Consider the following 72,089-nt stretch of genomic DNA (forward strand, 5'->3'; position numbering starts at 1 on the left):
TTTTCCTTCTGTTTTTCTTCTCCCCTTTCTGACTGAATTGTTGGTGTTTATAATGGTTTATTGTGACCTAATGGGCTCAGAATGAAGCCCGGAATTTTCTGGTATTCGCAAGCTTCGCTAGGCGAGTATTGTAGCGAAGGGTTCGCTAGGCGAAGGATTTGCTCACCTAGCGAGCATGCCAGTTTGGGCCATTTTCTGGATTTGGCCATCTGTGAGCTGGGTCCTGGTTCCTTCAAGGTCAATGCCTTGGAAAATAAGTTGGGGTGCCTCAAAAAAGGTCTTGCAAAATTAACGGGCGAATTTTGGGGTATGACAGATTCTATCATCAAAGATTCTCTCACTTCTGACAACCGATTAGAAAATAACTTGTCATACAAAGTTGACCTATCCTTGTCTATTATTTCCAACCCCAACTCTCTGCGAACCATTGGCCAACCATCCTCACCATATCCATGCAATGATGCAATGACTCTAAATCTACAATTACCATCTGATTCAACATTAACTACATCTTCAATGTATGACCTAATATGATTAGGAAATTGAAGAATGAAGTGTGGTTGCTTCTTTGATAATTTGATCTTCTTCGAAGTCTGTGATGTTCTAAGAGTACAACCACAAGCACAAGGTAACCCATAAGATGTTCTAAGAGTACAACCACATATTTGCCTGTTAGTTCCAACATAATCAACTCTCAATAACTCTTCAGCAATACGTCTCAAAGCAGCTCGAGATACGGAACCACGCAAATAACCATAAAAGGGACTTGTGTGCGCGTGCTCAACTTCGTAAAAACTCTTTTGAAATGAAGCTCTAATGTTTCCCAGTTGTAACCTCAAGTTGTTATTCATGGCTTCCCAATATTTGACCATGTCACCTATACTGTTTCCTAACATCTGCTTTAACTTCCAATGAGCAGATTCAACCCTAAAAATATTGAAAATAACACATAAAAAATACATAAAAATAATATCAGATATAAAAATAACACATACAAAATTATAAGACGTACCGATTAGTCGTTGTGTTACCCAAATGTAGCACTCGATTAATCCATGCTCCAACAAATCTATGCCTATGTGGAGTCAACCGTGTGTCTTTCACATAATTAATAAATCCACTATACTCAACACATGCTTGCTCAAGTTGATGCAACCGCTGACCATACTCAACCTCATCACTAGCCCAGACAACTTCCATCCATAATGTGTCTATCGTCTTTTGTAGGTCATTCACCACATGTTGTTTGCATTTGGCACCAACGTTTTTGTTAATGTGAAATCTACATAGCAAATTAATCGAGCTGGGAAACACAACTTCAATTGCTTTCATCTAAGCAAGATCTCTATCTGTCAAAATCACTTGTGGACACATGTCTTTCTTCACAAACAACTCTTTTAATTTCTCCAATACCCAGCAAAAATTCTCTGTTTGCTCAGACTCCATATACGCAAATCCAACAGCAAAAGTCAACTCAGTCGATGTCATGCCAACAATTTCAAACAAAAGTTGTCTATATTTGTCTGTCTTGTAGGTGTTATCCATAACTAACACAATCAGAAATATATTCAACAACTTAACTGAATCAGGATGTGTCCAAAATATCTCTCTCACCACTTCCGAGTCATCCTTTTTTCTACTCCAATATACATATCCTGCATCCTCAATAAGCTTAAACAGATGTTGTATCTCACTCCTTGGACCTCTTATCTTTTTTTGTATCACACTCTTATGCTTGTATACTTGCATAATCTGAGTGACATTCTCAGGATAATTGTCTTGCAAGGAAAGCAATATGTGTCTAGGTGCTACATGTCTCTTTGCCAAATCAGCGACATGTTGCTTCTCATCTGTGGTCAACCTACCAATAAATGAATGACCTTCTAATCTATCAGGTAAACCATGATTATGTAACCCACATTTTACATCAATCTTCCAACCAGATCCATCTTTCGTCGGAGTCGACTTGATTTTAAATGGACATCCACATTTCTTGGACGCACTTTGGGTACCACTATCACTAATCTTGTGTTTCCCACCTTTATCACAACCAAATATTATTTTGTTACTTCTCCCTCTCTTCCCCGTTTCAGTATCTGAACGACGGATAATAACAGTTACTTTATTGTCGATTCCAACCTCTTTAATCCATCTGATAACCTCTTCTCGTGTACCAAATCTTTCCGTCGTCATAAACGCATCAGTAGTATCTACACATATTTTGGGAAGATTTTCCATTCCTGCAAAATAAAAATTAAAAAAAAAAAAAAAAAAAAAAGCGAACCGGAAGACTTCTTGAAAGACTTCCGGAACACATCTAAAACAAACCGGAACACTTCTCCAAAGAGTTCCGGTATGTATAAATTTGTTCACCGGAATTCTTTCAAAAAGTGTTCCGGTTTGGGATTTTTTTTTAATTGAACCGAAACTCTTTTATGAAGTGTCCTGGTTCATTGATTTATGTGTTCCAGAACTCTTTCTTTAAGTCTTCCGATTTGGGAAAAATACATATCGAAAGTCTTTTTGCAGGTGTTCCGGTGCGAGGGGTGTGAAAGTGTAATTTCTGAAATTTTCAACTGAGTGGTAAAAATGAAATGTTAAATTGGTTAAAACCAATTAAGGGTAGAATGAGAATTTTTAAAATTTTGTAGGGGTATGGGACTAATGGTAGGGGTACAAGGTAAAATTTTCCTGTTGACTTGTCAAGTCAACAGAGTTTGAAACTCCATTCATCGTACGCTTTCACACTATCCACCTCACTATGCTTCCGCCGTGAAACACCGCGCCGGCTTCCGTCGCCGGCGCCAGTAGTGGCCTAACACTAAGATATTACCACCACTCGATGCACCATGATAAGCTAAAAACGAATATGGGACTGGATTTGGGAGATGGTTCTCGGATTTATTGAATCGAGCCTAAACAATGGAAGAACCCTAGATCTCTAATCTTAAATTAAATGGAGTGCATCACGAATTAATCTCTAATACCAAAGGACTTTCACTCCCTAGCCTCAAAGCTACACTCCAGTATGCTTAATGTAAGAGAACGTTACAGAAGGTAGATGGACTTACCGGAGAAGATGATCAGAAACTTCAAAAGGTGAGTTCTTGATCTTGTATGCACGTTCCTTCTTCCTCTTTCTCCTTCTTCCTCTTCTTCTGGATTGATAATGGTAAACAATGTAGTGGTTAAGCTCAAGCTGAATTGAAGCTTAGAGATGAAGCTTCAATGGCTTTTCCGTGAGAGAGTGAGAGAGCTTTGGTGATGGTGAGGAAAAAAGTTGCAGAGAGAGTGTGCACAAATTCACAGGGTTCCCAGGATTCTCAAATTGCGAATGATGGATTTCTTAAATAGAGCTCAGGTTTGGAAAGTGTTAGCTTTGGATTCAGGTTTGGAGTTAGTTAGAGAAGGCATGGAATTAGTTAGCATTGGCTCACTGAGTCAACTGAAAACTCAGTTAGTTAATATTGACTCAGTTAGTTATGTTAGGTTAGTTTGATTCAGTTAAAAAAAATGGTTAGGCAGTTGGATTGTGAAAAAGTGCTCTCTGTTACAATCAAGTTTGTTATATAGTGACCTGTTATTAGAAGTTAATGTTAACCTATTAACAAGAGAATTACTTAGGCTGCAATCTCTATTGGATTGTTATTTATTTAAGTGGATTGGAACTTATGTAACATAGCAGTTATGTGAATTTAGTGAAAGACCCGCACATGATATTCTGAACAGAACCCTGAATTGCATGTAGAATGGCTTTGAAATCTCTGTTGTGATTGGTATCCATGCCGACTGCTAACTGTTTGGAATGAACCATGTCATGCATGTATGTGATGAATTATACCGTTCTTTATTTTTCCATGGATTTGTATTGCAGGTTAAATTAAGTGAATTTGTTAGCAAGTATTAGTCTAGCTTATGTGCTGGTGACGACTTAGCAGAACGTGTCGACGGAGTGTTATGCCATTCAAAACTATTTCTCATAAATTCTGGTTAGTAACAGGGGAGTGTCTAACTTTTATAAGTTTTTTGCAGGGTCTATGTCGTGGAGCGTCGGTACCTGGAACTGCCTGATTATTGACATGATTTTCATCTGTTCGTAGGTTGTGTTCCTGGTACGCACATGAGCAACACGGTGTTTGTATCCTAGAAACATTGGTTAGGAAGTTGGCATCCGCCGTAATCCTGGCAGCATCACATACTTCACACTTGTTATTCACATACGTTTTCTTGGTAAGAGTTCAGATCTGAAGCAGCTCAGGTGTATACTCTCTTCTTACCAACCAGAACAACTCCATACTTGGAACAACTTCATGTTGCAATGCCGGGTGTGTTACTTGAGAGTTTGACGAGCTGATTGGGTTTCTGCCGGATGTCGAATTGTCGCTGAGTAGTAGCTAGCAGCTGGTTTGATGCCGAACTGCAGTAAATTGGATAGAAGCTGGACTGGCCAAACTGGAGTAAGCTTTGATGTATGTGATTTTTTGGAAAATTAGTTGTTAGAAAAAATTCTAAACTTAGTCATCAAAATGAAGTGCTAGAACTGTTATCACACTATGTTAGCTAGTAGAGAACAAATGGAAACTATGAACATACTTTGTAGTTAATTTGAAGGTTAACTATGGTTCAATTGAAATAGCTAAATGAGAACTGAATTGGTTGCTGCAGGTTATTGTGTTTTTGTTGGCTGTTTGCTATGAGTTTTCACTTATTCTGTTACGGACTGTTAGGTAATGTCTGTTAGGGATTTTGATTATCGATGAAGTTAACTAATCCTCCGCTTGAAACTGGCAAGACTTTCGTGTGTTTGAATGTTCTGACTGTTGATGCATCACTACATTGAAGAATTGTTATGACCAGCTAGCAGGATTGATGGCTGTTGGTCATGTTGCCTTTTGAATTGCATACGGGAGCGTCACTATGCTTTGAAGCTCAAGCACGTTGGAATTTACTCCATCAGTGGCATGCTTGAATTTTAAAACCTAAGATGATGCGTAGTTGGTTTGATGATGCAGGATGCAAGCTATTGAATATGAGGACACATTAGTAATATATGTTAGTTGTTTTTTGAAATCCTGTTAGAAGGAGGTTGTTAGCAGAAAAATCAAAATATTTAGAATGTGGAGTTTAATTATGCAGTTTATGGTGGATTTCACTTGAATAACTATGTCATAATTATCCGTGTTACATGATAATCAATGGATTGTTTCATCCATGGTTCTTTGTGCTGTCAAGCTGTCAGTTAGCTATATGGTGAAATGGATGTGTCGCGAGTGTCGGAATTTGGCCAGTATGCTAAGAAAATCTGCACATGTAGCTTGCACACTTATGCTAAGACACAGTTGGACTGACTAACTGTTAATTGGCCAATTATGCTTGTTGCCAAAATTTATGCTGCTAGTTGAGGTTGAGATAACTTTGAATGTGCCTGTGTGCGTTTCGAATGAGGTGTACTAGGCTCCTTGTTTGGTTGAATGTGACCGTATGGATTTGGTTTGTAGATTATGATGTGGAATGAATGGGTTTAAATATTTGAACCTGATTTGGTATGCTATTGGACTTCTGTAGGTTGAATTCTTGGTGTTGGCGCTGCGACCGATGTCGGGAATTGCCCAAAATCGGCTGGCACATGAACCAAGTTATGGTTGCAGAAGCAAATCTCTGCAATACCAATCTGACTTCCGTAATAAGATGTCCTCACCTATCCATCGTTGTCCTGAACTACCGTGGCATCGAGAAATTAAGTCCAGGAGATGGTTCACAGGGAAGTTGACATACCGTGGTAATGGTCATGACATTAAGCGACTCTCAACGTTGAAGTAATATGTCGGGGTTCACAGTTTAGCCTATTCTACAGTATTGCTTCTCCATCATCAAAAGAGAATGCCGTTTTTCATTATATGCTCCAAATACATGGCTTAAACTCCATCATTCCAAATGTAATATTCCATTATTTTAGAATATACTACATGAGTCCCAGCGGTCAAAACTTAGGATTAATAGTACCTTTTGGTTGGTGCTTTGTTCTCTTTCTATTGCAACTTTGGAACATGGTATCTTGGCTCGCAGCTCGGCTTAGTTTTGATGTCGGCATTTTCAGCTTGCGTTCAGTTTAGGATGTCCATAACACGCACAACTGCTCTTCCTTTCTTTTCTTTGTTTTCTTTTGAGAATCCGTTTTAGTGGAAGGTAATGCAACAATGTCTGAAATCTTAACATCCCCATTAAACGTGTCATGACCATTGTGTTCATTTCCTTGAGGTGGGTTAATAACATTGCTAATAAAAGCGCCGCCAACATCCTTGGACCGTTGCTTCCTTTTTTTCTTTGGTTTTGGCTGATGGAACTCTATAAGAAGACCACTGTTGACGAGATATCTCTCAACAGATAAAGCTGTAATGCATCCAGATCCAGCAGCAGTTACGGCTTGCCTCCATTCGTGGTCCTGCACATCTCTAGCAGCAAATAAACCTTCAACTGAAGTTTTTGCAGTGCCCTCCTTAACAAGCAAGTAGCCAGACTGATCAAGTTCAACTTGGCCTTTCAATAGTTAGGTATTTGGTGAATGGCCTATGCCTTAGAATATCCCTTTGGCCTCAAGCACAGACTCCTCCCTGATATCCAGCTTTCTTACTAAAATGCCAAACATTTATCCTTTTGTATTGCTTACAATATCCACAGCCTCTGTATAGAAGTGCACGGTGACATTTGGATTGTCATACACTCTATCTTGCATGGATTTAGAATCCCTTAGTTGGTCCCGGCGTACAAGTAAGTGAACATGACGAGCATATTTTGTCAAGTATAACGCTTCCTCTGTAGCTGTATCCCCCCTCCAACGACATCAAGAATTTGACCCTTAAAGAGAGGTGATGCTCCATCGCAAATTGCGCAAACACTAATTCCTCGACTCCAAAATTTATACTCTCTGGGTAACCTAGGTCATTTTGCAGTTACTCCAGTAGAAAATATTACAGCATGGCTCTTTACCTTACGTTCACTGCTTTGGATATTAAAAGGACTACTATTCACATCAATAGCTTCAATGTCTTCATGATGCAACTCTGCTCCCCAACGTTCAGCCTGTCGTCGCATCCTGTCCTGTAATCCAATCTGGAAATCCTGGAAAGTTCTCTGCTACAGTTGTAGTCATCAATTGACCCCTAGGAACACCACCCATTTGGTAACCCTCAAACACTACAGGTTTCAAATCGGCTCGTGCAACATATATTGCTGTGGTGTATCCTGTAGGGCTTGAACCTATAATGACCACATTCTCAACTACTTTTCCTGGTGAGGCCACAGAGGAGGAGGAGGAGGTAGAAGAAGTCTCGAAAGAGGCTCGGAGTGTGAGAGAAGAAAGATGAGTTCGGAGGGAGCGGCGTAAGTTGATGAAGATGAAACGGTGAGGCGGAGGACTTGTTTCATTGTTTGTCATGCTTTTGGTAAAGCATATTTCTTCTTGAGCATTAGGTAAGCAAGGACCAATGTAACACTTCAACTTTCTCCTAATGTTTTCTGACCTTTTCACACACTTTATAAAATGCGGTGGTGGTGTTAAAATCTCCACTGTATAACTCCCCAGTATTGTAGAGTGTATGCAGATATTGCAGCCAGTGCCCCACCGACGAACAAGACAACTTGTGACAGCAGACGGTCTTTCGGTACTTGCAGCATCGGATATTAATGCAATTCTGCTCAATGTTGGGCCTTCGGTTCATATGCATCAACAACACTGTTGTTATCACTACCCTCAAAAAACCTGTATTGAAATCGTTCTCCTGGCATGGCTTGACGACAACATTTTATCACACTGCTCCAACTCTATACTAGCTTCAGCATCAACCTTGGAAAATCAATGGGCAATGGCGATTTTGCTGCTTCTGAAAGGTCAGGTGATTGTGATTATGTGGATAGCTACAAGCATCATGTTGATTTAAAATTACGTTGTTGTTCCAACCTTTTTGTGGGATAATCTGGTTATATTTCTACTGCAAGTTTATGACAAGGCCCATGTATGCTCTCCATTATAGCTTTCCCTGTTGCCCTTGAGTTAAGATATTAAGGATGGATCACACTGTGTTAGGTTGTGCTGTGTTAGAGCCACTAGGATTTGGTTTGGGGCAAACCAAAACCAAGATTTGACAAGCTAAAATATAAGGTTGAATCATGAAAACACTTACTTGGAAATGAAGCAAACAAGGGAGCACACAAGCAAACATGGAAATTGGATAAAGAATCAATGCCAAAGGCTAGATTAAGTTTTGGATGACAAAAAAAAATGGGGAAGTTGACTTTGGTCAAGGTTGACCAAAAAGTCAATTGTTGACCAAAGTCAATAAAAGGTAAAAAAAATCAATTTCTTTGTATTTTCTTTGTAAACGGACAATGTATTGATGATCATGATGGAATTTAGGGTTTATGGATTTTGGGTTGACTTTGGTCAAAGTTAACCAAAAAGTCAACTGTTGACCAAAGTTAACAATTGGTTAAAAATGTCACTTCTTGTATTTTCTTATATTGTGAAATTCTGGTATCAGATATAAGATGTCGAAGGTAATGTCACGACACTAATATCTGGTAATACACAATGGATAAACAAAAACAGAATGGTAAAGCGAATAACACAAGCAATTGTTAACCCAGTTCGGTGCAACTCACCTACGTCTGGGGGCTACCAAGCCAGGAAGGAAATTCACTAAAATAGAATTAGTTCAAAGATTCTCCGTACACTTCAACAAGTTACAGTCTTTCTCACCTAATCTCTACCCGTGCAATTTCTACCTAAGCACTCTTAGATATGAGAACCCACTCACTTCCCTTACAATCACACACCAGTGATTTTAAACAACAATCCCTTGAGAAAAGAAAATACTTTTCAATTACACACTCTTGATTTTACTTCACATTTTCAATCAAGAAGACACACTCTTGATCTTGCTTCACAACTTTGATCAAGAAGACACACACTCTTGCTTAACAGCTTTAGAGTGACAAATTACAACCACAAATCAGTCCAATTCAATCATCAATGGATGACTTGAATGACCTACAAGTCTTACGACTAAACAAACACAAACCCTAGCTCTCACTATGTATTTCGCTCAGTCTTGGTTGTGTGTACAAACAGGTTTTCCAAGTCCCTTTTTATAGAAGCTCTCAGTTGAGCTTGGAGATCTTGAAAACCCTAAATCTATTTTCCAATCAAATCTTTTTATAACAGTTGTATAGATCTCATTGGAAAATAAGTAAATCTGGTTGTAATCCATGATTGAATGCACTAGCTAATCATATCTTCAATCATCCAAAGATTGCCATTAATTGTGCAATCACAAAACACCAGACATTCATACTGAATGTTCTGTGTACAGGATGTCATGACATCGGGTCTGACATCCTGGAAAAATCCTGCATAATGCAATGATTCCTTTTATAACTTCCAGCAGGTACAACCATATCAGATGTCATGATCTTGTGCATGTCATCTGAAATAATCCTGCATGAACATGTCTTTCATTTAAGCTCCAGCAGGTACATCCAATATCAGAAGCCATGGCATTGTATGTGGCATTATGAAACAATCCTGCATGCACATGTTCTTGAACTCCAGCAGGTACATAATATATCTTATGTTAAGACATCACACATAACATCTTGTGAACACTCTTTGTTTTACCAAAATTGCTGCCAACTCTTAGAATCAACATATTGAATCACATGTAATGGTTTAAAATGACGTGGAATAGATTGAAATGGATCAACAAATGGGTTGAAATTGGTTTCCAAATTGTTTTATTTTATGACTTGGACTTTTGAAAAATAACTTGATTGATAATGTACATGAACAAAGCCATCAAATGAGACCATAAGATTAGGGTTTTGACATAGTGTCCATGTACCAATGGCATGACCACAAATGGCTTGAAGCACAAGGAATTTGGATATTTAGATGATCAGGACCAGAGGCATATCCACAACCATATGGGTAGAATCGAGGACTTGGGACCAAAACAAATGCCCCAAGAAGGGTTAGGCCAAGCAAAACTGACAAAGGGTAAAGATTGAAGGGTCATAAATGTACCATGAAACCACCAAGTTCATCTGATTCCCATCTTCTGATTAGGGTTTTGGAGACCCAGATAAGGCATAGGTGAAGCCCCATGAAGTCATGCCTTGAAGAATTAGGGCTTTGAAGGCCCTAGACTGTCTGGCCACACCTTTGTTGAAGTAAACCTTCACCACCTTCATTAAGGTTTCACATCCCCTATGCTGATGATGTGATTAGGCCATGCCTTTGGACTTTGATGTCTATGTAAACCCTAGATTTATGGGCCCAAGTTTCTTCTGAATCCATGAGGAATGATGCATGTGGATGAGTTATGAATGTATGAAGTCATCTCCTGATCAAGTGGTTGGATGCATAGGTGAGAAAAGGGAGGGAAAATTTAGGGGTACAACAACCGCCCCTATTTAATCTTCTTGGACCTGAATACAGGAATTGCGGAAGCTTTTCAGGTATTCAAGGTAGAAGAGGATTAAATACCTACGTGCCCGAAATTTACCGGACCAGGTGATTGGCTTTATTACTAGTATGGAGAAGATATTTTATGCATTGCATGATGTATGCATATTTTTTATGATGCATGTCTTTTCCTTGTTTGTCATATGTAGGGATGAGTCTTTATTGTGGTGTGAACTCCGACTCGTCATCGAGGATTAGAACATGATTGCCGAGAAGTTTTAATTGGTGCCAATGCTTCCATCACGGAATCCCCTGTCTGTTAAGGAATACTGAAAGGCTGGAATCCCCCACGGTGTCCCAGCTATTCAAGTAGCACCACTTTTGAGTCACCGATCACCTATCAGGTTTATCGAGTTTCAACGGTAATGCAAAGTGTTTCTCTTTAATGTAGCTTTTTATTGTTCCCCGAAATTTTAAAGCATTATGTGAGTAAGACAAGCCAGTTATTTTGCCTACAAAACATAGAACAAACATGTTTGATGGAATAAACTGAATTTTATTGATATAGAATCTGTACATATGTTGAGTACAAGGATGCAGACGTCCTTAATGAGGACATTGCAAAAATTGAAAAAAATAATTGAAATGGCAATGGGAAATATTTTGTATGATTTTCTCCATTGATTACAACATTGGCTTTAGTCTACCATATAATCTGAATCCCAATACCTTGCTTCGGCTGACGGTGATTGGATCGGTCCTTGACCCTCTGATATCTAGCTTGTAGCGTGTAGACTCAAGGATCATAGTCAATCCCTTTATCCCTAACTTTTGCCTAGATCTTTCAATTCTTTTTGTCCACCGGGATGCTCCTTTTTGCCTATGTCGCCCTTTCGGGTTTTCGGCTTAGCGAGCTTCATATATATTCCCTAACTTTTGCATGGACGAATCATTTTTTCGTCCACCGGGATAGCCATTTTTGCCTAGATTCACCTTGCGGAGGTTAATCTAGCGGGCTTTCATCATTTCTTTTTAGGCATAATATTTTTTGACTATGTCTGCATTCACTGGCGAAGGCAAATCTTCCCCATCCATTGTTGTGAGGATTAGAGACTCACCTGAGAAGGCCTTTTTGACTATGAAAGGTCCCTCATAGTTGTATGTCCATTTGCCTCGCGGGTCTGAGTGAATAGCAGAATACCTCTTGAGCACGAGGTCTCCAACGTGGTATGCACGAGGAAGAACCTTCTTATCAAAAGCTTACTTGAAACGTCTTTGGTATAACTGACCATGACAAACGGCCGTCAAACGCTTCTCTTCAATTAGATTCAGTTGGTCATACCGAGATTGAACCCATTCAGCTTCATCAAGATCTGCTTCCATGATGACCCTGAGTGAAGGAATCTCGACTTCGATCGGTAGGACGACCTCCATTCCATAAACTAGAGAGTACAGAGTTGCCCTAGTGGATGTGCGGACTGAGGTTCTGTAACTATGTAAAGCAAAAGGTAACATCTCATGCCAGTCTTTGCACGTCTTGACCATCTTCTGGACGATTCTCTTGATATTCTTGTTAGCTGCTTCTATGGCGCCATTCATCTTGGGCCGATATGGTGAAGAGTTGTGGTGCTCGATCTTAAATTTTTCGCACAACTCCCTCATCATAGTGTTGTTGAGGTTACTGGCATTGTTAGTGATGATCTTGCTAGGTATTCCATAGCGGCAGATTATCTCTTTCTTAATAAACCGGGAAACCACTTGTCGAGTGACATTAGCATATGAAGCAGCCTCGACCCATTTCGTGAAGTAATCAATAGCGACTAGGATGAACCGATGTCCATTGGAAGCTTTGGGCTTTATCATCCCGATCATATCGATGCCCCACATAGAAAAGGGCCATGGAGAATTTAGAACATTCAATGGAGTTGGTGGCACAAAGATCTTATCACCATATATCTGGCACTTATGGCATCTTTTCATAAAGTTGTAGCAATCAACCTCCATTGTCGTCCAATAATAACCAGCTCGGAGAATCTTCTTGGCCATAGCAGGACCCTTCGCATGTACACCCTCGCATCCCTCGTGTAAGGACCTTATGATTGTACTAACTTCGTGTCTATCCACGCATCTAAGCAGTACGGAATCATAATTCCTCTTGTATAGTACATCACCGTTTAGGAAGAACTTGGAAGAGAGTCTTCTCAGAGCTTTCTTATCGGTAATGGATATACCCTCGGGATATTGCTGTTTCTCCAGAAATGTCTTTATGTCGTAGGACCAAGGCTTATCGTCAGGATCGGCCTCAATTGCTAGACAATGTGCTGGTTCATCTAAGTGGTCAATTTGGATGGATGGTGCTTCATTCTTCCATTTGACTCTGAACATAGATGCTAGCGTGGCTAGAGCGTCTGCTAACTGATTTTCTTCCCTAGAAATATGATGAAAGGAGATTTCGTCAAAATATGATATCACTTTTCTGATGTGCTCTTTGTAGGGTATCAACTTGCTATCCCGAGTCTCCGAATCCACTTTCACCTGACTGATTACCAGAGCTGAATCACCGAATACCTTAAGGATTTTAATTCTCAAGTCGATTGTCGCCTCTAAACCGTAGATACATGCTTCATATTCTACCATGTTGTTGGTGCATTCAAAACATAATCTAGCGGTAAATGGAATGTGGGAATCGGTTGGAGAAGTGATAACAACACCTATACTATTGGTTCTATGTGTTGGCAGCAATTTTGGTAAAACAAAGAGTGTTCACAAGATGTTATGTGTGATGTCTTAACATAAGATATCCTATGTACCTGCTGGAGTTCAAGAACATAATCATGCAGGATTGTTTCAGAATGTCATATACAATGCTATGGCTTTTGATAATGTGTTCCTGCTGAAGTTAAAATGGAAAAACATAATTATGCAGGATTGTATCTGGATTTCATACACAATGTCATGGCATCTAATGTTTGTGTACCTGCTGGAAGTTATAAAAGGAATGGAATTATGCAGGATTTTTCCAGGATGTCAGACCCGATGTCATGACATCCTGTACATAGAGCATTCAGTGTGAATGTCTGGTGTTTTGTGATTGGACAATTAATGGAAATCTATGTATGATTGAAGATCTAATTTGCAGGAGCATTCAATCATGGATTACAACCTGATTTACTTATTTTCCAAGGAGATCTAACTAGCTGTTATGAAAAGATTTAATTGGAAAATAGATTTAGGGTTTTCAAGATGTCCAAGCCCAGCTGAAAGCTTCTATAAAAAGGGACTTAGAAAACCTGTTTTACAACACAACCAATACTGAGCAAAATATAGAGAGAGAGCTAGGGTTTGTGTCTGTTTAGTCATGAGACTTGTAAGCCATTCAAGTCATCTTTTGATGGTTGAATTGGACTGATTTGTGGTTGTAATTTGTCACTCTAAAGCTGTTAAACAAGAGTGTGTGTCTACTTGATCAAAGTTGTGAAGCAAGATTAAGTGTGTGTCTACTTGATCAAAGCTGTGAAGCAAGATCAAGTGTGTGTCTTCTTGATTGAAACTGTGAAGTAAAATCAAGAGTGTGTTATTGAAAAGTGTTTTCTTTTCTCAAGGGATTATTATTTAAGATCACATGTGTGATTGTAGGGAAGTGAGTGGGTTCTCATATCTAAGAGTGCTTAGGTAGAAATTGCACGGGTAGAGATTAGGTGAGAAAGACTGTAACTTGTTGAAGTGTACGGAGAGTCTTTGAACCGATTCTATTTTAGTGAATTTCCTTCCTGGCTTGGTAGCCCCCAGACGTAGGTGAGTTGCACCGAACTGGGTTAACAATTGCTTGTGTCATTTGCTTTACCATTCTGTATCTTTATCCTGTTTGTGTTCTCAGATATTAGTGTCGTAACATTACCTTCGACATCTTATATCTGATACCAGAATTTCAATTGGTATTAGAGCAGGCATCCTGCTTTGGTTCTGGGTGAGATTTAGGGACAACACTTTCTGGTACAATGGAGAGAGATAGAGGATTTGTTCACAGGCCACCAATTTTGGATGGTTCTAACTAAGACTATTGGAAACCTCGAATGGTGGCCTTTCTAAAATCTCTTGATAACAAGGCTTGGAAGGATGTGTTAACAGGCTGGGTGCACCCTGTAGTTACTAAAGAAGGAGAAGCCACTGCTGAGAAAAAGCCTGAAGAACAATGGTCCAAGGAGGAGGACGATCTAGCCCTTGGAAATTCTAAAGCATTGAATGCCATCTTCAATGGAGTAGACAAGAACATCTTCATATTAGTGAACAACTGTGAAGTAGCTAAAGATGCTTGGGACATTCTAAAAACCACTCATGAAGGCACCTCTAGAGTGAAAATGTCTAGACTACAGCTGCTCACCACCAAGTTTGAAAACTTAAGGATGAAAGAAGATGAAAATATTCATGAATTTCACATGAGTATCCTTGAAATTGCCAATGCCTCTGGAGCTTTGGGAGAGAAGATGTCAGATGAAAAGTTAGTAAGAAAAATACTCAGATCACTCCCCAAGAGATTTGCTATGAAAGTAACAGCCATAGAAGAATCTCAAGACATCTCAAATATGAGAGTTAATGAGCTAATTGGATCCCTCCAAACATTTGAGATGGGAATATGTGATGGAGTTGAAAAGAAAGCCAAGAGCATAGCATTCATGTCAAACACTGAAGAGGAAGATGAGGAAGGTGGTCAAGATATTGATGAAGATCTGGAAAATGAGATAGCAATGCTAGGAAGACAGTTCAACAGACTGATGAAAAAGGTAGATGTGAGAGCAAATGGCAATGTCAAGAACATCGCATCTGACATCAGTAAATCCAACAACTTTGGTAGGAGAACAAAGTCTGAAGAAAAGCCCAAAGAAGTTCAGTGCTATGAGTGTAATGGGTATGGTCATATTAAAACTGAATGTGGGACCTACCTCAAGAAATAAAAGAGGAGTCTTGTGGCCTCTTGGTCTGATGGAAGTGAAAGAGAAGCAGCTACAAACCATATGACTGCATTGACAGGAAGATGGGGGTCTGATGAAGAGTCAATTGATGATGAAAGAACCTTTGAAGAACTGGCCACTACCTACAAAGAGTTATGCCACAAAAGTGCAGGAGTGTGCAGACAAGCTGAAAGCCAGAAGAAAGTGATAGCTCAGCTGGAAAATGAAAAGAAAGAGTATGTGGAAACTATCTCAAAATTGAAGAGTGAAGCTGTACTCTTGAATTCTAAACTAGATGAGATGACCAAGTATGTAAGAATGCTTAACAATGGATCTCCCATCTTAGACAAGATTCTCCAGACTGGCCAAATAACAGGAAATAAATCTGGCATTGGATTCAAGGCTGAGTGCAGTTACACTGGTTGCAAACCAAAATCCAAACCTAAGTGCAGCCATGTTAAAAGCAAACCTGAGATGTCACATCAGATGTCACAACAGCAGAAAGGGAAACATCAAAGATGGAGATGCCAATACTGTGGAAAATTTGGCCACCTGAAGCCCTTCTGCTATAAGCTATATGGTTATCCTAGCCCTGTTCAGTCTCAATATCAATCAAGATCCAAGCATCACAGGACTGTCAATAAAAAGCAATGGGTTCCTAAGACAAAGGTTACAAGTCTAATAACTCACACTTCCTTCAGAGTTTCAGCCAAAGAAGATTGGTATTTTGACAATGGTTGGTCCAGACATATGACTGGGAACAAAAATCTGCTAACTGAACTTCACCCTCATGCCATGAGTTATGTTACCTTTGGTGATGGAGCAAAGGGTGAAATCAAGGGAATGGGTAAGCTGGATTGCCCTGGAGTTCCTGACCTTGACAATGTCCTACTTGTTAAGGGATTAACTGCTAATCTTATAAGCATCAGTCAACTATGTGATCAAGGTCTGAATGTAAACTTCACTAGAACTGAATGTCTGATTACTAACAAGGAAAATGAAGTGATCATGAAGGGAGTTAGGTCCAAAGACAACTTCTACATGTGGAGTTCTCAAGAAACTGGATACTCTTCAATGTGTACCTTAGCCAAAGAGGAAGAAGTGAAAATATGGCATCAAAGATTGGGCCACCTGCACCTTAAAGGTATGAAGAGGATCATACCTATTGAAGCTGTTAGAGGAATTCCCAACTTAAAGATTGATGAGGGAAAAATCTGTGGAGAGTGTCAGATTGGAAAACAAACAAGGATGTCACACCAGAAGCTCAGACATGACACCACTACCAAAGTTCTAGAACTCCTTCATAGGGACTTGATGGGATCCATGCAAGTAGAAAGCCTTGGTGGGAAGAAGTATGCATATGTGATGGTGGATGATTTCTCCAGATACACCTAGATCAATTTTATAAGAGAAAAATCTGGTGTTTTTGAAGTCTTTAAGGAGCTTTGTCTAAAACTTCAAAGAGAAAAAGAAAGTCCTGTTATCAAAATTAGAAGTGATCATGGGAAGGAATTTGAGAACAACAAATTTGCTGAATTCTGTTATTCAGAAGGAATTCATCATGAGTTCTCATCTCCCATCACTCCCCAGCAAAATGGTGTGGTGGAAAGAAAAAATAGGACTCTTCAAGAATCAGCCAGAGCTATGATTCATGCTAAAAAATTGCCCTACCATTTTTGGGCTGAAGCCATGAACACAGCCTGCTATGTTCACAGCAGAGTGACATTGAAAAAAGGGACTCCCACAACCCTATATGAAGTCTGGAAAGGAAGAAGACATATAGTCAAATACTTCCATGTATTTGGTAGCAAATGCTATATCTTGGCTGATCGTGAGCAAAGAAGGAATATGGATCCCAAAAGTGATGAGGGAATACTTCTAGGCAATTCAACAAACAGCAGAGCTTACAGGGTCTTTAATTCCAGAACTAATGTATTGATGAAATCCATTAATGTTGTGGTTGATGACCAACAGACTGATGTCACAGACGATGTCGAGACATCTCTGAATGATTCTCCAGCTGACTTCTCAGACAAAAATAAGGAAGGAGAACCTCCTCAAGCTGAACCTGAAGATGACAAAATCAACAAGGGACCCTCTATCAGAATTCAGAAGGATCATCCCAAAGATCTTATCATAGGAGATCCAGATAAAGGAGTCACTACTAGATCAAGGAAAGTGATCTCACATGGCTGCTTTGTGTCAAAGATTGAACCCAGAAATGTCAAGGAAGCCTTGACTGATAAGTTCTGGATCAATGCCATGCAGGAGGAGTTAGGACAATTCAAGAGGAATGAAGTATGGGAATTGGTTCCTAGACCTGAAGGAGTAAATGTCATAGGTACAAAGTGGGTATATAAGAATAAATCTGATGAACAAGGGGTTGTTACTAAAAACAAAGCTAGATTAGTAGCTCAAGGATATACTTAAGTTGAAGGAGTAGACTTTGATGAAACATTTGCTCCTGTAGCTCGCCTTGAGTCCATTAGATTGTTGCTTGGAGTGGCATGTATTCTGAAATTCAAACTGTTTCAAATGGATCTAAAAAGTGCCTTCCTGAATGGCTACTTAAATAAAGAAGTATATGTTGAACAACCTAAAGGATTCACAGATCCAAATCTTCCACAACATGTGTACAGATTGAAGAAAGCCCTCTATGGGTTGAAGCAAGCTCCCAGGGCTTGGTATGAGAGACTCACAGTGTTCCTCACTGACAATGGATACAGGAAAGGAGGTATTGACAAAACTCTATTTGTGAAGAATGAATGAGGGAAGATCATGGTGGCACAAATATATGTAGATGACATTGTATTTGGTGGGATGTCAGATCAGATGGTTGAACATTTTGTTAGACAAATGAAATATGAGTTTGAGATGAGCCTTGTTGGAGAACTGACCTACTTTCTTGGGCTACAAGTCAAACAGATGGAAGACTCTATCTTTCTATCTCAAAGCAAGTATGCCAAGAACATTGTGAAGAAGTTTGGCATGGAAAATGCAAGCCATAAAAGGACATCTGCTCCTACTCATGTGAAAATCTCCAAAGATGAAAGTGGTGTCAGTGTAGATCAGAGTCTATACAGAAGCATGATAGGTAGTCTGCTATATCTCGCAGCAAGCAGACCTGACATTGCATTTGTTGTAGGTGTTTGTGCTAGGTATCAAACTGAACCAAAAGTCAGTCACATAAACCAAGTGAAGAGAATACTGAAATATGTCAATGGCACCAATGACTATAGGATGTTATATACTCATGGATCTGGATCTATGCTGACTGGTTACTGTGATGCTGACTGGGCTGGAAGTGCTGATGATAGGAAGAGCACATCTGGAGGATGTTTCTTTTTGGGGAACAATCTGATTTCATGGTTCAGCAAGAAACAAAACTGTGTATCTCTATCCACTGCTGAAGCTGAATACATAGCAGTTGGGAGTAGCTGTTCTCAATTGGTCTGGATGAAGCAAATGTTGTCTGAATACAATGTCACACAAGAAGTCATGACATTATACTGCGATAACCTGAGTGCTATAAATATTTCCAAAAATCCTATTCAACATAGCAGGACAAAGCACATTGACATTCATCATCACTTCATTAGAGAACTTGTAGAAGAGAAGATCATAGCTCTGGAGCATGTTACTACTGAAAAGCAATTAGCTGACATTTTCACTAAAGCTTTGGATGCCAATCAATTTGAATGTTTACGGGGGAAGTTGGGGATCTGTGTTTATGAGAACCTATAGCAAGCAAAGGAGGTTGTGGTTAATATCCCAGAGGATATTTCTGATTGTGTGAGGTGTGTTGTGTTTGAAGAATGTTCTTGGTGTGGCTGTTGTTATAGAAGTCGTTCTGGTGGTGCTGTGTCTGGATGCTGAAGTTTTATTATTTTTTTTGAAAAATGTGTAATTTGTGGCAGTCCTCATTGATGCCTGTTTGTAATATTTTGGGCTCTTAATGAGTTCCTTGGATTTGTTCATTATCTCAGCTATCACAGTTGTGTATGATGATGGTTTGTACTTCCTAACTATTATGTTTTAACATTCTTAATGTTATAACATCTGATCTGACATCCTCTGCTAGGCTAATTGACATTTATTTTGTCTAATTGGTCACCTTTGGTCAATTTTGACTAAAAAGGGGGAGAAGTGTTGATGTGGAAGCAGTTGTGAAACTGTGAGCTGTATGTAGCTGAAGGACAGCTATTATTGAAGGAAGTGCACAGGTGTTAAAACATAATGATGTTCTGTTTACAGATGTCAAAGGGGATGTCTGATGTGGTGCACATGTGTTGATGTTGAAGTAGATGTCAGAATGACAATCTGGTTGGTACAGGTGCTGTAGTCACAATAGCTGTTATTTTCATGGAAGATGTTTGATGTGTGCACAGATTTAGGGGGAGAAGGAGTACCCTTGTGCATTTGTGTGTCTTACTAGTTGCATCCATAACTAGTAATTCTGTTTCTGTTGCACAAATTTAGGGGGAGGAGAAGTACCCTTGTGCATGTGTGTATTACTAGTATCTATAGCTAGTAATTGTGTTGCTTCTACTGCTGTTTAAACTGTTGTTTAACTGCTGATAGTTTTTTTGTGAACAAAAAGGATAGATATATGTTTTAGCCAAAATTTGCCAAAGGGGGAGTTTGTTGGTTCTATGTATTGGCAGCAATTTTGGTAAAACAAAGAGTGTTCACAAGATGTTATGTGTGATGTCTTAACATAAGATATCCTATGTACCTGCTGGAGTTCAAGAACATAATCATGCAGGATTGTTTCAGAATGTCATATACAATGCCATGGCTTCTGATAATGTGTTCCTGCTGAAGTTAAAATGGAAAAACATAATTATGCAGGATTGTATCAGGATGTCATACACAATGTCATGGCATCTGATGTTTGTGTACCTGCTGGAAGTTATAAAAGGAATTATGGAATTATGCAGGATTTTTCCAGGATGTCAGACCCGATGTCATGACATCCTGTACACAGAACATTCAGTGTGAATGTCTGGTGTTTTGGGATTGCACAATTAATGGCAATCTATGTATGATTGAAGATCTGATTTGCAGGAGCATTCAATCATGGATTACAACCTGATTTACTTATTTTCCAAGGAGATCTAACTAGCTGTTATGAAAAGATTTAATTGGAAAATAGATTTAGGGTTTTCAAGATGTCCAAGCCCAGCTGAAAGCTTCTATAAAAAGGGACTTAGAAAACCTGTTTTACAACACAATCAATACTGAGCAAAATATATATATAGAGAGAGAGATAGGGTTTGTGTCTGTTTAGTCGTGAGACTTGTAAGCCATTCAAGTCATCTTTTGATGGTTGAATTGGACTGATTTGTGGTTGTAATTTGTCACTCTAAAGCTGTTAAGCAAGAGTGTGTGTCTACTTGATCAAAGTTGTGAAGCAAGATTAAGTGTGTGTCTACTTGATCAAAGCTGTGAAGCAAGATCAAGTGTGTGTCTTCTTGATTGAAACTGGAAGTAAAATCAAGGGTGTCTTATTGAAAAGTGGTTTCTTTTCTCAAGGGATTGTTGTTTAAGATCACAGGTGTGATTGTAGGGAAGTGAGTGGGTTCTCATATCTAAGAATGCTTAGGTAGAAATTGCACGGGTAGAGATTAGGTGAGAAATACTGTAACTTGTTAAAGTGTACGGAGAGTCTTTGAACTGATTCTATTTTAGTGAATTTCCTTCCTGGCTTGGTAGCCCCCAGACGTAGGTGAGTTGCACCGAACTAGGTTAACAATTGCTTGTGTCATTTGCTTTACCATTCTGTATCTTTATCCTGTTTGTGTTCTCAGATATTAGTGTCGTAACATTACCTTCGACATCTTATATCTGATACCAGAATTTCATATACCATGACCTCTGGCATTGGAAGCACCGTCGAACACGAGCGTCCATCGCGATCCTGGTTTGGGGTCTTCCTTAGGGCTTACCTCGAAGCCTGGCATAGTAAAATCTCTGATTTACCATTCTGTATCTTTATCCTGTTTGTGTTTTGATCGATCACTTCTTAACAGAAGAAGCCCACACAAAGCAAGATTGAGAATTGGACTTTATTTTCTAAGTATACAAGTCTCAAGGGTCTCAGGGTGGTCCAAGTATCTTATTATGGTCCTCAGTTCATCAGTGAAGGATTCAAAGCTATCAGAGTGTTCATATGGATTTAATCAGAAATTAAGGTTTCATGGCTACCTGCAATAGGAAATGTTTGGTTGGAAGTATAGGAGTTCATCCATGTCATGATTAGAGAGGCATCTTGGCATAGGAAGATTCACAATTATCTCAGAAAGATCCATTGGCAATCAGTGCAATCAGTTCCTGATCATTTTGCCCTAAAACTAGGGTTTGGTATAAAATCAGTTTATTTCTGATTCTTTGGGTGAAACTCTTTTCCATGGCCCTCCATATGTCCACAAGGGTCTACATACAAAAAATCAGCTCTTTATTTGAGTTAGAAGTGCTTCAATGGATCAACGGAATCGGGAATCAGACAGTTTGGGAAAAGTCAACTGTGGGGCCAGAAAAGTCAACTCCTGACATTTTGAGAGTGAAATCTCAAAATCCATGCCTAGGGGATCCTACATGTGAAATTTGATCAAGGTTGGATCATGGATTCATCATTTAATCAGGAATTGGAAAAGTTACTTAATTTGGAAATGGTTGACTTTCCATTTAGGGCAAGTTTTCATGATCGTGACACTCACTTTATGCCCATTTTGCATCACGATAAAAGCTCCATTTGAAAATTTCTCCAACATGAAAGTTGTTCCTCTTGTTCCAAGATTTCTAGAGATATAGAGTTTGCTCCATTTGTATTAGAATTGAGAAAGTTATGCTTAGTCAAAGTGAGACAATTTTTTTAGGACACTTAGAAAAATATCTAAGTCCAAAATTTATCAAGACTTCTTGGCCAGTTTTCTTGCACTTCAAGGAATTATTTGAAAATACTTTCTTCACAAAATTTTTACCTTGCCATGTCCTCTTTCACATCCTTTTGGAATCATCTCATTTGGATCCATGGTTTGAGAGATACATTCATTTAAAGTGGGCACCATGACTTGATTTTCTAGGCAGATTTTGGGCCTGGCTGGCCCAATCAGATTTTCTAAGCATGCTGCACAAACCAGTCACGTTTTTTTACCTCTTTTGGCCATGCATTGGAAATCCATTCACTTAAGTTTGGCCCAAAATAACAACATTTTACACCTCACTTCACACTTTTATTCTTATGGATAAATCACTTATTAAAAAGCCCATGAGAACACCCAATCCACCCTATTTAAGAAGATGAAACCCTAACCCTAAAGGAGCATTGGAATTTTATGTCAAGGAGGCAAAGCTTCATCACATATCAGATTCTATTCTTCTTCTATTTTCCATTAGGTAATCATCTCTTCCATGACCATGTTTTGATATATCTACGCTTGCTTACCATGTTCATCACCATTAATCCTTCCATTTTCATATTTCTTTTTCTTATTTAAAATATTTTCTTCGTCCATAAAATTACCCAAAAATATTTTTCAATTTTCTTAACATTTTATTTAATTTTATATAATTTTTATTTTCGTATTTTCTTAATATTAATATTTTATTTTAATTATTTATTTTAAATGGTCCATTTTAACACACTTTTTTTTATTGATTTTATTTTTATGACTTAAAATTATTGTTAGCATTTTATTTTTGGGATGAAGGTTGACCACTGTCTCATGGTCAACCTGACTTTTTCTTGGAATTTTATTTCACATTTTCAATTTATTTTGGATTTATTTTTGACCTAGTTTGGTTGGTGGACTTTTAATTTGACTTCTGTTTTATTTTAATTAATTCACGTACCAATTTTCATTATTTTTAAAATCTTTTTGGGGGATGATGATGTCCTGACCCCGCCTTATTTATTTTAATTTTTCATAATTTTCTTGATTAATTTACTATTTATTATTTATTTATTTCTAACCTAGTCTTATTAATTGACTTTTGGTTTGACCTATGTTTTGTTTTAATTAATTCACGTGCCAATTTTCATTATTTTTAAAATCTTTTTGGGGGATGATGACGTACTGACCCCACCTTATTTAGTTTAATTTTTCATAGTTTTCTTGATTAATTTACTATTTATTCTTGATTTATTTCTAAACTAGTCTTATTAATTGACTTTTGGTTTGACCTATGTTTTGTTTTAATTAATTCACGTGCCAATTTTCATTATTTTTAAAATCTTTTTGGGGGATGATGATTTCCTGACCCCACCTTATTTATTTTATTTTTTCATAATTTTCTTGATTAATTTGCTATTTATTTGTTATTTTTTAAGTTGACTTGAATTTTCAGTTGACTTCTTTATGATCGATGTTTGACTTAGGGATTGCTTATGGCAATTGAAGAGATATTTTGATCCTCCCTCGTTCATCTCATATGCCATGTATTAGAGGCCTTTTACCTTGATTTTATTTGGTCCTTACCTCATTTCCTGATTAAATTATTCACTGGACCCTTCGTGTGCATATTTTCATCTGTTTGATTCATCTGTTATCTTTTATACTTGTTTCTCTCATTCATGCTTTCTATTGCTTGATTATTTAACATGTTCATACTCCCATGCATTGTTTAAATGCTCCATTATTTGATTCTTTGGTTTGATTATATATTGTTTATTTATCCGATCTGATTGATAACTGTAGCCTACTTGTATGATGTATGAGACATATATTCTTATTGTTTGTTTGCCATGAACAATCCCCATTCATAACAAATGTACCCCTCTCCCATAAAGTGTATAATATTTATTTCTTTATTTCTTTAGTCACCTGTTAATACAAGAATTAAAACGAACATCCGATAACCATTTCAAAATAAGATCAAAAGCTCGATCCAACGTCGAGTAATCACTTTCAAAACTTAACAGAACCAGCACGCATTCATCCATCCTCTTGTAAGTCGATTGCCTCAGGCATCTCCATCTACCTGTAAGTCGATTACCTCCGGCATCGCCATCTACCCTTATCCGTAACTCCTCTCCGCGCTCCATCCGTCGACTCTTGTTCCGTTTAGGTAGAACCCTTTGTATGCTAACATAGGTAGAATTCCTTTATTCTTTGCATGCTAACATTAGGTAGATGTTCCCCTTTGTAAATCCTAACACATAGGTCCATATTGCATGACAACTCTAGAGCAGAGCTTCCCAATTTTTAGACCTTCCGTGCGTCTCCGATCTTGTGGCATGTCAATCCGTTCTATTGCAAAGAGGTAACTGCCTAAGACTCGATTCAGCGAGTTGCGACACCTACTGCTAGGACGTTGAACACACTGCCCACCCTCCTTTGACACAGCTGGTGTCCTCTTTTGTAAGTCCATGTTCAGATGGCAATCCTTAACCCCTAGTTAGCCGAACTATGTTTTGCTCTGATTCTCATTCCAGATGAGATACGTAGGCATAAGACGCGACGTCTTACCGAGCACACTTCTCTTTAACCCATAGGTAGCCGAGCTACGAAGACTCTGATTCTCATACTCAGATGAGATGCATAGGCAGTGGATGTGACATCCTCGCGAGTCATTTTCTTTTAACCTTCCTTTTAGTAAATAGTACTTTAGATATACCTACACCCTTTAGACTAGAACAACACTTATGAAAAGGGTTCTCTAGGAGTACCTAGGATGTTTTGGGTGCTTAGAACCTTCCCATTGCATAACCAACCCCCTTACCCAGATCTCTGACATTTTTACTAGTTTTTGATTCGATAAAACTTTTAGGTTTTTGTTCGCTTTCTTACCATTCCTTTGGATAAATAGAAGTGCGGTGACGACTCGACTTGTATGGTTTACCTTGGATTTAGTCAATATCTCTAATGGTAACGAATACCCCGCTACACTTGGATATCAATAAAGTAGTGTGGCAAATCATATATTGTCTCAGGCGTCGAGCAACCCAAGTCAAAGCACAACTAGTCTTCTCTAAAAGTGAGTATCGGGTCTCACATTCAGTGAATTTCTTGCTGAGATAGTAGATAACATGTTCTTTCTTATCTGTGTCGTCGTGTTGACCTAAAACGCAACCCATGGATTCATCCAGTACTGTGAGATAATAATGAGCGGCCTACCCGGAACCGAAGGTACTAAGATTGGTGGCTCTTGCAAGTATTTTTTTTATTTTATCGAATGCCCCTTGGCATTCGTTGTTCCACACAATCGGTTGGTTCTTTCTTAATAATTTGAAAATCGGTTCGCAGGTAGCATTCAGGTGAGATATGAATCTGGAGATGTAATTAAGCTGCCCAAGGAAGCCCCATACTTCTTTTTCTGTTCGGAGAGTTGGCATATCTTGAATGGCTCGAACTTTGTCGGGATCCACCTCGATACCCTTCTGACTGACTATGAAACCCAAAAGTTTACCTGATCGGACCCCAAAAGTACATATAGCTGGATTCAGACGCAGTTTAAACTTTCAGAGTCTGACAAATAACTTTTTCAGATTTACCAAGTGATCTTCCTCAGTTCTGGATTTGGAAATCATGTCGTCCATATAAACCTCGATCTCTTCATGAATCATGTCGTGAAAGAGTGTCACCATGGCGTGTTGATATGTTGCCCCTGCATTCTTCAAGCCGAACGACATGACTTTGTAGCAGTAAGTTCCCCAAGGTGTGATAAAGGTTGTCTTCTCCATATCGTCTGGTGACATCTTTATCTGATTGTACCCGGAGAACCCATCCATGAAAGAAAATACGGAGAACTGAGCTATGTTGTCGACCAAAACGTCAATATGAGGCAAAGGGAAGTCATCCTTTGGGCTGGCTCTATTGAGGTCTCGATAGTCTACACACATTCTGACTTTACCATCTTTTTTAGGAACTGGAACGATATTAGCAACCCACTGTGGATACTCAAAAATGGCTAAGAAGCCAGCATCTAGCTTCTTTTTAACCTCTTCCTTGATCTTGAGTGCCATACCGGGTCTGGTCCTTCTGAGCTTCTGCTTGACTGGAGGACATTCGGGCTTGAGCGGTAGGTGATGTTCAAAAATGCTGGTGTCTAACCTTGGCATATCTTGATATGACCAAACAAAGATATCGACATATTCACGTAACAGATCTACCAACTCGGAGTGTACATGCTTGGCGAGAGATACCCTAACTTTTACCTCTTTTTTGTCAGTTTCAGAATCCAAGTTAATGACATCCACTGGTTCTTTGTATGGATGAATCTCTTTCTCTTCGTGCTCAAGGAGTCGTGCTAGTTCAGCTGGTAATTCGCAATCTTCCTCACTGTCGTCTTCATCTTGGTTGATTGGAAATCCAGATTCATAGTTGATTTTAGCCATGTCGTAATCAATGGTTTTATTTTCTCTCCATATGATGAACTCATTTTAGTATGCTTTTTTTAATAGAAAAAGTGGAAAAAGGAAAAAGAAATCTTTTGCCATTTCGTTGTTTTTTAGTGAAGATAGAAAATAACTGAAAGAAAAGGAACGCGAGTTTTGCATGCAAAAAAGTACTTTTATTTATTCACATAATACTTTTAAATATGGGGCCCTTACAAGCTATCCTCTCATCTCGGGCAGGGACGAGGGACGGAGAAAACAAAATGCATTACGTTTTTTCCGAGTACACAATAAGAATCACGGTGGTCGTCCAATTCGGAAGCTTGAATCCTGGTGGACATTTGCGAACGAGGCCAGGTGCCCCTGGCTTGTTACCACTGAACTCTCCAATGACCGCCACAGTATGCTCACTTTGATAGCCGGCGCTGCTGAACTTGATCAGGCTGAATTGCTTTTTCTTCGGACTTACCTTGCATGTTGTCGGGTGATAACCAATACCAAACCTGTCACACTTTTCTGCCACATTGAAGACCTTACCCCAACCGGGAAGCGAGCCTTTCTCCAATATCTGCTTGGCACTCTTTGCTAAGGATAGGATGGTAGCAGATGATTGATTGTTGTTGGCTGATGCGGAACTGACATCTTCAAATTCTAGACAGTGGAGCGGAACCTCGACGATCCCCTCATTTGTTTCAACATATCTAAAGGAGGACAGTTCACTGACTAACAAAGCTTCCTCCCCATACACAATTACCAGTTTGTCATCTATCAAGTACTTCAACTTCTGGTGCAAAGTAGAAGTGTCTGCCCTAGCGACATGAATCTGTAAGAACAAAAATATCTCTACAACAGATTCCAAGATTTTGATGATAACAAAGGATGAAACCAAAAATGGCACTCTAACGAAAAGTTTCTAAGTGTGCAGGACTCTAAACAAGAAGAAAGGAATCTGATCGCGTCATCAGATACAGAATCAAATCAGATACAAATTACCAGAAGATCAGAAGCATCTGAAGTAGAAATGCGCTCTAGAAGTTCTGACTCTGAGCAAAACAGCATATCAGAATATCAGAAGCATCTGAAGAAGAAGCACGCTCTAGAAGTTCTGACTCTGAGCAACGGTATATCAGAATTCCAAAAGCTCTCAACGTCATCTGAAGACAACACTGGAAATCTAAAAGATCAGGACTATCAGAAGCTCTGAAGCCACATCTCAAGATCTCAGATTAACAGAGTAACACAGACTCTAATAATGGATTTCCTTATCCAGAAAGAGTAACGGCAACTTCAACTTCAAATGGAAAGAAACTATATTTGGAAAGAAATTATTCAGGGAGACAAACTTGTTATGGCAAGAAACAACGAAGTTATGGCATTAAACTCTCATCAAGACTAAATATATGCCATCACTACAAACGGTCGTTTTTCACCTCTATATAAAGAACGGCGAACCTCATTGAGAGATACACCTGAACGCACAAAATTACTCTACTCTCTCTCTAAATCCTTCACGAGCTTTTTCTCATAACGTGAAACTTCTTATCTGCTCTAATTGTTGTAATACTTGCTTTATCCTAGAAGCACTCTAGATTACAAATTCTGTTTTTACCTAAATTATTTTAATTCCTCAAGTGACTCTGCGCAGTCTGTATACTTGAGAGGACTAAGAGATCTTTCTCTTAGACGTTGGTTGTAATAATCTTTCAAGATTAGTGGATTAAGTCCTTGTTGAAGGCGAAATCACCTTGGCCGGGTGGACTGGAGTAGCTTTGTGTTATAAGCGAACCAGTATAAAATCCGGTGTGATTTTATTTTGTAAAAGCGCTTATTTTCCAAAACAATTCAAACCCCCCTTTCTTGTTTTTCTCACCTTCAATTGGTATCAGAGCTTCGGCTCTGTTATTGTTTTTCCAATCAAACACTTAACCGTGTAGAGAGATCCAGAACGAGAAAAACTATGGCCCAGACAAACGAAAGAGACAGTTACAATGCTAAGCCTCCTGTCTTTGATGGTGAGAAATTCGATTACTGGAAAGATAGAATTGAAAGTTTCTTTCTAGGCTATGACGCTGATCTCTGGGACATTGTCACAGATGGATACAAACCTCTTGTAACTAATGCTGGAGTTGAAGTTCCCAGAAGTAAGATGACAGATGATCAGAAGCGCGAATTCAAGAATCATCACAAAGCCAGAATGATACTTATCAATGCCATATACTATAATGAGTATGAAAAAATCACCAACAGGGAAACAGCTAAAGACATACTTGACTCCCTGAAGATGACTCATGAAGGAAACTCTCAGGTCAAAGAAACAAAGGCTCTGGCTCTAATCCAGAAGTATGAAGCCTTCAAAATGGAGGATGACGAAGCCATAGAGGTAATGTTCTCTAGATTCCAAACTCTTATTGCAGGTCTCAAAGTTCTAGATAAAGGATACACAACTATAGACCACGTCAAAAAGATAGTCAGAAGCTTGCCAAAGAAGTGGAGACCCATGGTCACTGCCCTGAAGCTGTCAAAGGATCTGAACAACATCAGTCTTGAAGAGCTTGTCAGTTCCCTCAGAAGCCATGAGATAGAACTAGAGGAAGATGAGCCTCAGAAGAAGAACAAATCTGTAGCATTAAAGTCCAGATCTGAAAGACGCAAATCTGACAGAAACAAAGCATTCCAGGCCGAAACAGAAGATGCTGATGACTCTGAACAGGAAAATTCTGATGATGAAGAAGAATTGTCCCTCCTAACTAGAAGAGTTAAACAACTCTGGAAAAAGAGGAATAATAACTTCAGGAGACCAAGACCCAGAGGGAATCGATCAGAATCAACGTCTAAAGGTAAAACTAACAAAGATGTTATTTGTTATGAATGTAAAGAAACAGGTCACTACAGGAATGAATGTCCTAAGTTAAAGAAAGACAATTCCAGAAAAGAGAGCTTCAAGAAAAATTCCCTCAGAACCAAAAAGGGATTAATGGCTACCTAGGATGATAGCGAGTCTGACTCATCAGAATCTGACTCTGATGAACAGGCCAATGTAGCGTTCATGGCTACCACATTTAATAACACCTCAGATGAAGAAACTGAATCAGAAGAGGTATTTTCTGAACTCTCTAGATCTGACTTAGAATCATGCTTGTCTGAAACTCTTAGCTCATATCAGAAACTGAAACACAAATTTAAAGCTGTAAAAGATTGCCTTGAAGATAAGTTTGAAGAGTGTGACAAACTTGAGATAACTATTTCAAAACTAAAAGATGAAAACAGAATTTTAACCTTAGAAAGAAATGCTGCAAAGAAAAATTGTTCAAAACTGGAAGAAGCGTTATCTCAAGCTCCACAAACTTCAAACACGATAATTTATAAATATGAAAAGGAATTTCAAAAGTTTCTGAAAAATGGGATAGGAAGGAGTGTTATGGCATCCATGATTTATGGAGTCAGTCAGAACAATAGAAGAGGAATCGGGTATGATCCTAAGGAAGATAAAACTTCTACTAGTGACCAACCTAAATCCCCTTTTTCATATCACTATACACACACACAAGAATAAAAATTTGATAATGCTAGAAAACCCAAAGTAATCAGAAACTCTGGGAAAACTAATCATAAAGGACCCAAGAGACTCTGGGTACCAAAAGAAAAGATTGTTTATGTTGCAGATATCCTATGCAGCAAAGTTCAAACACCAGTCATGGTACCTGGACTCTGGATGCTCGCGACACATGACGGGAAGAAGGTCTATGTTCCAAAGCCTGTAACTTAAAGATGTTGGATACGTTGGTTTCGGAGGTGATCAGAAAGGAAGGATCAGAGGCTCCGGAACTATTGGTAATGGTACTCTTCCCTCTATATCTAATGTTTTATATGTAGAAGGATTAATGCATAACATGTTATCAATAAGTCAATTAAGTGATAACGGTTATGATGTAATCTTTAATCAAAAAACATGTAAAGCCATAAATCAAAACAATGGTTCTGTCCTATTCACTGGCAAGAGGAAAAACAATATCTATAAAATTAATCTTTCTGATTTAAAAGAACAAAACGTGCAATGTCTGATGTCTGTTCACGAAGAGAAATGGGTATGGCATAGACGCTTGGGCCACATTAGCATGAGAAAACTATCTCAGCTAAACAAACTCGAGTTAGTCAGAGGCCTACCTAAGCTGAAGTTCTCTTCAGATGCTCTATGTGAAGCATGTCAGAAAGGAAAATTTTCAAAAACATCTTTCAAAAAGAAAACTATTGTTACTACCTCTAAGCCTCTGGAACTTCTTCACATTGATTTATTTGGTCCTGTGAAAACAGCATCAGTCAATGGAAAGAAATATGGACCAGTCATTGTTGATGATTTCAGTCGCTGGACATGAGTGAAATTCCTAAAGCACAAGAGTGAGTCTCACTCTGTATTCACTAGCTTCTGTTCCAAAGTGTAAAAAGAATTTGACTCTAAAATTATAAGAGTCAGAAGTGATCATGGTGGGGAATTCGAAAACAAATTTTTTGAAGAGTTATTTGACTCTAATGGAATATCCCATGATTTCTCCTGCCCTAGAACTCCACAACAAAATGGAGTTGTAGAGAGGAAGAATAGGACACTCCAAGAGATGGCCAGAACCATGATCAATGAACGAATGTGGCTAAGCACTTTTGGGCCGAAGCTGTAAATACATCGTGTTATATTCAGAATAGAATCTCCATAAGACCTATTCTGGAAAAGACTCCCTATGAACTGTGTAAAGGAAGAAAACCAAACATTTCATATTTTCATCCTTTTGGAGGCTCCTGTTTTATTTTAAACACTAAAGAACATCTGAACAAGTTTGATTCCAAAGCACAGAAAGGAATTATGTTAGGATACTCAGAACGCTCTAAAGGCTACAGAGTATACAATACAGAAACCAAAATTGTGGAGGAATCAATTCATGTCAGATATGACGATAAGCTTGACCCTGAAAAGTCAAAGCTAGTTGAGAATTTTGCAGATCTAGAAATCACTCTTGCAGGATCTGACAAGGCTCCAGATGCAATTGCCATTCAACACCCTGAGGAAATTAATCCTCCATTAATCCCAAAGAAAGCTAAAAGTCGCCTCAACATATCTGAAGAATTGATTCTGGGCAACAAGGACGAACCTGTCAGAACCAGATCTACCTTCAAGACCTCTGAAGAGACTCCTCTGGGACTAGTGTCTCTGATCGAGCCTACGTCCTGTGATGAAGCACTTCAAGATAACGACTGGGTTCTAGCCATGCAAGAAGAGTTAGATCAATTCACAAAGAATGATGTCTGGGATCTTGTTCCCAAACCCAGAGGCACTCACGTTATCGGAACCAGATGGGTATTCAGAAACAAGCTGAACGAGAAAGGAGAAGTCGTCAGAAACAAAGCTCGATTGGTAGCTCAAGGTTACAGTCAACAAGAAGGTATTGACTACAATGAAACCTTTGCTCCAGTCGCAAGGTTAGAATCTATTCGTCTTCTTGTATCTTTCGCTATAAACCATTCTATTAAATTATATCAAATGGATGTCTAGAGCGCATTCCTTAATGGTTATATATCAGAAGAAGTGTATGTCAACCAACCTCCAGGTTTTGAAAATCCAAACTATCCAGAACATGTTTTTAAACTTAAAAAATCTTTATATGGACTTAAACAAGCTCCCAGAGCTTGGTATGAACGTTTAAGTAACTTTCTTCTGGAACACAATTTTATCAGAGGGAAATTTGACTCCACACTCTTCTATAAGAACCTTAACAATGATCTCATGATATGCCAGATATACGTTGATGATATTATTTTTGGTTCAGCTAACGCCTCTGTTTGTCAAGAATTCTCTGAGTTAATGCAGGCAGAATTTGAAATGAGCTTAATGCAAGAACTAAAGTTCTTTCTGGGAATTCAAATTAACCAAACTTCAGAAGTCACGTACGTTCATCAAAGCAAATACATAAAAGATGTTCTGAAGAAATTTGACATGGCCGAATGCAACTCTGCAAAGACTCCCATGCATCCAACATGCATTCTTGAAAAGGAAGAAGTCAGTAAAAAGGTCTGTCAGAAGCTTTATCGTGGTATGATAGGCTCTCTACTCTATCTAACTGCTACTAGACCTGATATTCTTTTTAGTGTTTGTCTCTGTGCCAGATTTCAATCAGATCCTAGAGAAACTCACTTAACAGCAGTTAAGAGAATTTTCAAATATCTGAAAGGGACTCCTAACCTGGGCCTGATGTATGAGAAAACATCAAAGTATAGACTTTCTGGTTATTGTGATGCAGATTACGCAGGAGATAGACTGGAACGAAAAAACACATCTGGAAATTGTCAGCTCTTGGGGAACAATCTGATATCCTGGGCAAGTAAAAGGCAATCAACTATCGCCCTATCCACGGCAGAAGCAGAATACATCTCAGCATCACTGTGCACCACTCAGATGCTCTGGATGAAGAATCAGTTAGAAGATCTGCAAATCTTCGAGAGTAACATTCCTATCTTTTGTGATAATACTGTTGCCATTTGTTTAAGTAAGAATCTCATTCTACACTCCAGAGCTAAGCACATTGAAATAAAACATCATTTTATCAGAGACTATGTTCAGAAAGGGATAGTAACATTGAAGTTCATTGATACAGATCATCAATGGGCAGATATCTTTACTAAGCCTTTAGCTGAAGATAGATTTCTCTTTATCTTAGAAAATCTGAACATTCAAAACTGCCCTGAATAAAATGTGCCTCTGAAGCTGTAAAATGAGAATCTGACATAAACAAATAGATTCTGCCTCTGACTCTGATACTTCTACCTAGTTAAGAAGCTATCTGAGTTAGAAATCTCCAGGAACCATTCGTTTGGTATTCCTGAAGATCAGATAAAGCAAAAACACGTGGAGTGACTTGCGTCTAACCTTGGAACTTCTAGACAGCTGTCCAGCAGTAATCAAGGAACAGACTCTTGAGATCTCCTCGAGCAGTGTGCAAACTGTTGGGATTAGACATCATTAATGATTTTTCTCTTAGGCACTTAGGATTTTTTTTGCTTGTTGCTTTGCCTGTTTTTGTCTCTGATGATTTTGCTCTTATCTGAATATATCTATATATATTTTCTTCCTGCTTATTACTTTGTTTAAGTCTTTTTGATTCTGACAAAAAGGGGGAGAAATCAAATAGCTCTGATGAAAAATTGCCTAATGCCTTAAGCACTCTGCAAACATACTATTCTATAAAATAAATCTATCTAACACTTGACTTAAGAAATTGCAGAAAGGTATCGAGAAACTTCATTGCTTGGAAGCTCTGGTAAGAACTTCTGAACTCCCTAGCCTATCTCAGGGGGAACTCACTTCTATCTGATCTGATAAACTCTTAATCTTGAATGTTTCATCTGCCATTTGAGTTTGTTTTGTCATCATCAAAAAGGGGGAAATTGTAAGAACAAAAATAGCTCTACAACAGATTCCAAGATTTTGATGATAACAAAGGATGAAACCAAAAATGGCACTCTAACGAAAAGTTTCTAAGTGTGCAGGACTCTAAACAAGAAGAAAGGAATCTGATTGCGTCATCAGATACAGAATCAAATCAGATACAAATTACCAGAAGATCAGAAGCATCTGAAGTAGAAACGCACTCTAGAAGTTCTGACTCTGAGCAAAACAGCATATCAGAATATCAAAAGCATCTGAAGAAGAAGCGCGCTCTAGAAGTTCTAACTCTGAGCAACGGTATATCAGAATTCCAGAAGCTCTCAACGTCATCTGAAGACAACACTGGAAATCTAAAAGATCAGGACTATCAGAAGCTCTGAAGCCACATCTCAAGATCTCAAATTAACAGAGTAACGCAGACTCTGATAATGGATTTCCTTATCCAGAAAGAGTAACGACAACTTCAACTTCAAATGGAAAGAAACTATATTTGGAAAGAAGTTATTCAGGGAGACAAACTTGTTATGGCAAGAAACAACGAAGTTATGGCATTAAACTCTCATCAAGACTAAATATATGCCATCACTACAGACGATCGTTTTTCACCTCTATATAAAGAACGGCGAACCTCATTGAGAGATACACCTGAACACACAGAATTACTCTACTCTCTCTCTAAATCCTTCACGAGCTTTTGCTCATAACGTGAAACTTCTTATCTGCTCTAATTGCTGTAATACTTGCTTTATCCTAGAAGCACTCTAGATTACAAATTCTGTTTTTACCTAAATTGTTTTAATTCCTCAAGTGACTCTGCGCAGTCTGTATACTTGAGAGGACTAAGAGATCTTTCTCTTAGACGTTGGTTGTAATAATCTTTCAAGATTAGTGGATTAAGTCCTTGTTGAAGGCGAAATCACCTTGGTCGGGTGGACTGGAGTAGCTTTGTGTTATAAGCGAACCAATATAAAATCCGGTGTGACTTTATTTTGCAAAAGCGCTTATTTTCCAAAACAATTCAAACCCCCCTTTCTTGTTTTTCTCACCTTCAGAATCCACGGTCTACCCAAGAGACAATTGTAGGCTGGGTTGATGTCCATGACTTGGAAAGTGATATCGAACTGGTGTGGTCCAACACAGATAGGCAAATCGACCTCCCCAATTACCTGCCTTCGAGGACCGTCGAAAGCTCTAACAATCAATGCACTGGTTCTCATTTCAGGCCCCTTGAACTGTAATTGGCTTAATGTAGATTTTGGCAGTACATTAAGCGAGGATCCAGTATCAACAAGGACTCGGGATAAGAGAGAGTCAGTACATGTGACCGAAATATGTAGTGCTTTGTTGTGGGCCTTTCCCTCAGGAGGTAACTCTGCTTCATTAAATCCCAGATACCTACTGGCGGTGATGTTGGCAACCACGTCGTCAAATTGATCGATCGTGATATCTTGCATCACGTGAGCGGTATTTAGAATTTTCAGCAATGCTTTGCGGTGAGCCTCAGAACTCAATAGCAAAGACAAAATTGATATTTTGGAAGACGTTTGGTTCAACTGTTCAACAATCTTGAAGTCACTTTTTTTGATCAGTTTGAGGAATTCCTGACTTTCCTCAAAGGTGATACTCTTCTTGTGATCATTAGACTGTTCTTTCTCAACCATCGGCCCTTTACCCTTGGATGTTCGGCCTCGGCAGCTTTATCATTGTCAATAAATTTCGTCAACACTGGAGCAGTCGTCCTGGTCGGGGTGGCGAGTACAGTTGCCCCTGCTTGCGGAGTCATGCCTCCTTCTCCAACAATGTTGACTATTTTTGTATCAGGAATGCGGATTTCTTTCCCTCCCAAATACGTTGTGGTCTCATAATTCCAAGGCATTGAGTTGGTATTCTGATACGAGAACAGAGTTGGAACACGGAAATGAATCGGCTGAATCCTCTTGGGAGGAGCCTCAACCTTCTTCTTCCTATATACAATTGTTATCGGTTTAATCACTGCCACTTCTTCTGCTGCTTTGGACTTGGAGAATTGTATTAACCCTTAATTCATCAATTCTTGCACACATTCTCTCAATTGCTTGCTGTAGCGGGGTATTCGTTACCATTAGAGATATTGACTAAATCCAAGGTAAATCATACAAGTCGAGTCGCCACCGCACTTCTATTTATCCAAAGGAATGGTTAGAAAGCGAACAAAAACCTAAAAGTTTTATCGAATCAAAAACTAGTAAAAATGTCAGAGATCTGGGTAAGGGGGTTGGTTATGCAATGGGAAGGTGTTAGGCACCCAAAGCATCCTAGGTACTCCTAGGGAGCCCTTTTCACATTTGTTGCAAAGGTTGTTGTTTTTTTTTGAAAATTTATTTGTGCAAACATGATTGAAGGGATGAGAAAAGCGTGTATGTTTATCTAATGTACTACTTACTAAAAGAAAGGTCAAAAGAAAATGACTCACACGGACGTCGCATCCACTGCATACGTATCTCATCTGAATCTGAGAATCAGAGTCTTCGTAGCTCGGCTACCTATGGGTTAAAGAGGAGTGTGCTCGCTAAGACATCGCGTCTTATGCCTACGTATCTCATCTGGGATGAAAATCAGAGCAAAACGTAGTTCGACCACCTATGGGGTAAGGGTTGTGTTTTGGGGTGAACGACGTTACTACGCAATCTACCGGATGCTCGACCTTTGGAGACTTACTCGCCTGTAGTAGAAGGAGATAACGTGTTCTTAGGAGAAGAAAAATCAATGAGTTTGGGGTGTTTAGGGATGCTCATGCAAAAAGGCAGTCCTAGATGAAGGAACCGCGCAACCTTAAATGACATGCCACGAGAGGCTATACGAAACCTAAGAAATCGGTAACATGCGGGAAAAGTAAAGGGATCGAGAGATCTACCGTACGGATAAAGATCCGAAGTAACAACAATTAGATAAATAAGAAACCCAAAGACTCTTCCGAGCTAAACACCATCAAAGAAAGCGAGTCAGTACAGGTAATTGGAATAAACCTCCAGGTGGCATCCCACAAATAAAGTGGAACACCAGGCAAGCCATCTCTGCAAGAATCATATGAGCCCTCAGAAACCAAGACTCAACAAACATGTTAGAGAAACAAGATAGGGTAATCAAGAGTTTCCCCCAAATCAAAATGTAACCACATGAGTCATGCCATTAAAATTCACAAAAAGCTCACAAAAAGCAACCAAGGGTAGGAGGCCTAAACCTCTTGTCAAACACATGCATCAAAAGGGTATCAAATTCACCCATAATATCTCATACATTCAGAGCATTCAAATTAAAAGCATAAAGTAATGGGAATAAGGAAAACCTGACTGGAGAGATCGAATGAAATTGAATTGCCCGGTTGGGTTTGCAAAGCAATCTGAGGGTTTATATGAGAGGGAATTGGTTCTTTGCCGATGAGTTCCCTTCAATCTCTGGAGGTTGCTCTGAACTCTGTTAGCTCTTCTCTCACTATCTTTTTCCCTGCCAGGGTAATAGGAATAGAATTCCTTTTGTTTCACTAAAACTCTGAATTTATAACCTGATTTTTGTGGACCTATGGGCTCAAATGAGAGAGGCCAAAGTCCAAAATTTTTCTGTTATATTTTATTTATTTATTTATTTATTTTTTTATTTTATTTTCGTTTTTCTTTTTTTTTTAAACACGTGGGCTTCGCCTAGCGAGCATGACAGTTCAAGAAATTCCTCTGAGCGTAGGTGATTCTGGTGGCTTTTCTTGGGACTCGTTAGGCGACCCATTCTGCTCGCCTAGCAAGCATGACAGCTCATGAACAAACTTTTGCTCCTTCAAGATTAACATTTTGACTGACGAATAGACCCCATTTGAACCTGTTGGAAGTATCTCAAGCCATTCCCTTGTGTTGACTGATCATCTAAATAGAACCCACAAAGTGTCTTGGATGATACTCAAGCTTCAAACAAAAGATGTTAGTGACACATTTTTGTGCTTTTGGTTAGTAAACAAAAGTAAGAGAAACAATGATGTATAATTCAAGCATGCTTGGTGATCTCAAACCAATCACAAGGAGTCCCACCCAAAGGCAAAAGGAACCAAGATGCTAAAGGTCCTTGAGGCAATGCAAATGCAATGTTATGATGCCATGAGGGATCTTAGGGTCAAAATTGGGGTCTTATAGATGCCCCTATTTAAGGTCATTCTAGCCGGAGAAGTGAAGGTTAAAATCTTCGTCTCGACGGGGTAGAATGGGCTTAAATAATAACAAAGAGACGAATTTTGGTCCCTAAGAGACCTCATGATGCAAATGTAGGTATGAAAAATGGTAGCACTCTGTGGAGATATGTGTCCACAAAAGCAAAGAAATCAGAAGCCACTGATAATCCATATGAGCAATTCACTCCATGGGACCAAGACCCTGGGGACTCTTCTGGGGATAGAAAAGGGATAAAAATGCGCGAGCAGGTCACGACTCAAAGTGTGGGGAACAGAATTCCAAAGGGAAAAGATCCAATGGAAAGACTCGAGCTGACTCGAAGATGCATGTATTGGGGAATATGCCAATACAGTAAAAAACTATCCACAGCGGATACTTCGGATAAAATCCGGATGAAAACAATCCACTAAGGGACTTCGCTGGGGATGTCCACAAGGACACTCCTGGGGAAGCAGCGTGATGAGGTATTACCGGTTACTGGGTAATAAGCTCAAGGAGACATGTGATCTGAACGCCAGGTATGAGGGTGAGAGATACAACATGCTCAAGAAGAGATGAATATCCAAGACCGGCATAAGGGTGAGAGATATCAAAACTTCAAAACGTCTGAGGAAAACCTAAAAGGTATACTTCAACTCAGGGATTCTGACTCCACAGGGGACAAAAAGTCATAATAGGGAGCAGAGAGGAAGGAACACCAGGGATACCGGTTACTGGGCATATAATAGGTGACCAACCAAGGCGTGAATTGGGGAATATTCCCAAAACACTCATCATGCAAAAGAGGGCTAAAAGCAAACTTGATTACAGGATGGATATTCGACTCCACAAAGGGGATACGAATCTTACTCAACTGGGGAGGAACAAAAGGCTTCAGACCCGAGAGTGCATGAGATATACTATCTATTACCGTCAGAACGTAGATAATATACTCGCATGGACGATTATCCACAACCGGTTACTGGGTTAATAAAGGATAAATCGACCGAAAAGAAAAGGCATCGGGATACCGAAACTAGGTATATAATGATGACCAATTCAGGGGAGAAACAATCGTTACCAACACCAACAAGGTAGACGAGAGATGACCCGCTGGGGATAAATTGCGTAATCAGGGCAATTATCCAAGCAGATAAGGGGATATCATCACCGAATATTGGATGAAGATAACTGTCACCAATTAAAGATGAGCAAAAATAGTTACTCTGCAAAAAGGGAAGAAATAGGGTTTACAACTACCGGTATGAGGGTAGAGAAACACAGACTCCGCCGGGGATAATAATTACTAATTATTGAGCAATTATTCATTTACCACGGGGAAACAGGAAAAGAGTCTCAAGAGACCGATCTAGGATCAAACTAGATAGGCACACCAAATCAAGACTTGTCCCAGTGAGGATATAACTCAATGGGGAAAACCATCCCAGTATATGCGTTGGGAAGGAACAAAAACAATCAACATCCACGAGGATATAACCCTGTGGGGAATATGGAAGAAAGGATAGACGCTTTCTGCTTATGGAGCTGACTCTATATGGAGAGATCAGACACACACATCTGCTCGGGGAAGTATATCACCAAATAGCAGGAGACAACAAACAACGATATATGGCAAAAAATGAAACATGAATATCTGAATGTTATAATTATGCATGAATATGCGTGGTTTATGTATGATGTATGCTGACAGACAGACATATCTAACACAACCAGGTCCAGGAATCAACCACCCGGTACTACATCTCAAGAGAGAAAGCCAAGTTCACCGGGGAGTATCCAATCTGCTGGGGATCAAAGATACCAGGAAGCAAAAAACTCTGCAAGGGATGAATCATCAATCATTCCAGCTGGGGACGAGAGTTATCACAGACAAGGTCCACCACACCAACAACTCTACTGGGGAATCTATCCTAGGAGATAAAGGATTTATCGGGATCAACCACCAAATACCGCTCTTGCCCAAAAAGATCCAAGCTGTTGAGGAAGAAAGATTGCTACTCTGCTGAAGGGAAGAGAGGTGACTCTCAACAAGCAATCCCCTTGGTAGGATAAACCACAAGGGGTTCCGGAGGGAGGAGATACAGTCATGCCAGGAATATGGACAAAAATCTTACCCTGTTGGGGATCGTACCACCCTTGGGAGAGCATTGAGGATCTCCTAAGTATCCTTTCGTCATTGTGAATGTTCACTTTGTTTAAAAACAAATTATAAAAAATTTGATCGTTTAAAACAATGATATTTTCTTAATCAAAACATGCAAAATATTTGTTGAATAGAAACAGATAAGAGTGCCAATAATTGGATAAAAGGCTCAAATTTATTTGATAGAATGGTAGTCTGCGAATGGCAAGACTCCATAGATCTTTACAAATTTGAAATTGGTGATATATATTGGAAAAGGGCTACATTGAACATAATGACCATTTCTCCACCAATTCTGAATCCGATGTATTTGAAGCTTTGGCTGATAATGAGCAAGGATCTCTGACGGACGACAGTTGTAGAACAAAGTCTTGTCAGGATGCAGTTACTTGTCAAATCCCTAATTTTTGCCTAGATTGCCCCAGGATGAGGTACTTAATCTAGCGGGATACATATACCATCATTATATATTTTTTTTGTCTCTAACGTTTGCCTGGATCGCCCTTTCGGGTTTTCAATCCACCGAGACGCTCATTTTTGCCTAAGCCGCCCTTTCGGGTTTTCAACTTAGCGAGCTATTCCGTTTTTATTTTTAGGCGAAGTATTTCTTGACTGCATCTGAATTCACAGGACGAGTGAAATCCTCCCCATCCATAGTTGTAAGTATCAAAGCACCGCCTGAAAAGGCTCTCTTAACAACACATGAACCCTCATAGTTTGGAGTCCACTTGCCCCTGGAATCGGGCGCGAAAGACAAGACTTTCTTGAGCACAAGGTCACCTTCTCGGAACACACGAGGCTTGACCTTCTTATCAAAAGCTTTCTTCATTCTCTGCTGATATAACTGACCATGGCACATGGCAGTCAATCTCTTCTCTTCAATCAAGTTTAGCTGGTCATAACGACTCTGAACCCATTCAGCATCAGTCAACTTGGCTTTCATCAAGACTCTCATTGATGGGATCTCCACCTCTACTGGGAGTACAGCCTCCATGCCATAAACAAGAGAGAAAGGGGTTGCCCCTGTTGAAGTGCGGACAGATGTACGATAGCCATGCAAAGCGAATGGTAACAACCATCTTCTGGATAATTTTCTTGATATTCTTGTTAGCAGCTTCAACAGCCTCATTCATCTTGGGTCTGTAAGGAGAAGAATTATGATGTGCAATCTTAAACTCGCTACACAGCTCTTTCATCATTTTGTTGTTCAAGTTAGATCCATTATCAGTAATGATCTTATCTGGCACACCATATCGACATATGAGTTGATTCTTGATAAACTTCACGACCACCTGCCTGGTCACATTTGCATACGACGCCGCTTCAACCCACTTGGTGAAGTAATCAATTGCTACGAGAATAAATCTGTGTCCATTGGACGCTTTCGGCTCTATCATGCCAATCATGTCAATTCCCCACATGGAGAAAGGCCATGGTGATGAGATCACATTCAAAAGTGTCGGGGGAATATGAATCTTATCAGCATAAATTTGACACTTGTGGCATTTCTTCACAAATTTGCAGCAGTCAGACTCCATTGTCAGCCAATAGTAGCCTGCTCTCAACATCTTTCTAGCCATGGCATGTCCATTGGAATGAGTACCAAATGAACCCTCGTGGACCTCAGTCATCAACAGGTCTGCTTCGTGTCTATCCACGCATCTGAGTAGAACTATGTCAAAATTTCTTTTGTAAAGCACTTCGCCATTGAGGTAGAAACTGCCTGACAATCTCCTCAAAGTCTTCCTATCTTTCACAGACGCCCCAGGCAGATAAACCTGGTTCTGAAGGAAACACTTGATATCATAATACCATGGTTTGTCATCTTTTACTTCCTCTACCACAAACACATGAGCTGGCCTATCCAAGCGCATCACGGTAATATTGGGAACTTCATTCCAAAGTTTGACCACAATCATTGAAGCAAGTGTAGCAAGGGCATCTGCCATCCGGTTCTCATCTCGAGAAATATGATGGAAGTCAACCTCAGTAAAGAACGTTGAAATCCTCCTCGCATAATCTCTATATGGAATGAGACCAGGCTGATTCGTTTCCCACTCACCCTTAATCTGATTAACAACGAGGGCCGAATCACCATATACATCAAGATGCTTGATCCTTAGATCAATACATTCCTCCAATCCCATAATACAGGCCTCATACTCAGCCATATTATTCGTGCATTTGAAAGTTAGCCTTTCTGTAAAAGGAATATGCATGCCCTGAGGAGTAATAATCACGGCCCCAATATCATTTCCATACTGATTTACAGCGCCATCAAGCACCATACTCCATCTGGAACCAGGCTCTGGCCCTTCATCAAGTGTAGGCTCATCGCAATCTTTTACTTTCAAATACAAAATTTCCTCATCTGGGAAGTCATACTGAACTGACTGATAATCTTCAATAGGCTGATGTGCCAAATGGTCAGCCAAGATACTACCTTTAATAGCCTTCTGAGCTCGATACTCAATATCATACTCAGATAACAACATCTGCCAACGGGCAATTCTCCTTGTTAAAGCAGGCTTCTCAAATATATACTTGATTGGGTCCATTCTGGATATCAACCAAGTGGTATGGTTCAACATATATTGACGTAAGCGCTTAGCGGCCCAAACCAAAGCACATCATGTCTTCTCAAGCATTGAATAACGAGACTCACAATCGGTGAACTTCTTACTCAGGTAGTAAATAGCATACTCCTTCTTCCCTGATTCGTCTTGCTGACCAAGGACACAACCCATCGAGTCTTCAAGAACAGTCAAATACATGATCAATGGTCTTCCTTCTACAGGAGGAGACAAGATCGGAGGCTCAGACAAATATTCTTTTAATACTGCCGAAAGCTTTCTGGCAATCCTCGGTCCAATCATGGGACTGATCTTTCCGAAGGAGCTTGAATATAGGCGCACATGTGGCAGTCATGTGGGATATGAATCTGGAGATATAATTCAAGCGGCCAAGAAAACCTCGGACTTGCTTCTCAGTTTTGGGCGCAGGCATCTCTTGTATTGCTTTGACCTTTGCAGGATCAACCTCAATACCTCTTTCACTTACAATGAAGCCCAATAACTTGCCAGAACAGACTCCAAATGTACACTTGTTGGGATTCAGACGAAGCTTATATTTCCTCAAACGCTGGAAAAGCTTCAACAAATGCTCTACATGTTCAACTTCCGTTCTTGACTTAGCAATCATATCGTCAACATATACCTCAATCTCCTTGTGTATCATATCATGAAACAAGGTGGTCATAGCTCGTTGATACGTGGCTCCGGCGTTCTTCAAACCGAAGGGCATCACTCGATAACAGAATGTTCCCCAAGGTGTGATGAATGTTGTCTTCTCCATATCCTCGGGTGCCATTTTAATCTGATTATATCCGGAAAATCCATCCATAAACGAGAAGACTTTGAATTTAGCTGTATTGTCTACCAACATATCAATATGTGGTAGAGGGAAATCATCTTTCGGACTAGCTTTATTCAAGTCTCTATAGTCCACACATATTCGGACTTTTCCATCTTTCTTAGGCACAGGCACAATATTGGCCACCCATTGAGGATATATAGAAGTCACCAGGAACCCCGCATCGATTTGCTTCTGAACTTCCTCTTTGATCTTCATTGCCATATCAGGATGAGTTCTTCTGAGTTTCTGCTTCACAGGCATGCCTTCAAGCTTTAAAGGTAGGAAATGTTGCACAATATCAGTATCTAGACCAGGCATGTCTTCATATGACCAGGCAAAGACGTCAACATATTCTCGTAGCAACTTAATCAACCCCTTCTTAACAGATTCTTCCAGAAGTGCCCCAATCTTTACCTCTCGCACACAATCTTCAGACCCCAAGTTGACTGTTTCCAGATTCTTAAGATGCGGCTGAATGATCTTCTCTTCATGCTCAAGTAGCCGGGTGATCTCATCAGGAATCTCTTCAACATCATCTTCCTCTGCCTCAAATACAGGGAATTCAAAATTGGGAGATGGTGTTTGGTCATTATGTTCAATGGGTTTAGAAATCAACCTATATAATGATTTTGGATATGAAAAGCTTTTAGAAATCAAACAAGGCAAATCATTATGCATATGAAAAAGATCGATTTTATTCTATTTTTTTAGGGTTTTATGTGATCACCAATTTCATGCAAAGGCAAAAAGGGAAAATAAATGGAAAAACAAACATTTAACATGAATTTATTGAATGAAAATATCATTGTATTTATGCGCCATCAATATCATCACTCCTCCTTTTGGCATGGGAGAAGGGTTTTTAAACAAAGTGATCATTATGTTGACTTATGGACAACTGTTGGAATATCCACAGCGACCCAATTGTTGCATACCCCTCCAGGGATGATGAAATTGCCAGAATCCTTTGTATCTTCTTCTAAAACGGCAGCAGCCTCCTCATCTAGACTAGTGTGGATGAAACCTCCACTCTTGAATAACCCTTGCTTGTTGAAAGTACCAGAAGAAAAACCTATGCCAGCCCGGGACTCGTTGTCTTCTAACTCAATCATTTTTCCTAAACCAGTGGTTGCACCACGCTCAATGGCCAACTTTGCATCTTTGTAGGAAGCAAATGAAGGAGTTCTCTTCTCAATAGGCTCAGCTATAGATAAAGCTTGGAAAGGAGTTCCAATTTCAACCTCAGCATCTATATAAGAGAAGGAAGACAAATGGCTAACCAGGAGAGCCCTTTCTCCCCCTACCACCACCAGCTTCTTGTTTTTCACGAATTTCAATTTCTGGTGTAGGGTGGACGTCACGGCGCCTGCCTCGTGAATCCATGGTCTACCTAAGAGACAACTATACGATGGGTGAATGTCCATAACTTGGAAGGTAATCTGAAAATCACTTGGTCCAATCTTGATTGGGAGATCAACTTCCCCAATCACAGTTTTGCGAGACCCATCGAAAGCCTTCACAACTACTCCATTCTGCCTCATGGGAGGCCCTTGATATGATAGCTTTGAGAGAGTGGACTTTGGCAATATGTTCAATGATGACCCGGTGTCCACTAGCACATTGGACATGGCATCGTCTTTGTAATTCATAGATATGTGTAAAGCCAAGTTGTGGTCTCTTCTCTCCTCAGAGAGATCAAAGTCACAAAAGCTCAGGTTGTTGCAAGCAGTAATGTTTGCAACAATGCTATCGAATTGCTCCAAAGTGACATCGTGATCTACATATGCCACATCCAACACCTTCTGCAGAGCCTCTCGGTGTGGTTCTGAATTTAAGAGTAAGGATAACACAAATATTTTGGATGGCGTTTGTAGAAGTTGGTCTACAACATTGTACTCGCTCCTTTTGATGAGTCTCAGCATCTCATCACAGTCTTCTTTCACATTGCCACTCGGGCCAACAGAAGTAGGAGTTTTCAGTACGGAGGAGGGCTTAACAGCAAGTGCCGGATTCGGAGAATTCATAGTGTTCCCGATCGAGCGTTCAACAAAATCAGCATTAACTTGAGGCTTCGGCGGTGCTGAAAATACACAGCCACTACGGGTCAAACCGCTAACATCGGCAATATTCACAACAGAAGAAGAGGGCAAGGACACCTCTTTCCCATTCTCTACTGCTACGGCGTTGTAGCGATAGGGAATTGCCTTTTCAGAAGAGTAAGGCACAGGACCAGCAAGCTTAATGATCAGAGCGGGAGAAGCCTTCTGCTTGCTACCATTGTACTTAATGATAACAGGCTCGGGTATCCGGAACACTGGCGAGATCACATTGACCTCAGGCTCATTTTCATCAACATTCCTGTTTTGAAGGATCTCAATGACTCCTTCGTCCAGCATTTCCTGAACATCCTTGCGCACCTGGCAACAACCCAATCGGTTAACAGAGCAGACTCGGCATCTATCATGGTCCTGCTCATAATGACTGTAGTCACACAACAAACGATGCATCTAGACCAGAGACTGTTGAATATGACTGACATATTTGACCTTGTATTTTCCAGGGCAACCCTGGACCATGTTGACAGATTTCCCATGTTCGGGCAATGGGTTCTTCTTCACATTAGGGCCTACGTCCTCAAAACATAAAATACCACACCTCACAAGGTCTTGAACCTTGGTCTTCAAAGGGTAACAATTCTCCACGTCATGGCCGGGAGCACCAGAATGGTAAACACAATGTAACTCAGGCTTATACCACCACTGGGGGTTAGCAGGTATAGCCGGTGGGTCTCTCGGAGTAATCAGCTTCCTTTCTATCAAAGAGGGATATAACTCTGCGTACGTCATAGGAATAGGATCGAAGGTGACCCTTTTTCTCTCGTAACTCGTGCTGGTTTGATTACTGTTTCGAGGCTGGTAGGCCTGCTGCTGCGGTCGGTGCTGTTGTTGCTGATATTGCGGATGTGGTTGCTGATTGTTACTATGTTGCTAATATTGTTGATTGTCTCTGAAAACAGGTGCTATATGAGCCACCTGGTGCTGGTTACTGGCGGGACGCACAGTCTTCCTCCTCACAAAGGGTCTTCTTGGTTTCTCATGGGAGACCACAGCATGTGCCTCTCCATCTTTCTTCTTTGCAAACGCCCCGTAACGTTTGGCAGAAGTGCCTTCTTCTCTGGTTAACCGTCCTTCACGGACCCCTTCTTCTAGACGCATCCCCATATTTACCATCTCGGTGAAGTCAGAAGGAGCGCTAGTAATCATCCGCTCATAATAAAAAGAACTTAAAGTCTTCAAAAATATCTTAGTCATCTCTTTCTCTTCTAGCGGAGGCACGATCTGTGCTGCCACCTCTCGCCACCTCTGGGCGTACTCCTTAAATGTTTCTTTATCCTTCTGGGACATGGCTCTCAATTGATCTCTATCGGGAGCCATATCCACGTTGTACTTGTACTGCTTGACGAAGGCTTCGCCGAGATCATTGAAGGATCGGATGTTCGCGCTGTCTAAACCCATGTACCAACGCAAAGCGGCACCGGACAGACTGTCCTGAAAGTAGTGGATGAGTAGTTGGTCATTATCGGTCTGAGTTGACATCTTCCTGGCATACATGACCAGGTGGCTGAGAGGACAAGTATTTCCTTTGTACTTTTCAAAATCAGGGACCTTGAAATTCACAGGGATCTTCACATTTGGAACCAAGCAGAGTTCGGCAACAGACTTGCCGAAAAGATCCTTTCCTCTAAGAGTCTTCAATTCCTTGCGAAGCTCAAGAAATTGATCGTTCATTGCATCCATCTTCTCATAAACATTTGGACCCTCAGACGGCTCAGAATGATAGATGGTGTCGTCTACCCTGGGCAAAGTATGCATGATAGGAGGAGGAGCGGCAAGGACCGGGCTAGATGCCGACAGAGAAGCAAAGGTGGGAACAGGACCCTCAGGAATGAAATTGGGAGGCATCCCCCACGGGAACCGAGTTGGCATGGCTGTTGGAACAAAGTGTGCGCTGGCAGCGGGCACAATAGAGGAGACAATCTCGGAGATAACTGTCCTCTGGGGAGGAGTTGAAGGTGTCGGAGAAGACTGGCTCTGGGCAGCCATGAGTGACTCCATTAGGGAAGTCAATCTGGCCACTTCCTCTTTCAGCTCACGGTTCTCTTGCTCTAAGTGATCCATCAGTCTTGAAATGTTGGCTCTAGTGTAGTACCGGTGAGTCAGCTTGTCTTCAAAATAAATAAAGGACACAAAGTTAGACCACAGGGCAAGGGACCGAAAACAAAACCTGTTTATGCATATGATGCATGCAATGTTTGTGCATATGATTTGTTTTTTATTTCAAAGGAACTTTAGAGTTTTATTTGCAAATTCTGGAAATATTAAGCATTTTATCACATATGGAAATATCTCATCAAATAATATCAGGGAAAAGAAGTGCAGCAACGTCAATCATATACAAGAGAAAAGGAAAATAATCGTCTTATGGATCCCTAGAAACAATCATCTAAAGCTCGGGACACAGAAAGATAAGATGCGCGAAGCCTCTTCACCTCCCTCTCGTAGGCTGCCTCCATATCGGCCTTCTCTTTGGCGAGTCGATCATACCTCCTCTTCCAGAACTTAGAAGACTGAGGAAGTAGAGAAGTCCATACATCGTCAGGGTCATCAATAACCTGATGCTCAAGAAACTCAATCAACACATCCTTCTCCTTAATCTGCTGGAGCAACTCTTCACGTTCACGGATCCAGGCACTTGAATAGTCTTCGTCTCTCAACTCCTCTACTCCTTGATTAGAGAGGCTTGAAGGCCCAACCATAATCATAGGTGTAGGTCTCGGATACTCGTAAGGCATGAGATACTCAGACGCCCTCTTCCTAACCCAAACAGTGTAAGGCTCCAAAGCGATGCAATTCTTAGGACCCAACTCTTTCCTTCCTTTCCTATGAATCTTGTGCCAAGCGCGAACCATCCTAGCTTTCAAGCCTTGGGGATCTTTACAATCCTGAAAGAATACACCCTCTAACAGAATGTTATTGGGGTCATCCTTTAAGGGGAACCCAAGCTGCCGACGTTCCAAAACAGGATTGTAGTTAATCCCACCACATGTACCAAGAAGAGGTACATTGGAGAATTCGCCACAAGAGTCAATAATCCGCACACCATCATACACATGGTTATACCAAGAGATATCATCATTAGTGAGAGACATAAGTCTCGTGGACCACCGTAGACATTCTTTGTTCTCCTTGAAAGCGACCGTCTGAGGTAAGTGAGAAATAAACCACTTATACAACAGAGGCAAACAACACACAATGGCGCCACCACCCTTTGCATTCCTCATATGCAAAGCGAAGTAGGTATCGCCCAACAGAGTCGGAACGGGATTAAGAGTAGAGAAGATCCTAATAGCGTTCACATCCACAAACTTGTCGATGTTGGGGAACAATACCAATCCATAGATGAGAAGTACAAATATGGCTTCAAAGGAATCCTCACTCATGGCCTTCCCATATATAGTAGCTTGAGCAATGAGGAACTCAGAAGGGAGACCTTGAATTCCACCTTTGGTGTAACATGTCATCTATCTCTTGAGAAGTAGGAATACTCTCCAAGCTACTGAACGGCAACTGGTCTAGAATAGGTATACCCACAAGGTAAGCATACTCCTCAAGGGTAGACAAAAGCTGGAAATCCGGAAACGTGAAGCAACGGTATAAGGGATCATAAAACTGCACCAATACACTCATCAATCCTTCATCCACCTGAGTAGTCAGAAGAGGAAGAAGCTTCCCAAAACGAGCCTTAAAACCCAAAGGATCTAATACATAGGATGTCAGATTCCTTAACTCTTTCAAATCTGGTTGCCTGAAGCTGTACTTCTTTGTATTCCTTCTTTGTCTTTCCATGTCTAAATTTTTTGCAAATAAACCCCTTAAGTTCCTTGAAAATTTTCTTATTATTTTGATGATATGAATGCAAATGGGTGCATGAATGCATGAATGCAACAATCACACTCAAGGATCAAGCAAAGCACACCAAACAAAGGTCATGGGATGGATCATGTTATCCTTAATATCAATCATCCATTTTGGTGGATTATGGTTTACACCTTATCAACACCCAAGTTCCATTGATATTAAGGATTCATATCCAACCATGAATCAAGGGTTTGTTGTAAGTTACGAGCATGGAGTTAGGTTAAGAACCACCCAAAAGGGAGTGTACTAGGGTTTAAACCTGTCAAACATGTTCTACAAGAGGTTCCCATAGTCATCATCCCATCTTTCAGATATTATTGGAGAAACGACTACTCATATTCCGAAAATATTCTCAAGAGAGACTCTTATGAGTGTAGTATCGCGTAACAATCGTATCAAATCTTACACTTGAACGACTTTCGCACTACATCCTAAGAATAGGCCAAGATGGGTTTGGTAAACTAAGGTCCTTGGCTTCTAAGGTCTATATTGGAAAGAGTAATGTCTGACCACAACTTACTTGTATGACATTATTGATCCCAATATAACCTCCACCAAGTGAATGGACTTGCAAGTCAACTTGCTAAGGAATAACTCCACACAAGTCAACAAGACTACGCCATTCTCCTATCCTAAGTGCACTCGAGTCCGGGTATAGAACTCATCTCACAAAGATCACCAAACATACAAGGAATTAATATCAAGCAATTCAATCATTACATACAATACAGTAATCCCAAATTGCACAAAAATATGTCACAAAACAAATACAATACAACAAGCATGAAAAGTCGGCAAAACCCACAAATAAAGAAAGTGAGTCAGTACAGGTAATCGGAATAAACCTCCAGGTGGTATCCCACAAATAAAGTGGAACACCAGGCAAGCCATCTCTGCAAGAATCATATGAGCCCTCACAAAACAAGACTCAACAAACATGTTAGAGAAACAAGATAGGGTAATCAAGAGTTGCCCCCAAATTAAAATGTAACCACATGAATCATGCCATTAAAATTCACAAAAAGCTCACAAAAAGAAACCAAGGGTAGGAGGCCTAAACCTCTTGTCAAACACATGCATCAAAAGGGTATCAAATTCACCCATAATACCTCATACATTCAAAGCATTCAAATTAAAAGCATAAAGTAATGGGAATAAGGAAAACCTGACTGGAGAGATCGAATGAAATTGAATTGCCCGGTTGGGTTTGCAAAGCAATCTGAGGGTTTATATGAGAGGGAATTGGTTCTTTGCCGATGAGTTCCCTTCAATCTCTGGAGGTTGCTCTGAACTCTGTTAGCTCTTCTCTCACTATCTTTTTCCCTGCCAGGGTAATAGGAATAGAATTCCTTTTGTTTCACTAAAACTCTGAATTTATAACCTGATTTTTGTGGACCTATGGGCTCAAATGAGAGAGGCCAAAGTCCAAAATTTTTCTGTTATATTTTATTTATTTATTTATTTATTTTTTTATTTTATTTTCGTTTTTCTTTTTTTTTTAAACACGTGGGCTTCGCCTAGCGAGCATGACAGTTCAAGAAATTCCTCTGAGCGTAGGTGATTCTGGTGGCTTTTCTTGGGACTCGTTAGGCGACCCATTCTGCTCGCCTAGCGAGCATGACAGCTCATGAACAAACTTTTGCTCCTTCAAGATTAACATTTTGACTGACGAATAGACCCCATTTGAACCTGTTGGAAGTATCTCAAGCCATTCCCTTGTGTTGACTGATCATCTAAATAGAACCCACAAAGTGTCTTGGATGATACTCAAGCTTCAAACAAAAGATGTTAGTGACACATTTTTGTGCTTTTGGTTAGTAAACAAAAGTAAGAGAAACAATGATGTATAATTCAAGCATGCTTGGTGATCTCAAACCAATCACAAGGAGTCCCACCCAAAGGCAAAGGGAACCAAGATGCTAAAGATCCTTGAGGCAATGCAAATGCAATATTATGATGCCATGAGGGATCTTAGGGTCTAAATTGGGGTCTTACACTTGCAACCATCTGGATCAGACTCGCACATTGAGCAATCATTATGCACTCCTTCTAGAAACCCAAACTCTTCAAGTTTTCTCAACACAACGGATAACAGAGTTTTCACCTCATCAACCCGCTTCACATGTTCTGCGGATTCTTCTTCAATGACGACACTGACCGTAGGACCATCATGATTAGGTAGGGGGTTCGTCTTTACATTCATATTTTCCTCCGAGAAGGTCAAGATCTTCCTATCAATCAAGTCTTGTATTTTGTACTTTAACAGCCAGCAGCCTTCGGTGGAATGTCCCACATGGCCGGTGTGTTAGGCGCATGAGGCGTTGGAGGTTATGTTTATAATGGTAAGGCGGCACGGCCTGAGGGATTTCTTTTGGCACGATAGCCCCCACATGGACCAAATATGGTACCAAGTCAGTATATGGTACTGAGATCTTGTCATACTGAGCGCGTCTGCCATAATTTCCTCTATTATTCTGCCCCTGACTCTGCCCTCTATTGTCACGGTTGTATTGTCGATTATGATCTTTCTAAGTAGGAGTTGATTGTTGATTGCTTCTCTGTGGTTGATACTGGAAAGGCGGTTGTTGGTATTGAGCTGCGGCGACATACGAATATGGATAGTACGACATAGGGGCCATCGGAACCTGATATCGGGGGCGAGCCTTCGCCATGACAGCATTTGCCTCCCCCTCCTTCTTTTTAGCGAAGCCCCCATGCGGCCTCTTGTTGATTGTCTGCTGTGTGGTCGTTTCTATTGTTTTCCCAGATTTCAGCCCACTCTCAACACGTTCCCCAATAGTAACCATGTCAGCGAAATTTGTTGATGATTTGCCAATCATATTTTCAAATTACAGCCCTTGCAGCGTACCCATGAAGATATCGACCAACTCATTGTCAGATAATGTTGGCTGAACCCTAGACGCCATTTCGCGCCAACGCTGAGCATACTCCTTGAAGGTTTAATTAGATCTTTGTGACTCATTCTGTAATTGAAGCCTTGTTGGAGCCATGTCAAGGTTGTACTTGTACTGTTTCAAGAATGCCTCAGAGAGATCTCTCCATGACTGGATCTTCGAGCGCTCCAAACTCATGTACCAGTCCAAGGAAGCCCCAGTCAGACTATCTTGGAAGCAATGAATCAAGAGGTTGTCGTTATCAATGTGTGAAGCCATCTTCCTGCAGTACATAGTGAGGTGACTACGGGGACAGCTAAGGCCTTTGTATTTGGGTAGGTCAGGCACATTGAATTTTTGGGGCAACACCATGTTCGGGACCAGACAGAGGTCTCGAGCATCTATGCCAAAAGAAGAGAAGCCCTTAGTGGCCCTTATTCTGTCGTCCAAGAGCTGGTAATCCGCAGGTCTAGCTGGATCAACAGCGGGAGGAGCGGACTGACTGGTCGGTCGAGAGGCTTCGGGAGCGATTGGTGCGGGCATGTTCGGGTTGAACCACATTGGTGGGTAGGAGAAACCTGGTGGCACGGTCTGAGTGGCAGTAGCAGGTTGAAAGTATTGCATTCCAGGTTGAGCATTGGGGGCCTGAGGTGCCCCTGTCTGCATGTACTGGGATGCATGGTTCATCATCATGGGCACAGAGTTTGCCCATGGGTAGCCAAAAGGGACGGCTAGGACCTGACCGGTGCTCGCAGCTTGAGCAGTCTGACTGGGAAGTTGAAAGTGGAGGCGCGGGCCTCGGTAGTCTTCTTCATCGTTAGGGAGGTCATCAGGGACCTGACCCTAGTTGTCATCCGGATCATCAGCAATGACCAGGGTAGTTTGGAGAGTGGGGAGAACCCAAGGGAAACAAGCGTTTCCAGCATCAGCAGCAAGAGTTGGGTGAGGGAAGAACGTTCCCCCACTGGAGAGGCTAGCAGCAAGATGTGAGGGCATTCCCCACGGGTAGGCAGCAACAAGCCTAGTAGGGTCCATAGGGACCACCTGATGGTTAGGAACCACAATTTCCGCCGAAGGGTCGACGGTAATGCCAACAGTGGTATCAGGAACGGTCACCCCAGTAGCACGGGTGACGTTGGCAGTAGCAGAGGCAGGGTTCATCTGAGACTGGAGGATCTCGAGGATGGTCTCCATGTTTCCCCCTGAACAAGTTCATTTCTCCTTACACCTGGGCAAGGGATTCACAGACAATAGCGTTGTCAGCTTCGTATTCTGCCATGATTCTGAATTTGCTGGAACGTGTGTAGTACGAATGACGAGTCGTCGTTGTTGCTGCAGCAAAACGGCGAGTGTAAGCATTTTGTTTTCTGACAGCTTTTGGCAAGTAAATGCGTGGATGCATATATGTATGCAAAAAGATTTGATATGTGCATTCAACATTATCATTTTTTTTGTAAAGAAAACAATTCCAATGAATCCGCGAGTTTATTTAACATAAGCAATTATGAAGCGAATAAAGAGAGACAGTTTATGAAGCCAATAATCGGGAAACTCTTTTATTCCATGTCAATAAAACATAATACAAATACATCAAGGAAATGCCCATCGGCTACAAGAAGATCACATTAGTCCTATCAGACCTCAATCTAGTGAATTACAAGCGACTAGAAGCAATTGGATAACAACTTTTCGTAGTAAGCTTGAGATTTTGAGGACAAGCAAACACCCCATTTTCCCAACATTGCACTCCCTTCAGGTGGGGGATTGTGATCTAGCTTGCTTGGCATGTTGTTCACAACTGTCTTCCCTCGGTTGGAGGGGTCTTCAGGATGCTTGTTCAGCTGCATGTTGCTGTCTTTCAAGTTCCCATGTGATCGTTCCTTCAGCTCTTGGATCTCTTCTAGTCTCTGATTCAGCTCGTACTGGTTTTGGCGAAGGGTGACTTCTAGATGTTTTTTGCGGTTTCTCTCATCCTTCAACTCTTTCTTACAAGCTTCTAGTAGGCTTTGAATTTTCTTCATTTGCTCCATGTGTTCTAGTTCTGCTTTACCAGCTCGGTATTGGGCTTCGGCTAACTGCTTCTTTTTGGTCGTTAGACTGGCGTAAGTCCTTTTGAGGGTGTCACCCACTTTGAGTCTTTTGAAAACCTCTGTCTGTACCTCATCATCGGCTAGACGAACTCGGTCTCTCTTCTGATTCAGATTGAATTTCAAGGTTTCTTTCTCCAGTGAGATCTTAGCAAACTTATATTTGAGATCGACATTCTCTTTCTATAGAGTCTTGATAACTTTCTTCAATTCATCCACCTCAGAATTTGGCTGGTTCTCTGGCTCAGGAGATTGGAGGTTCATGGATGGTTCGGGCGGGAATGGCAACAAGACCTCACTAACTCTGCTCTTGATCCAACTGGTGTAAGCTTCCTTGGCGATACAGTTCTTATTACTCATCTCTGCTCTTCCTTGAGGATAAATGGACCCTCAAGCCTTGATAATCTTCTTGATCAACTCTGGCTCTTCGACTCCTTCGTATGAAACAAAACCCTCTACACTTTCGAGATCAGGTTTGGCCATCATAAGATATCCAAGTTGTCGCAATGCTAACCTCGGGTTGTAGTTGATTCCTCCTTTTGTACCAAGAAGAGGTACATTAGGAAAATCCCCACAATTAAGGATGAGCTAGACACCATCATACACTCGAGAATACCAAGGAATGTCTTCGGCTTTTAAGGACATGATCCTCTGGGACCATTTCAAGTTATCTTTGTTCTCAACGAAGGGACCTTCATTGGGTAGATGTGAAATAAACCATCTATACAGTAAAGGGGTGCAACAGACGATAGTCCCTTTCTTCTTCTGGGTTCTTACGTGGATGGAATAGTAAGTATCAACAAGAAGAGTAGGAATCGGGTTCTGAGTCAAGAAGATATGAATGGCATCCAAGTCTACGAACTCCTCCATATTCGGAAACAAGACAATCCTATAAATGAGTAAAGCTAGATGGGCGTTGAAGGCCATCCAACTTCCAGCTTTAGCGAAGGTGATAGCTTTGTCTACGAGAAACTTATAGGTGAATCCATGGATTCCACCCTTTGGTTTCAGGTTCAATTCTATTTCCTTCTTTACCATATGCAGAGCTTCAGCAAGTTCTCGATATTCAGGAAGCTCCTTAGTGCGGATGTAGGGCACTTGGTTCTTAATCCTAATACCCAGAATATGAGAGTACTCTTCCAATGTCGGCGCTAGCTGGTAATCTTGGAAAGTAAAGCACCTTAGTGGTGGATCGTAGAACTGCACCAAGGTGTGCACAACGGTGATGTTGACCTTAGTGTTCAGAATACCCAGTAGGTTACCATACGCTTCCTTAAAGGCGTATTTGTGAGTCAGGTCTAAACGTGCCCCAAGTCCTCTCAGTACAGCCAATGGAGGTTCCACAAACTTGTAATTGTGGATGCTCTTTCTCTCGGGATTCATGCTTCGCTTCAGTTGCTTAGTAAATAGACTGGACTCTTGGATTCCTGGAAAAGACATGCATATGCAAAAAAATTGGTCATGATGAATGATAATGTAATGATGATATGGTAATAAGTCACATGAGCTCGGAACTCTGGCAAGTTCTGGACAATCTGTAAGTGCCACATGTTGCAAGTTCAAAAGTTCGACGTAGCATGAGTATCAAGGTAGGTAGAGTCTATGGTTTCCTGGAATGAAAACCCATATCCTCCTCACAGGTGTGGACTATGCTCCAAGGTGGTCGCTAGAAGGTCTCTCATAGTCATCGACTCGAAATGAAAATACCCTGCCGTAGTGAATACCCACAGGACAAAAGTACTTCCAAGTGAATCTAGTCTGGGTGTGGTTCTCGTGACCCCCAACGCACGAAATGCAGGTGTACACGACTATCCACGAGTCTAACATATGTGTATACTAAGCTCAGGTATAGAGCTTTCCTCTCATGTAGTCTAACCCATCCCAACAACAATATGACAGATATATCCATAATATAAAGCGAATAAGGAACGCAATAAATAAAAGTGAGTATAACTATGAGTTAGGCACCTAAACTAACGAGGGAACAACCTAAACTAGGCTCGACACCTTTTAGCGACTAGGAAATACTCCCAGTAACAAAGTATCCCCAGCAGAGTCGCCAGCTGAAACTAGCGGAAATATACCCGAACGTATCGCACGCTCGAACATACAACAGAGTTGCCATCGAACTTTATTTATCCCTAAAGGGAAGGGAAAACATAGATAAAACCCGGGGGAAGAGATATATTGGGTAAGGAAGTCGGTTATGCAAGGGGAAGGTATTAACACCCCAAACATCCATGGAACTCCATGGGAACCGTTTTGATTGTTCTCGCTCGAATAGGTGTTAGATCTAAGATTACTCGCAAAAACAATGGGGAAAGGAAAGGAAATAGATAGAGCGTTCGGTGATGAAAATCTGGTATCAGATATGAGATGTCGAAGGTAATGTCACGACACTTATATCTGAGTAAAACAAACAGGATAAAGATAAAGAATAGTAATGCAAGAGACACAAGTAATTGTTAACCCAGTTCGGTGCAACTCACCTGCGTCTGGGGATGATAACACTAAAATTTACCGTATTTTCGACTCCGATTTCACATGCATTCTAGTCGTTTTATTATCATTTTGTTGTGTTATTGGTATGTTTTCCTTTGTTTTCAGGTTTTTACTTTAATCGGAGTCCCGATCAAGAAAAGGAGTGAAAAAGAGCTAAAAAACCTAAAATTCAGCATTTTGTGCTTATGGCCTACCCAATGGCGGGCGCCACAGACCAAGACATGACGTGTCCAAGCTCAACTTCCCTCAACTCCCACGTTCTCCACTACATCAACTAAGACGCCTCACTTTGGCCTTGTGGCGGGCGCCATGGCCTTGTGGCGGGCGCCACAAGAGGAAAACAGTTTCCCTCCATTTTCAAGTTGAAGGGCATCCAAGTCATTTCCATCTTTTTAATTTCTTATAAATAGAAACTTGAATTCACTTTTACAATCATCCAAACTTAGAGCAGAGGCAAACTCAGAGCAACTTTGTTTCACTTAGGCATATATTCAGTTTTATAAAGTGGTAATCGCTTCGCATTGGAGTGTTACCACAATTGTGTAATCAAGTCTGTGATAGAGTCTGTAATCGAGTTTGGAGCACTTTGGAAGGAAGTTAATCCTGCCGCCATTTTCATTTCTGCTTTGCAATTTATTCAACCCTCCGATTGGAGCAGGTTTTTATTACTTGTCTTTATCTTATTTATTTTCCCGCACTCGCTTTACTTTATTTATTTCCTCGCACTCGCTTTACTTTATTTATTTCCTCGCACTCGCTTTACTTTTATTTATTTCCTCGCACTCGCTTTACTTTATTTATTTCCTCGCACTCGCTTTACTTTTATTTATTTCCTCGCACTCGCTTTAAATTATTTATTTCCTCGCACTCGCTTTAAATTATTTACTTTCCGCACTCGCACTACTTTTATTTATTTTAATGCACTTTTACTTTACCATGTCTAGCTAAATTTATAAGGTTAGAATGTAAGGATCGTAATTGAACCAGTAATCCGTACAATTGTTCGTAGAAACACTTAAGGGCTATTTTAACTTTCAACTTAAGCTTTCCCACACTTCAATTCTGTTGGGTAAGATCGAAAGTCGTCCAACGTCTTTTTAAGCTTAATTGTTTTTAACTATTTCAAAAACAGCGAAAGCGCTTTGTCTAGTTCATTAGGAGTTTTTAACATAAAGAAGAAAAGAGATTTTAAAACTATTTTTGGACGCGTTTATAAGTTTAGAGTCTGGTTCGTGAGAACCTCTTTTGGTTAAGAAATCCAGGTTATAATACTTTTCAACTTAGTCAAGATACTATATTTCTTAAAAATAGGTTTACTACTCTAACGCAATGTGCGCCTTTTTATAAGTGACAATAAAAGGGTTTGATTAGGGAGTACAACTCGGTTCTGAATACGTGAAAGCGACAGTTCCTATTAAATTAGTTCTTTTCAAAGTAGGAAACACTGCCCATAAGTAGCTCTACTAGCAAGTACTTGGATTATCAATTAATTACGTGAATTACATTCGACCCTGTCTTTATCAATTATATCTTTATTTCAACACTTTACTTTACATTGCACACTCCAAAAACACTTATTTCGATTGCCTTTGATAAACACCATAACAATAGATAACGATAGATTGACACTTAGTCTCTGTGGATTCGACAATCTTTTATATTACTCTGACGCGTTCGTATACTTGCGAAAAGCACGCATCAAGTTTTTGGCGCCGTTGCCGGGGACCAATTTCGTCAAATTTCATTTTCCTGTTGTTATATCGTTTAGACTTAGGCTATTTCCCGCCGGTCAATGCGAAGAACTCGCAGCACCGGAAGTTTAAGCTTAGTATACCCTCTGGCGGAACCTGAACGTTACGCTCGCGCACGTTTATTCTTCATAGAATTAAGAGAGCTATGGCCGAAGATCAAAACCAAAGACCTCTTAAGGATTTCGCTCAACCATCTAATGAAGAACCTAGTTCTAGTATAGTAAACCCAACCATCCCAGCTAATAATTTTGAACTTAAACCATCTCTGTTACAACTAGTGCAACAGAGACAATTCGCAAGTCTCGCTACTGAGAACCCAAACCAACATTTAAAAATATTTCTTCAATTAGCAGACACTTTTAAAACCAATGGAGCTTCTCCTGAGGCAATACGTTTAAGATTATTTCCTTTTTCCCTCAGAGATAAATCCCTATCATGGTTAGATTCCCTTCCACCCAATTCCATTACGACTTGGGATAACCTTAGAAGAGTTTTTCTTGCTAGATATTTTCCCCCGAGTAAAACCGCCGTTCTTCGAAACCATATAACTAGATTTACCCAAAACCAAGGAGAATCATTGTTCGAAGCTTGGGAGAGATATAAAGAGTTGTTACGAGCATGCCCACATCATGGCTTAGAAAATTGGTTAATCATCCAAACCTTATATAATGGACTTCATTACAACACAAAGATGACCATCGACGCTGCCGCAGGCGGTGCTCTGATGAACAAACCTTATCCTGAAGCTAGTGCCCTCATCGAAGATATGGCTCAAAACCATCAATCATGGGGAGTCGAACGAGCGACAGTTGAGAAGAAGGAAGCCCAAGGAGGAGTGCATGAACTAAGCTCTATAGACATGATGCAAGCTAAGATGGACGCATTAGCCCTCAAAGTCGAGCATATGTGCATAAACCCGAATACTGTAGCCGCAGTTTCGTCGGATTGTGAGATATGTGGAACCAAAGGACACCAATCTGCAGAATGCAGTCTATTAAACGAAACCCACTTTGAGCAAGTGAACTACACCCATACTCTAATACCTATAACCCTGGATGGAGGAATCATCCGAACTTCTCCTATAAAAATAATAACCCTATTCAAAATAATGCACCTCCGAGACCTAGTTATCAAGCCCCAAGATCAAATCAACCTATACAACCTGTACCACCAAAGCCGAGCCTTGAGAAAAGTATGGAAAATTTTATCACCGCTCAAACCCAACAAAACAAGGAGTTCATGAACCAAAACATTCATGTTAACGAATTGATTACTCAGTTAGAAACCAAGGTTGACCAAATAGTTACTCATACCAAGATGCTTGAAACCCAGATCTCTCAGGTAGCTTTAAACCAAGCCCCTCAGACCACACCTGGAGGACAGTTCCCTGGACAACCTCAACAAAATCCGAGAGGACAAGCCAATGCCATTACCCTACGAAGTGGGAACGCTTATGATGAGCCACCAAACCCTAGATTGAGTGAACCCGAAACTTCCAAGGAATGTACCAAACCCCCGGACGAAGTAAAGGAACCAGAGGAATCTGAAAACCAGGAAGGTCGAGAGAAATGAGAAGAACCTAAAGATAAAACTTATGTACCACCCCTTCCATATAAACCACCTATACCATATCCGCAAAGACTCAAACAAACCCAGATCAATAAACAGTATCAAAAATTTATTAAAGTTATAGAAAAACTTCATGTAGAAATCCCTTTCACAGAAGCCATCACCCAAATACCTTCTTATGCAAAGTTTCTCAAAGACATCCTTACCAACAAACGTAGACTTGACGATCCAAAGCCTTTGGAATGTAATGCTATTTCCGAGGACAAATTAGCAAAGAAAGACAAAGATCCTAGAAATTTCTCCATTCCTTGCCTTTTGGGTAATCATGTCATCGAAAAGGATTTTCTAGACTTAGGAGCTAGTGTAAGCCTAATGCCTTTAGCGGTTTGCGAGAGGTTAAACTTAGGAGAATTACAACCCACTAAGATGTCACTTCAATTAGCCGATAGATCTGTTAAATATCCGATAGGCATTTTAGAAGATGTTCCTGTTAGGATAGGTCAGTTATTTATCCCTACTGATTTTGTTGTCATGGACATCAAAGAGGACAATGATATACCAATCCTTCTAGGTAGACCATTCTTATCGACTGCAGGAGCCATAATATATGTCAAGAAAGGAAAGTTGACATTTGAGGTAGGTGACGAGAAAATAGAATTTATACTTTCGAAATTTCTTATGGCACCTGTGATGGGAGACTCGAGTTATGCCTTAGATATCATTGATGAATGTGTTAGAGAATTAGAACAAAAAGAAATTATAAAAACAATTAAGTTACCATCAACTCTCATAAGAGAAGATGATGGCTTTAAGAAACCCTACATCGATGATAACCTTTACGAATGTTTATCCCTTACCCTAGATCCTATGCCATGCCCTAAGAAACCAACCTTAGAACTTAAGGAACTACCTAAGAACCTGAGATATGAGTTCCTCGATGAAAAGATGAACCGTCCAGTTATAGTTAGTGCTACCTTGAGCCAAGAGGAAACAAACCAACTTTTAGACGTTTTACAAAGATATCCCTCAGCCTTAGGATATAATATCTCTGATCTGAAAGGTATAAGCCCATCCGTATGCATGCATCGGATTTCGCTCGAAGAAGATTCAAAACCCTCTAGGGGACATCAGAGAAGAATAAACCCTATAATGAGTGATGTTGTTAAAAAGGAAGTTCTTAAGTTACTTGAGGCAGGTATCATCTACCAGATCTCGGATAGTAAGTGGGTGAGCCCTGTGCATGTAGTACCTAAAAAGGGAGGCATCACAGTCATGCAAAACGATAAAGGCGAACATGTAGCAAAACGTTTAGAAGAAGGATGGCGGATGTGTATAGATTATAGAAAATTAAATAAAGCAACTAGGAAGGATCATTTCCCTTTACCATTTATTGACCAGATGTTGGAGCGTCTAGCCAGACACTCTTACTTCTGCTATCTGGATGGATACTCTGGATTCTTCCAAATACCTATCCACCCCGAAGATCAAGAAAAAACTACCTTTACATGCCCTTATGGAACTTTTGCCTACAGACGAATGCCGTTCGGCCTCTGTAATGCCCCAGCTACTTTCCGACGCTGCATGATGTCAATCTTCGCAGATTACCTAGATGGTATCATGGAAGTGTTTATGGATGATTTCTCGGTTTGCGAATTTGACTTCCATAATTTTCTTGCTAACCTTGAGAAAATCCTGGAGAGATGCGTGGAGGTGAACCTCGTGCTAAACTGGGAAAAATGTCATTTCATGGTAACCGAAGGAATAGTTTTAGGACATATAGTTTCCGAAAAAGGTATAGAGGTAGATAAAGCTAAAATAGAAGTTATAGAAAACCTAAAACCCCCAAAAACCATCAGAGAAGTCCGAAGCTTTCTTGGACACGCTGGATTCTACCGGCGTTTTATTAAGGACTTCTCCAAAATAACTAAACCTTTAACTGGACTTTTAATGAAAGATGCTGAATTCATTTTTGATGAAAAATGTAAAGACGCATTTAATATTTTAAAACAAGCGTTAGTATCTACACCCATTATGAAACCACCTGATTGGTCAGAACCTTTTGAGATAATGTGCGATGCTAGTGATTATGCAGTTGGAGCCGTTCTAGGACAAAGGACAAATAAAAAATTACATGCCATTTATTATGCCAGTAGAACCAGTAATCCGTACAATTGTTCGTAGAAACACTTAAGGGCTATTTTAACTTTCAACTTAAGCTTTCCCGCACTTCAATTCCGTTGGGTAAGATCGAAAGCCGTCCAACGTCTTTTTAAGCTTAATTATTTTTAACTATTTCAAAAACAGCGAAAGCGCTTTGTCTAGTTCATTAGGAGTTTTTAACATAAAGAAGAAAAGAGATTTTAAAACTATTTTTGGACGCGTTTATAAGTTTAGAGTCTGGATCGTGAGAACCTCTTTTGGTTAAGAAATCCAGGTTATAATACTTTTCAACTTAGTCAAGATACTATATTTCTTAAAAATAGGTTTACTACTCTAACGCAATGCGTGCCTTTTTATAAGTGACAATAAGAGGGTTTGATTAGGGAGTACAACTCAGTTCTGAATACGCGAAAGCGACAGTTCCTGTTAAATTAGTTCTTTTCAAAGTAGGAAACACTGCCCATAAGTAGCTCTACTAGCAAGTACTTGGATTATTAATTAATTACGTGAATTACATTCGACCCTGTCTTTATCAATTATATCTTTATTTCAACACTTTACTTTTCATTTCACACTCCAAAAACACCTATTTCGATTGCCTTTAATAAACACCATAACAATAGATAATGATAGATTGACACTTGGTCTCTGTGGATTCGACAATCTTTTATATTACTCTGACGCGTTCGTATACTTGCGAAAAGCACGCATCATGGGCTACCAAGCCAGGAAGGAAATCCACTAAATAGAATCAGTTCAAAGACTCTCAGTACACTTCAACAAGTTACAGTCTTTTTCACCTAATCTCTACCCGTGCGATTTCTACCTAAGCACTCTTAGATATGAGAACCCACTCATTCCCCCTCAATCACCCCTGTGATTTTAAACAACAATTACTTATGAAAAGAAGACACTCTTCAATAACACACACTTGATTTTACTTAGCAGTTTCAATCAAGTAGATACACACTTGATCTTGCTTAACAACTTCAATCAAGTAGACACACACTCTTGCTTACAAGCTTAGAGTGACAAATTACAACTCACAAATCAGACCAATTCAATCATCTATGGATGAATTGAATGGCTTACAAGTCACACGACTAAACAAGACACAAACCCTTGCTCTCTCTCAATATTTCGCTATGTATTGGTTGTGTATCAAATCAGGTTTTCCATGTCCTATTTATAGAAGCATTCAGTTGGGCTTGGACATCTTGAAAACCCTAAAACTATTTTCCAATTAAATCTTCTCATAACAGCTGGTTAGATCTCCTTGGAAAATAAGTAAATCAGGTTGTAATTAATGATTGAATGCGCCTGCAAATCAGATCTTCAATCATACATAGATTTCCATTAAATGCACAATCACATAACACATAACATTCACCCTGAATGTTCTGTGTACAGGATGTCATGACATCGGGTCTGACATCCTGGAACAATCCTGCATAATTCCATTTATAATTTCCAGCAGGTACATAATATCAGATGTCATGACATCGTGTATGACATCCTGAAACAATCCTACATAGGATATCTTATGTTAAGACATCACATGCAACATCTTGTGAACACTCTTTGTTTTACCAAAATTGTTGCCAACACTTAGAACCAACAAACTCCCCCTTTGGCAAATTTTGGCTAAAACATATATCTGTCCTTTTTGTTCACAAGAAAAACTATCAGCAGTTAAACAACAGTTTAAGCAGCAGCAGAAGCAAACATAATTACTAGCTGTAATAGCAACTAGTAAGACACACAAATGCACAAGGGTACTTCTTCTCCGCCTAAGTCTGTTCAATACAGACATCTCCTTTGACAATAACAACACCTGTAATAACAACACTTATAACAATCAGAGTCACCCTCTGACATCTGCTTCAACATCACCTGTGCACCACATCAGACATCTCCTCCAACATTTGTAAACAGAACAACATTCTGTCTTACACCAAACACATCTCCTTCAATAATAGTTGTTCATCTGTCCAGCTACACCAGCACATACATCTCCACACAACTCCACATATTTAACTGCTCCACATAAACACTTCTCCCCCTTTTTAGTCAAAATAGACAAAAGGTGACCAATTAGACAAAATAAATGTCAATCAGCCTAGCAGAGAATGTCACAACAGATGTCATAATATATAAAATGTTAAAACATAATTGTTAGGAGATACAAACCATAATTATACACAGCTATGAAAGCTGAGATAATTAGAAATCCATGGAACTCATCAAGAGCCCAAATATTACAACAAGGCATCAGTAAGGACTGCCACAAATTACAACCATTTCAACAGAAAAACAACAATAAAACATCCAAGCTTCCATAACATTCTTCATAACATCATCTAGAACAGCACACAGAACAGCCAAACCAACCCAATCTTCATCACAACACACAACACACACAGTCTTCATATCAGGGGGAACCATTACTACTCAGTCTGAGGAAGTAGCATCTTCTTCTTATAACCACCTTGCAAAACTCCTTGCTATTTTTGTCAGAAATATCCCCTGGGATATTGACCACAAACTCCTTTGATTGCTATAGATTCTCATGAATACAAATCCCCAATTTTCCTCTTAAACATTCAAATTGATTAGCATCCAAAGCTTTTGTGAATATGTCAGCTAATTGCTTTTCAGTAGTAACATGCTCCAGTGCTATGATCTTCTCTTCCACAAGTTCTCTAATGAAGTGATGACGAATATCAATGTGCTTTGTCCTTCTGTGCTGAATAGGATTTTTGGAAATATTTATAGCACTCAGGTTGTCACAGTATAATGTCATGACTTCTTGTGTGACATTGTATTCAGTCAACATTTGTTTCATCCAAACCAGTTGAGAACAACTACTCCCAGCTACTATGTATTCATCTTCAGCAGTGGATAGAGATACACAATTCTATTTCTTGCTAAACCATGATATCAGATTGTTCCCCAAGAAGAAACATCCTCCTGATGTGCTTTTCCTATCATCAGCACTTCCAGCCCAATCAGCATCACAATAACCAGTCAGCATAGATCCAGATCCATGAGTATATAATTGGTGCCATTGACATATTTCAGTATTCTCTTCACTTGGTTTATGTGACTGACTTTTGGTTCAGCTTGATATCTAGCACAAACACCTACAACAAATGCAATGTCAGGCCTGCTTGCTGTGAGATATAGTAAACTACCTATCATGCTTCTGTATAGACTTTGATCTACACTGACACCATTTTCATCTTTGGATATTTTCACATGTGTAGGAGCAGGTGTCCTTTTATGACTTGCGTTCTCCATGCCGAACTTCTTAACACTGTTTTTGGCATACTTGCTTTGAGATAGAAAGATAGAGTCTTCCATCTGCTTGACTTGTAACCCAAGAAAGTAGGTCAGTTCTCCAACAAGGCTCATCTCAAACTCAGACTGCATTTGTCTAACAAAATGTTCAACCATCTGATCCGACATCCCACCAAACACAATGTCATCTACATATATTTGTGCCACCATGAGCTTCCCTCCTTCATTCTTCACAAATAGAGTTTTGTCAATACCTCCTTTCCTGTATCCATTGTTAGTGAGGAACACTGTGAGTCTCTCATACCAAGCCCTAGGAGCTTGCTTCAACCCATAGAGGGATTTCTTCAATCTGTACACATGTTTTGGAAGATTTGGATCTGTGAATCCTTTAGGCTGTTCAACATATACTTCCTCATTTAAGTAGCCATTCAGGAAGGCACTTTTTACATCCATTTGGAACAGTTTGAATTTCAGAATACATGCCACTCCAAGCAATAATCTAATGGACTCAAGGCGAGCTACAAGAGCAAATGTTTCATCAAAGTCCACTCCTTCAACTTGAGTATATCCTTGTGCTACTAATCTTGCTTTGTTTTTAGTAACAACCCCTTATTCATCAGATTTATTCTTATATACCCACTTTGTACCTATGACATTTACTCCTTCGGGTCTAGGAACCAGTTCCCATACTTCATTCCTCTTGAATTGACCTAACTCTTCCTGCATGACATTGATCCAGAACTCATCAGTCAAGGCTTCCTTGACATTCCTAGGTTCAATCTTTGACACAAAGTAGCGATGTGAGATCACTTCCCTTGCTCTAGTAGTGACCCCTTTATTTGGATCTCCTATAATGAGATCTTTGGGATGATCCTTCTGAACTCTGATGGAGGGTCCCTTGTTGATTTTGTCATCTTCAGGTTCAGCTTGAGGAGGTTCACTTTCTTCATTTTTGTCTGAGAAGTCAACTGGGGAATCATTCAGAGATGTCTCGACATCGTCTGTGACATCAGTCTGTTGGTCATCAACTACAACATTAATGGATTCCATCAATACATTAATTCTGGAATTAAAGACTCTGTAAGCTCTGTTGTTTGTTGAGTAGCCCAGAAATATTCCCTCATCACTTTTGGGATCCAACTTCCTTCGTTGTTCACGATCAGTCAAGATATAGCATTTACTACCAAATACATGGAAGTATTTGACTGTAGGTCTTCTTCCTTTCCAGACTTCATATAGGGTTGTAGGAGTTCCTTTCTTCAATGTCATTCTGTTGTGAACATAGCAGGTGTAGCACCTCAAATTTGCCCCCCTCATTCATGCATTCATTTTTAGGTCATTTAACATTTCATATTGCATTTCAGCAAAAATTACCTCTGGTTAACTTTGGTCTATTGAAGTTCAAATGGCTAGGGGATAATTTGAGTTACTTCCCACATGTTCAAATGAGGCCTATTCATCATTCGACATATTACTCTTGAAGGAGCAAAGGTCCAGCGTACAGGTTACAAATTTGGAAAGATGACTTGAACTGTCATGCTCGCTAGGCGAGCAGAATGGTTCGCCTAGCGAGCCATCAGAGTCTGAAATGTCATGCTCGCTAGGCGAAGCCCACGCGTTTTAAAAATATAACAGAAAGTCATGGGCTTGAGTTGCCCTCATTTGAGCCCACAAAGCCACTAAAATCAGGTTATAAATTCAGTGGAAAAACCCTAGAAGAGAAGACAGAATTCAAAGCAGCCTCCATAGACACTGAAGAAAAAACTCTTTTGCACAGGATTACCTCTACCAATTCCATCTCATATAAACCCTAAGATTGCTTTGCAAACCCCAACCGGGCAATTCAATTTCAATCGATCTCTCCAATCAGGTTTGCCCTACTTTCACTACTTTATGCTTTCAATTTGAAGTTTCTAAATGTATGAGGCATTATGGGTGAATTTGGAAGAGTGGGTATCGTTAGGTTTTGCGTGTGGGTTTAGATGTGCATGAATGTGTAGAATAATGCCTTGAATGTTTAATCACTTCGTTGCTGAGATGGATACCATAGGGTTTGGGATTTCTGAAATCGTACTGTTATTAATGGAGAATCCAGAACCCGCAGGCATTCTCTAGCCCATCGTTAGGCGAGCCTGCAGCGAAGCTTCGCTAAGCCTTCGCTAAGCGAGACAGTAGCGATCGTGACAGTAGTTCTTTTTTTCTGTTTGCTCTCTAATCTGTTCTGTGTTTGTTATATTGCATCCGGGTACATGTTTTAAGATGTATGTCATGTCTTGATATGTGGATCCTTGTCCCCTGACTTTGAGTTTTGATACCCTTTTGATGCATTTTGTTTGACAAGAGGTTTAGGCCTCCTATCCTTGATTGCTTTTTGTGAGCTTTTTGTGAACTTTAACAGCATGATTCATGTGGTTGCTATGATCCGTCTGTTTGGTGCAACTCTTGATTGCACCCCATCTTGTTATTCTAACTTGTTTGTTGAGTTTTTGTGAGGGCTCACATGACTCTTGAAGAGATAGCTTGCTTGGTATTCCACTTTATTTGTGGGATACCATTTGGAGATTTATTCCGATTACTTTGCTGACTTTCTTTCTTTGTTGGTGCTAGCTTGAGAGATCACCGAGTTTCTTGCTTCTGTAGTTGTTATTACTTTGGATTTTTATCCGTGTGGTAGATCTCTTGATCCCTTTCCCGCATTTTACCGCTTTCTTAGCTGGAAGACCTCGATAGGAGGCAATGTTTTCTTTTGTTTGTTTACTTTTGTGCCCAAAGACCTCCCTGAAGAGGCACCAGTGCTAAATACCTCCACGAAGAGGCAATTGACGGATAAAAGGGATTAGTAGTCAATCCCCCGTTATTCAGTGTGTCGTTCTTTATGCTCACACTACGTGTCGATGCTTCAGAATAAAAGCCCAAGATCTTTTGTCCAGTCAGTCAGTGGAGAGGGTTCCACCTTTCTGAATCCCCACTTTTTGTCATGAGCTCACCCTATCCAGGGTTAAGAGCTATGAGGCCTTATCCTCATTACCCTTTTGATCTGCTCACCCTGACGTTCAATGTCAGTGGTTAAGAGCCCGTTTGATTATCCTTCCATGGCTTGTTTGTCGAGGTTGATATGACCCCTCTTGACTAAAGCCTTACCCATGTATGTTTGAGCCCCCTTGTTGGCGTGTTTAATTTATGCATGTTTGTTTTGTATGGTGTGATCGTCTCCCCATAGGGTTGCTAGGCTTCGTATAGTCTCTCGTTTGCATGTCAATTAAGATAGCACGGTTCCTTCTTCTAGGACTTCCTTTTTGCATGAGCATTCCTAAAACACAAACAAACTCATTGATTTTTCTTCTCCTAAGAACACATTAACTCCTTCTACTACAGGTGAGTAAGTCTCCAAAGGTCGAGCATCCGGTAGATTGCGTAGTAACGTCGTTCATCTAAAAAACATAAAACAAACAAATAGGTTAGCCGAACTATGGCTTGCTCTGATTCTCATTCCGGATGAGATATGTAGGCATAAGACGCAATGTCTTAGCGAGCACACTTCTCTTTAACCTATAGGTAGCCGAGCTACGAAGATTCTAATTCTCATATTCAGATGAGATACGTATGCAGTGGATGCGACATCCGTGCGAGTCATTTTCTTTTAACCCCCTCTTTTAGTAAATAGTACATTAGATAAACCCACACCCTTTAGACGAGAACAACAAGAGTGGATCCCGTAGAGTACTACGGATGCGTAGGGGTGCTAATACCTTCCCTTCGCATAATCGACTCCCGAACCCAAGATTTGGTTGCGAGACCTTGTCTTTTCCTTTCCTTTTTCCAGGTTTACTTCGAGCGTTTCCTTTCCCTCCTTTGGGATAAATAACGCACGGTGGCGACTCTTCTGACATTGCTTTTTTCTCCGGTTGTTTTTTTCGCATTCCCCTTTTTTTAGGTTACGACAGCAGTTTGTGTTCATGGCTTCAGCCCAAAAAAGGTAGGGTAATTTCTAAGCATGAATCATAGCTCTGGCTGATTCTTGAAGAGTTCTATTTTTTCTTTCTACCACACCATTTTGCTGGAGAGTAATGGGAGATGAGAACTCATGATGAATTCCTTCTGAAGAACAAAATTCAACAAATTTGTTGTTCTCAAATTCCTTCCCATGATCACTTCTAATTTTGATAACAAGACTTTCCTTTTCTCTTTGAAGTTTTAGACAAAGCTCCTTGAAGACTTCAAAAACATCAGATTTTTCTCTTATAAAATTGATCCAGGTGTATCTGGAGAAGTCATCCACCACTACATATGCATACTTCTTCCCACCAAGGCTTTCCACTTGCATGGGTCCCATTAAATCCATATGGAGGAGTTCCAAAACTTTGGTAGTGGTGTCATGTCTGAGCTTCTGGTGTGACATCCTTGTCTATTTTCCAATCTGACATTCTCTACAGATTTTTCCTTCATCAATCTTCAAGTTGGGAATTCCTCTAACAACTTCAACAAATATGATCCTCTTCATACCTTTAAGATGCAGATGGCCCAATCTTTGATGCCATATCTTCACTTCTTCCTCTTTGGCCAAGGTGCACATTAAAGAGTAACCAGTTTCTTGAGAACTCCACATGTAGCAGTTGTCTTTAGACCTAACTCCTTTCATGATCACTTCATTTTCCTTGTTAGTAATCAGACATTCAGTTCTAGTGAAGTTTACATTTAGACCTTGGTCACACAGTTGACTGATGCTTATTAGATTAGTAGTTAATCCCTTAACAAGTAGGACATTGTCAAGGTCAGGAACTCCATGGAAATCAGGCTTACCAATTCCTTTGATTTCACCCTTTCCTCCATCACCAAAGGTTACATAACTTGTGGCATGGGGATGAAGGTCAGTTAGCAGGTTTTTGTTTCCAGTCATGTGTCTGGAGCAACCACTGTCAAAGTACCAATCTTCTTTGGCTGAAACTCTGAAGGAAGTGTGATCTATTAGGCTTGAAACATTAGTCTTAGGAACCCATAGCTTCTTGTTGACAGGCCTGTGATGTTTGGGTCTTGGTTGATAGTGAGTCTGATGAGGAACAGGGCTAGGATAACCATACAGCTTATAGCAGAAGGGCTTCAGGTGGCCAAATTTTCCACAGTAATGGCATCTCCATCTTTGGTGTTTCCCTTTCTGTTGTCTTCCCTTCTGATGTTGTGACATGTGATGTGACATTGCAGGTTTTTTATCAATATGGCTGCACTTTGGTTTGGATTTTAATTTGCTATTTATGTAACTGCAATCAACCTTAGATTCATTGAACCCAATGCCAGATTTGTCTCCTGTTGTTTGACCAATCTGGAGAATCTTGTCTAAGATGTAAGATCCATTGTTAAGCATTCTTACATACTTGGTCATCTCATCTAGTTTGGAATTCAAGAGTACAGCTTCAGTTTTCAACTTGGAGATGGTTTCCACATGTTCCCCCTTTTCATTCTCCAGCTGAGCTATCACTTTCTTCTGGCTTTCAAGTTGTCTGCACACTTCTGCACTTTTGTGACACAACTCTCTGTAGGTAGTGGCCAGCTCTTCAAAGGTTACTTAATCATCACTTGGCTCTTCATCAGAACCCCATCTTCCTGTCAATGCAGTCACAAGATTTGCAACTTCCTCTGTTTCACTTTCATCAGACCAAGAGGCAACAAGACTCCTCTTCTGTTTCTTGAGGTAGGTCCCACATTCAGTTCTAATGTGACCATACCCGTCACATTCATAACACTGAGCTTCTTTTCCTTCTTTGGGCTTTTCTTCTGACCTTGTTCTTCTTTCAATATTGTTGGATTTACTGATGTCAGATGCGATGTTCTTGACATTTGCCTTAGATCTTACATCCATCTTTTTCATAAGTCTGTTGAACTGTCTTCCCAGCATTGCTACCTCGTTTGCCAGATCTTCATCAATCTC

General features: G+C 40.1%; 1 long non-coding RNA gene, 1 other non-coding gene and 1 pseudogene across 2 annotated transcripts; 1 reads left to right on the forward strand and 2 right to left on the reverse strand.

Moving 5' to 3' along the window:
• Window positions 1-2,741: 2,741 nt before the first annotated feature.
• LOC127081628 (uncharacterized) lies at window positions 2,742-6,207 on the forward strand. The gene is made up of 3 exons (XR_007788109.1): window positions 2,742-3,099; window positions 4,033-4,469; window positions 5,566-6,207. It is a non-coding gene; the product is annotated as an uncharacterized LOC127081628 (long non-coding RNA).
• A 38-nt stretch (window positions 6,208-6,245) lies between these two features.
• Window positions 6,246-26,746, reverse strand: LOC127081163 (NADPH-dependent thioredoxin reductase 3-like; annotated as a pseudogene).
• Window positions 26,747-59,666: 32,920 nt separating this feature from the next.
• On the reverse strand, window positions 59,667-59,773 carry LOC127088850 (small nucleolar RNA R71). The gene has a single exon (XR_007790664.1). It is a non-coding gene; the product is annotated as a small nucleolar RNA R71 (small nucleolar RNA).
• Between the last annotated feature and the right edge of the window lie 12,316 nt (window positions 59,774-72,089).

Source organism: Lathyrus oleraceus, chromosome 5 (genome assembly GCF_024323335.1).
Source record: "Lathyrus oleraceus cultivar Zhongwan6 chromosome 5, CAAS_Psat_ZW6_1.0, whole genome shotgun sequence".
In the NCBI taxonomy this organism is placed as follows: domain Eukaryota; kingdom Viridiplantae; phylum Streptophyta; class Magnoliopsida; order Fabales; family Fabaceae; genus Lathyrus; species Lathyrus oleraceus.